At 36.7% G+C, this 72,089-nt stretch overlaps 3 protein-coding genes, 1 long non-coding RNA gene and 1 pseudogene across 12 annotated transcripts in view; 2 read left to right on the top strand and 3 right to left on the bottom strand.

Moving 5' to 3' along the window:
• The window catches only part of LOC119980076 (co-chaperone protein p23-1-like), a 2,105-nt gene extending 99 nt beyond the window's left edge, over window positions 1–2,006 (top strand). Inside the window, exons 1-6 of one of the 2 annotated variants that reach the window (XM_038822732.1) lie at window positions 1–28; window positions 943–1,055; window positions 1,145–1,307; window positions 1,402–1,439; window positions 1,525–1,576; window positions 1,707–2,006. The exon at window positions 1–28 is cut by the window's left edge and continues 99 nt beyond it. In XM_038822732.1, the coding sequence (XP_038678660.1) occupies window positions 1,008–1,055; window positions 1,145–1,307; window positions 1,402–1,439; window positions 1,525–1,576; window positions 1,707–1,843 (438 nt within the window). In that variant the 5' untranslated portion in view covers window positions 1–28; window positions 943–1,007 and the 3' untranslated portion in view covers window positions 1,844–2,006. Of the gene's footprint in view, window positions 29–869; window positions 1,056–1,144; window positions 1,308–1,401; window positions 1,440–1,524; window positions 1,577–1,706 lie in introns of both variants that reach the window. The other variant, XM_038822731.1, reaches the window with a different exon arrangement.
• Window positions 2,007–11,171: 9,165 nt separating this feature from the next.
• Window positions 11,172–18,764, top strand: LOC120017114. 8 transcript variants are annotated; one of them, XM_038870190.1, is made up of 12 exons: window positions 11,172–11,418; window positions 12,581–12,679; window positions 12,800–12,857; window positions 13,352–13,432; window positions 13,568–13,639; window positions 13,735–13,979; window positions 14,145–14,216; window positions 15,402–15,518; window positions 15,605–15,686; window positions 15,849–15,895; window positions 16,612–16,693; window positions 18,574–18,764. In XM_038870190.1, the coding sequence occupies exons 1-12, from the start codon at window positions 11,204–11,206 to the stop codon at window positions 18,619–18,621; spliced, it is 1,218 nt and encodes a 405-aa protein (XP_038726118.1). In that variant the 5' UTR covers window positions 11,172–11,203; the 3' UTR covers window positions 18,622–18,764. The 8 variants fall into 8 exon arrangements, with proteins under 8 accessions (XP_038726118.1, XP_038726116.1, XP_038726117.1 ...); XM_038870188.1 differs by lacking the exon at window positions 18,574–18,764 and adding an exon at window positions 17,989–18,472; XM_038870189.1 differs by lacking the exon at window positions 18,574–18,764 and adding an exon at window positions 17,915–18,472.
• Window positions 18,765–33,170: 14,406 nt separating this feature from the next.
• On the bottom strand, window positions 33,171–49,302 carry LOC120016676 (annotated as a pseudogene).
• On the bottom strand, window positions 36,792–38,415 carry LOC120016675. The gene is made up of 3 exons (XM_038869575.1): window positions 37,925–38,415; window positions 37,397–37,796; window positions 36,792–37,311 (listed from the first exon to the last, which is right to left on the bottom strand). The coding sequence occupies exons 2-3, from the start codon at window positions 37,562–37,564 to the stop codon at window positions 36,934–36,936; spliced, it is 546 nt and encodes a 181-aa protein (XP_038725503.1). The 5' UTR covers window positions 37,565–37,796; window positions 37,925–38,415; the 3' UTR covers window positions 36,792–36,933.
• LOC120016677 lies at window positions 44,684–45,958 on the bottom strand. Its single transcript, XR_005472019.1, has 4 exons — window positions 45,929–45,958; window positions 45,742–45,811; window positions 45,606–45,664; window positions 44,684–45,034 (listed from the first exon to the last, which is right to left on the bottom strand). It is a non-coding gene; the product is annotated as an uncharacterized LOC120016677 (long non-coding RNA).
• Window positions 49,303–72,089: the final 22,787 nt, after the last annotated feature.

Genomic DNA, 72,089 nt, shown 5'->3' with positions numbered 1-72,089 from the left:
TGTCACTACAAAGAGTCGCTAAGATGAGGTAACTCTGAATCTAATTAAAATTTTCTTCTTATGTTTTCTAAAATGAATTGTTTGAGGAACCCTAGAAGTTGTTTTGGTATTTTTTGTCAGAATCTTTTTTTTTTTTTTTTTGCTGGGATATTTGAGAAATTAAAATAAAAGGAACCTTTTGCTTTAGTTATGGCGTTTATTTTTTTTTGGAAGATTTTTCTTTGTTTGTAGATAGCGAAACTGGGTGTTAGTTAGGGTTCTAGACTTCTAGTGCTTAGCAGTATTTTTGTTTCTTATCACTTCCGTTCATTTCTTTTGGTTTTATTTGAATTGCTAAGAAATACTTCATAGATTCTTTGCATGAAATTTCCCAAATTCATGTTGCGGTTTTAGTTCTCACCTTAATTGGTGATGCATGGGAAAACATCAAATTGTTTAGGATTTTTTGGTTCAATTGAATCTTGAAAGCCGTATAAAGTAGGGATCATTAGTACAATGAGTATGAGATTGTGTTAGCAAGGATTGCCGTTGATGCTCCATGCTAGTGGGTTTCATTTTCAAATTTCAACCCATGTTCAATATCAATCAAAGTAGAATTGCTAAGCGAAAGATACTCAACATAGGAAATTTAAAGCTTGGTGATGTATTTCAAACCCAAATCCCACGGTTAATGGTGGAAACAGGCATCCCAGCAATGGAATGGGAGCCATTTAACCTTAATATGGAAGTATGTTTATGCTTTTTGAATGAATGCCAGTAAAGCAATGTTCGACATTTATTATGCTAATTTTTGGCGTAAAATTAACAAGTCTTTGTAAGTATTTATGTTGATGTGCTGCAAACTCTGTCATTGAGCATTCAAATTTTAGCCGACATCCTTTGGTGAAATGGGCAAGAAGTCTGATAAGCTGTACATAACTGTTGAACTTCCTGATGCGGAAGATGTGAAGCTCAAATTGGAGCCTGAGGGAAAATTTTGGTTTGCTGCTACTAGCGGAGCAGAGAAGATGCCCTATGAAGTTGACTTTGATCTATTTGACAAGGTTGATGTAAATGTAGGTCCCTTTATTGGTCTTACTCTTACTCTATCAGTTGACTCCAATGGATATTCGTCAAGTATTGAGCCTACACTTGTGACTTGCAGGAGAGCAAGGGTGGTATAACCTCAAGACATATCAGCTACCTTGTGAAAAAGGCTGAGAACAAATGGTGGGACAGATTGTTAAAGCAGGGGGGAAAACCTCCTGTGTTCTTTAAAGTTGATTGGGATAAATGGGTCGACGAAGATGAGGAACAGGGGAATAAGTGTAAGTCTTATCTCTCTAATTGTAGACCATTTTTATTATTTTTTAATAAAAGAATTTTACGTTTAGCTTGACTTTTTGGTTCCTGTGGATACAGTCGAAACTGATGTAGACTATGGAGACTTAGATTTTTCTGTGAGTGGCTTTTTCAAGTCATGTATTTTGTTAGATGGTACTGTATTTATTTAAAAGATTCATGGTTTGCATTTTTTCCTGACAGAAACTAAATATGGGTGAAGGCATGAGCTCTGGTGCTGCTGGCTTGGATGATGGTAAGTTCACGATTTCCACACACATAAAATATGTACACTAATTAAGGTGTCGAGAATTGTCTCAGACTGCAGACTCAACAAGCTTGTTCTTTTAATCTATAATGATCTAAATGCCTTATCCTACATGCAGAAAGCGATGATAGTGACACAAAAGAGGAGAATCTCGAAGGACCATCACTGTCAGCGAACATGGAAGAAGCGTCACTAACGGAGGACAACAAGGCATCATCAACTCCCGGGGATGCAAGTGATGTCAGGAGAGTTTGACGTTTCTCATTAGTAGTGTTTAGAAACAATGTAGTTGCTCTTGTATGTGTATAGCTAAGTCTTGTAACATAAGCATGAGATAAATGCTTTACTTGATGAGTTGTTAGTTTAACACCCAAATTGCTTGTAGAGTTTTCAATATTATTGGAGAATAGATCTGCCTACTACTTTCCTTTCATTACATTACATTACAGTATTTCTGAACTATTTTAGGCTTTTCTTGTTGATAAGGTTGACGGCTTGCTTGGATTAATGTCTTATAGTGTGTTTGGAGTGAGGGATTTAGAGGGAAGGGAAGAGAAGGGAAATGAAGTTTCCTTTCAATTCTCTTGTTTAGATAGTTTATAAAAAATTAAGGGGAGGGATTTGAAGGGAATTAGATGGAATATTTCATTAAATTTTTGTAAAAATTCTTTCTCCCAAAATGGAGTCATTTGGAAGGAATGGATGACTAATTAAGTTATTTATATGTTAAAAACCTATTTTACCCTTGTAACATAACAGTTTAAAATAAAAATAAAGATAAATTAGTAAATTAAACTAATTTTTTTTTTATCTATCCAAACATGAGAGAGGAAAAAGTATTATTCCTTCCATTCTCTTCTCCTCCCTTCCTTTCCCCCCAAATCCCTCAATCCAAACACACTCTTAGAGAGTTAAGTGAGGAGGGTTAAGGAGGAAAGAGTAACTTCAGCTTACTTAGATTGTAGGAGGGAGAGTTAAGTGGGGTTAAGAATGGGGGAAGTTCCCCTCACTTAACTCTTCAACTTCACATTTTGTAACCCTTCAATCTGAGGGGTTTTTTGAGATGAGAGAAAAGTTTGTTTATTATTTTCAAAATGAAAAATTACAAAGAATCCAAAAATTTGGTAGCTCAAAATAGCTCAAATCTACTTGGCATGGTCATGTCATTATCCAAGCTGTAAAATTTTTCAAATTCATAAATTTCAAATACCCTTCTCTCTTATATTTATCATACTAACTCTTTCAGGCTTTCACCCTCACTATGTCTCTCTATCTCTCTCTCTTTCTAATTTTCTCCTTCAGTCATCGTTTCCACCAAAAAATGGGTGGAACAGAAACGTCTTGCCTCGAGAAGAATAAAAGTGATGGTGGTTTCCTCCAATGGTGGTAGGAATGGCCAGATCGAACTATCCCTCTATCTTCCCTTCTTTTGTTTCCGTTGCGCTAGCGGCCGATTGTCCTCTTCTTTGCTTTCTAGTAATTGCACACAGCGGGTTTCTTACAGATCTTCAAAGAGTGGTCCGTATTTATAAGATCAGATACATACTATTCACAGCACAGATACATACTATTGACAGCACACTTTCTCTTACTACAACACTTTCTCTTACTACAATATGTTACATCATACTATTCACACCTTTTGCACATGTCTGCAGGAGCTTTAGGGGACAGAAGGAATTATGGGGGCCATCTTTGTTCTTGGATGCGACGAGTAGCCCAGTCAGTGTCTGCTTGAAAAGTTTCATTCCAATCAAAAAGATTGGACTCAATGTCTTCAGCAAAAGGACTGACATAAGGTTGTCGCCAAATAGCAATAGGAATCTGAGCTGGACGATATCCATTAAGATCACACATACGCGGTCGAAAACGTTGCATGTAATTATGATCTCTGCAGCAAGGAATATCGACTGTAATATCTTCAGTGGTACCAACATCAATAGGCCAGGTGTCATAATCAAGGAGAGTAACTTGTGGGACATAAAGAGCTGGATAACCAGAGGAATTGGGATCAACAGTGAGAGAGAGAGGACGAAAGAGAGCCAGACGAATAAAGCCAAGCTTGTAGGTATCAAGAAAAGTGGTCCATTGAGATAAAGGTTGAAACCAGGAGAGAAAAAGAGAAAGATTTGTTCGATTGATATTAGTGGGGAAATAAGGATAATGAGTTTGACAAAGATTAAGATAAGAACGAAGATTGCCAACAGAAAATTGGAATCCAATGTGGTAGAGTTGAAGCAGGTAAGAAAGGGAAATAAGAAGTGACGTAGGGACATAATAATAATCCTTGAACTGCCAAAGATTGAGGAATGGAAATGAGGGATCATGAAGACAGCCAGAGAGGGTGTAGCCATGATGACGAGTGGAGATTTTGAGAAAAGCTTGATAGAGAGAGAAAGCACGAGAAGTAGTGACTCTAGAAAATATAGAGGCGGCTAACTCATAAGAGACATTGGAGAGGATAACTTGAGGATCAATATCGGGGAGGATAGAAGAGGAAGAAGCAGAGGAAGAGGAAAACATTCCTATAAAAGGGAAGAACAGAACAAAGGGAAGGATTACGAGTGAAAATATCAGCAAGAACATTGGATTTGCCTTTGATATGCTTGACATCAAAAGAAAATTGAGCAAACCAAGAATTCCATCGAAGCAACTGAGAATGTGGAAGTTGTTTCCCTTTGAATTTGAGCATATTGGGAAAAGCAGACATATCCATTTCAACAAGAAATCTGTGACCCAGCAGATGAAACTGGAATTTTTCAATGCCACGTTTTACTGCCAAAACTTCTTTAAAAGTAGAATGATAGTGAAGTTCAGAAGACTTGAAGGGACCAGACTTGTAGCCACAAGATGTCGAGCAGATGTAGAATCTTCTTCAAAGAGAATTGCAGCCCAATATTCATCACTGGCATCAGTCTGGAGAATACGTTTGCCAGAGGAAGGAATCTTTAGAGCTGGGAGAGTGTGAGCCTGTTGCTTGATAGCTTGAACAGCAGCTGAATGAATAGATTTCCATGGTGGTGCATCCCTTTTGAGGAGTGGATGAAGAAGACGCAGATGCTGAGCAATACGAGGGAGGAAATCAGACATGTAGTTAACCAATCCAAGAAATTACTGAAGTTCAGTCTTGGAAAAATGACCATCAGAAAACTTCAAAAATTGAGTAGCCAGATGAGGTTGAAGTACGTAGGATCCTTTGGTGAAAGTGAGTCCAAGAAAATCACAAGATTCTTGAGCAAGAACCATTTTCTTTTCAGAAAGCATGATCCCATGGCTGTTAACAATATTGAAGAAGTGTTGGAGCAAAGCAGCATGTTGTTCCTGTCTTGTGGAAAACAGAAGAATGTCATCAATATAAACAAGAGCGGATTCTGCAAGAGGAGCGAAAATCCGAGAGTGTGTTTTCTGGAAAACAGGTGGAGCATTTTTAAGACCAAAGGGAAGGACAGTCCATTGGAAATGTTTGTCAGGAATACAAAAAGCAGTTTTAGGACGTTCAGAAGGAATAATCCCAAGTTGCCAAAAACCCGCTTTAAGATCAACCTTAGAGAAGAGGGTCGCATTAGCAATTCGTAAAAACCATAGCTGCTTATTGGGAAGAGGGAATTTATCATCAGCCAAGAAATGATTGAGAGGTTGATAATTAATGACAAGACGCATCTTGCCACGAACTTGTTCAGCATGATTATTAACATAGAATGCTTCACAAGCCCACGGAGAAACCGTTGGCTCAATAAGGCCTTCAGAAAGAAGCTAATCGAGTTCAATGAGAGCAAGAGCATAGTGTTCGGGAGACATGCCCCGATGACTAGCTTTGGTGGGATTGATATCTTCATTTCTTTTGAAACGTAAAGAAATAAAGAAATCAGGATTTTTCCAGAGAGGGAAGGGATGTTTTCTAGCAAACTCAGAATGACTAGTAGCACAAAGTTTTTGAATCAATTGGTCACGAAGAGGCTGGAAAACTTGTGCAATATAGAGATTAGGAATGAGAGACCATGGCAGAAAGAAAGACTTATAAGAGAGACCAGTATCACGCCAACGTAGTTTTTGAAGAAGTTGGTGTAAAAGGTCAATTCCAAGTAAGCAATCTTTGCCAGGAAGAGTAGAACCAAGAAACTGATGACGAAGGGTTAAGGAGGGAAAAATGCGAAGGTAAACTGGCTTACTAAGAAGATCTATAGTAAACTGTTCACCATTAGCAGCTGTAAAAGTTCGAGAGCAAGGAGTCCAAAAGGATTGAGGAAGAAGTTTGGGATTAAGAATGGACACAGCAGCACCAGTATCAAAGAAAGCAATAAGTGGAAGAGGAGTAGCATAGGATTCAGCAATGGATAGATCTGTGCATAAGGAAGAGGAGATCTGGTGGAGATAGGTAAGCATGTAGAGAGCATGTGAAGATCAGACTCAGAAGAGTCAAAGAGTTATACATCTGAGGTAGAAAAGGCTGCATCAGCATCATCATCATCATACAGCAGAGCTAGTTCAGCATCCATAGGATCATCAACTAAGGAATACAGAGATTCAATATCATCGTCTTCAGGATGATAATCAGCACAATGATAGCTTATCTGTTGAATCAGTTGAGCACGTTTAGCCTTTTGTGGACAGTTCCGAGCAAAATGACCAGGCCGCTTGCAAACAAAGCAATTGGTACTTTTGGTATAACCAGTAGTTTTCTGTCGTCGACGTAAAAACTTCCAACGTCGGTGGAAAGGACGAGCAAACTTTTTGGATGATCTGAAAGTAGAACGATGCTTCCGCCAATTTTTCTTAGGAAGAGAACATAGACAATTGGACTTTCCACATTTGATCTTTAAGTCCGTTCTTTCACAAGAAAAACCAAGAAGTAACTTAGTCTGTTTCAGCTTGTGCAGAAAATATTGCTGATTGCAAAGACGATCAAGAGCCATGAGAGTATAACGCCATAATTCACCAAGAGAAAGACTTGCCAAAGAAGTCCGTTTAGTATCAATAAGCTTAGTAACTTCATTACCAAGAGGTTCTGGTAAAGAGTTGAGAAAAGCTTGTTTGAGATTGGTATCATCAACGCTGTTGAGAATGTAATAGCGCTTGGAGATACGATTATAATGCTGCTCAAGATCCTTGCGTTGAAAAGAGCAACATTTGAGTTTAAAAAACTCTTCACGAGCTTGCTCCACATGATGTTCAAAGGTAACGGTGAACTCATTATAAATGACTGTCATAAACTGATCAATTGAAAAACCACGAGCTTGTAGTTGTCGATAGGGTCCAAGGGAATCCCACCATTCCCTTAAACGACCGGTAAAACGAGTAGTGGCTCGGTTGATGACAGTAGCAGTATCCTCTTGAGGAGCTTGTAATTGAGTAACACACCAGGCAAAAAGTTCATCAAGACGTTCTTTCCATTTACGAGGGGGAATATCATCAATGGTGAAAGGAGGAACAGAGGAAGGGGTTGAAATGGAAAGAGGTGGGGGAGGACCAGACAGACTTTCTGGATCTGAGGAGTAAAGTTCATCTGGAGGAGGATCAGAATTTTTAGGAGGAGGTGCAGGAGGAGGTGTAGTAGTCTGAGAGGTGGATGGATCTTCAGGTTTAACCATAAAGAGAGAAGAATCAGGAGCTGGAAGCAAGGTATCAAACATGGTGAGAATAGGATTAGAAGATGTGGAAGGTAAGTGAGAAGGTGGTGGAGGATGAGGAACAGGAGGTGGTCGTGTGGAGGGAGGAGGTTTAGCAGGTTTAAGAGGGTAAAGATAGGACCCACTATTAAAAGGAAGAGGTTGTGAACTAGGGAAGTCAAACGATTGAGGATGATAATTTGGAGGGCTAAAGGCATGAAGAGGCATAGTATGATAAGAATCGTGAAGAAGGCGAGAGTGAGCTTGCCGTTCAAGATCATGAAGTTGAGTTTCAAGAAATTGTTTGGTTTTTTGTTTTTCAGAGAGAATTAGGGAAGAACCAAGAACGCCTTGAGTTGCCATAGCCAAAAGTTCATGATGTAGAGACTCAATCTTTCGTTTAAGATGCTGGATGACAGAGGAATGAGTATTGACAGTTGTCTGAATAGTTTGCTGAGAATCAACAATTTTGAGTAGCAGCTTATTCTGAGCAACAGCGTTGTCAGATTGCCAATTTAAAGTGGCTTCAGCAGCTGAAAGAGGTTGCCGTAGCGAACCATCAGGTTTGAGAGTACTATCCTCAGGAATCTTCCAAGAATGCTTAGCTCGATCAGTAGGTGTAATATATGTTTCAAAAGCCGGAAAAGTTGAGTCATAAGCATCCGAACTAGGTTGAAACATATAACATGGAGCAGTAGTTGAGGCTGAAGGATCAACTGACTTCTTGCGAGGATAGGTGACATAATAGTCAAATTTTCCAGTGGATTCACCAAGAAGATCAACTTCTGGATCATTATCAAGATATCGTTGCCGTAGTTGAGCTTGAGAACTCTGACGCTTGTTCTTTTTGCGAGAGCGACGTGAAGAGGAGAAATATTCATCTTCAAAATTCCCAAGAAGACAATCATTGCAAGTACAATCAAGATCCCAATAGCAATGAGAAGAAACGGGGTCTTTGTAAGCATAGACTTGCCTACCAGAGCCATCAAAGGCAACAATGGGTAGAGAGGGTTCAATGACTGCAATCGTAGGAAAGATGGGAGCAGTAGTTATTGTAGGAGTTGGAAATTGAATTTCCACAGTTCCATCTTTCTTGCGAGTGAACTTAGGATTAGTAGATTGCGAAGGAGTATCAGCCTGAAAGGATTGTTCATAGTTTGTAGTCCATGAAGTGGGTAACAAATCTTTCAGTTTATCACGAGAAAGCTGTTTAGGAATGATGGTATTGTTTGGAGCACCAGAAGAATCCACAGAGATCAACAAAGCATCTTCAGTTGCTGTAGGAGTCTGAAGGTCAAAAGCATGGTTCTGAACACGATAAACCATTTGGTAGTGAAGAGTACCAACATAGGTTGTAGATAATTGAGGAGCACCCGTTATCTGAACCTGGACCTTGAGAGCGCGCAAAAGCTCTGGATCTTTCAAAGGAATATTATAATTTGGGAAGAGAGTGACAAAAATAGTTCCAGCATTGAGAGTAGTTTGGACTGTAGCGATGCAAGCATGCTGGTATTCCTTGAAACAAGCATCCAATAGAGCAAGGCGAGAAGTAATAGGTAAACCTTTCCGACCATGAAAAGAAAGAGCGAGATGAACAGCACCAAAATGGACATGGGTATAACCCTGAGAGATCTATTGTCGAGGGAAATCATCAGGTAAGGAAAGAGAAAAAAGTTGTTCAGTGCCCGTCGTGGCAGGAATATGACATTGATCAAAGCATGAAGCTTGAACATATTCTTTGATATGAGGAGAAGTGCAGGGTTTGAACAACTGTTTGACAGTTCGAGTCAACGTATGAGTTGGTCGAGCAAACACAGTGTAGGGATTTACAACGGGAAATTGAGTATCTGGAATCTGAGTTTCATCAGGGGAGTAGGTTATCTCATAAAGAGAATCACCAGTAAATGAGCGTCGGTTGAGAGAAGCTGAAGAAAGAGCAGAAGAGGTAGGAACAGTTACAAACATAGTGAAGAAGAGTTAGTTTTGAAATCAAAACCACCAAACCTACAAGGTTGAGATCAAGAAAAGAGAAACACAGTATTTGTATATCAAAGCTTGACAGTAAGTCCGAGCTACTGCGATCCCACGCATCAACGCTCAAGGACACCGTCGTCAAACTATAATATAGAATTTCTGATATGGAGGATCCATGACAAGCATGGCACCATAGAGCATACTTTTCTACTGTGAAACACCAATCTGAATTTCAAACTAGAGGTTGGAGGAGAAGATTCGAAAACTAAGAGAGATTTAGCTAAGAAAAACCAAGGCAGGCTCCGATACCATTTATTGCACACAGCGGGTTTCTTACAGATCTTCAAAGAGTGATCCGTATTTATAGGATCAGATACATACAAGCCATGTCTCTGAGATCGAGTGAGATGACGAAGGTCCGACGGAGCAGGTACAAGATTGCGATGGATTCCAATGAGTGACGGAGAATGAGAGAGGACAATCTAGTTGAGATCCAAAAGAACAAGAGGCAAGAAAATAAGAGATCTTATTCCGAGACGATCCCATTGAAACTTAAGTTTGAATTTTTACCTCTCTGCCCAAGTCCATTTAAAATAAAATATATTTCCAAATAAGACTTTAACAGTAAGATTCTAATAATAATTTTTGGTCAAAAAAAATATTCAGAGATAAATGTCAAATTACGCATCCAATGTAAAATTTTGCCAAACATATGAACACTAGTCTAATAAGAATTTTGTTGGGGGGTTTTATACTTGCAATGTGTTGCATTAGAACCTGAGTGCATTGAAAAATGAGTAATGGTTCGCATGGGCGTGCCTAAATGATTCATGATCGAAAGGAACGGAGAAAACAAATACAAAATTGTTTACACCATATTTGTGGAGGCTTATGAGCTGAGCTAAGGTCAGAATGTGGGCCTGACAGGTTAGGCTGCACTTTGATTGCACGGACTGGACAGAGAGAGGTTATTAGGGCCAAGCTTAGTTGCATGGTATGGGCCGTTAATAAGTGATTTATTTGGCCCGTATTAGGTGCAAAATCATAGAGATAAGATCAGTTATTGGTTTGTTGCTATAAACATGAGTTTGTTCCTACTTCCAAGGAAGTTGGTTGTCTAGTTGCCTATTATCATGGAGCGTCATCTTTTGCACGAATTAAACAGTATGAAGAGGGTCTCTGGAGACATGGACCTTCCAGAAGAGATGGTTGAAGAAGATGGAGCATAATGGAGTGAATTTCGGGGCACTGCAGTCATGACAGTTATTACCATTTTTCTAGTTGATATGGGTGAAGTTCTAGTTTACATGGAGGTATTGATGCAGTATAAAAGCAAGAAGAGGAGGATAAAGGACACACATCAACACAAACACAAATCTCGGCCCATCGATTTAAACTCTCAAGCATTCAAACGCTCAAGCTCTCACGCATTCTTGTTGATATTCTTGTTCTCAAGCTTTGTTTTTACCCACTCTTGTTTTACAACCTCAATGTACATCTTTGTTCATCAATGAAGTGTTACATATTGGCATTTTCATTCATTTCTAATTTATCTAGTGAAGCGCGTTTTAGTGGATCTAGAGTTCCTTGGAATTTTCATGTTGAGACCATGATTTAAACCCTTTCTCCTTACAATCGTTTGGTTCAGAATTTAGATCATTAGTGTACTCACAATATATTTTGTTTTTACATTTTGAGACTGATTGCAAGTCTCTGGCACACCTGCAACCGTCTGATCCCGTCTCCGTAAAGGACAGAGGTGATCTTTTTGGCATCTGCAGTCAAATAGAGCCAACAAAATTTTTAGGATAAATGCTCATATAGCCGATCATAAATTTGGGATTCAGGTTCGATTGATGATGAAATGTCAAATTACGAAGTATTAAAATCCCATCAATGAAGTCAAAGGCCCAACAAACTATCTTAGCAACGCGAGTCCCATACCCAGGCCCACGGCCCATTATCAACGAATCTCTTCCGTAAACCACTTGTTAAGTTTCCATCTCCACCTTTTGCCACCACATAACAAGCAACCATGCTCCTCGGCTGCACCGACTGCATTTTCTCAGCTTCGATGCTCAATCCCATCTCTCGCAGCTACGATTCGTTGTCCTGGAGGGGGCCGAGTCATAACTCACTGAACCGAGCAAGGAAAAATCGGCGACTCTGCATAACGAGTTTGATCACCAACCCTGACTCGTTCGAAGTAGGCCGTCTCATTGGCAGCTACGGCTTCATGAATGTCACAAGGTAACAGTTTTAGGGGTTTGTATTTCTCTGTTAGATTCTGCATCGTTTGCCAGGGGACTTGTCTTGTGTGTTTAAAAGAGAAATCCGACAGTTAATGCCACCAGGCCTTGCTTAGTCCATGGTGTTTGTTGGTGCTCGCGGAGAAAATTTCTAGATATGTATGTCTATACATATGTATCTGTGTGCACATTTGGGGTTTTCAGGACCTCGATACGGAAGCCAATTTGGTAGGCTTGTTCTTTTTGGTGGACAGCATTACATGTAGCATTTGAACTTAAATTATATGGTAAAACCACTCTGAAGATGTCTTTTAACTCCTTTAAATTATTAAGGGGATAAACTATAAAGCTCTTAGGCCATTTAGTGGATAAGCAGAACGCCTTCATTTACCATTTTCCCTGTTTCATCCCTGCATATATCAAGTTAAAGCATTCTCCTTATCTTCATGCATTTAAGACGTGTATATTTCTTTTTCCGCTCCCGGTTACTTTTAATTGATGTGCCGTGATTTTATTTTCAATGACTGGACAAGGGCTTCTATTTGCATATTTTTTAGGTATTTGAATCCTTTTAGGTATTCAGGAGTTTGGGAAAGAAGAGTTCTGAATTGATGTTTAGTGAGGCTTCGTCATAGACTTGACCATTTTTTTGATGTAGGGCAATTATAAACAAAAGTGAAGAGAAACTTTTAGTCATATGGTTAATGTTGATGGTGGCATGTGCTCGTTATAGAAGTTAAAAGAAAGGATAGCCTTTTGAAACAAAAAATATTTAATAGCCTCATTGGAGTTATTTGCTTTATTATTGTAAGAATGAGGTTGGCGGTCCCAGTAGTAAGGTCTTGACTTGAAGCTCACTTTTTTTCCTTCATTTGTTTAGCTTTGTCTTAAAAAAGGTAAATAACTCTCGTGCACAAGGCTCCCTTAGTGGACAGAATCGGAGACAAGCAGGAATATGTGGAGGGGCTATTTCTAGGAATTGAATATTGACCTCTAGATTGCACTACTACAATTCTACTACTGGGCCACATTTTTCACCTTTAAAACAACTCTAGTGAACACAGCTTCTCCCGTATAATATGGAGAGAGGTTGTTTAGCTTTTTCTAGAACTTCCTAATTTCTAGAATTGTTTCTTATATTTGCATTTACTTCTGTTCTTCAGCTATTCAGGTTTTCAATCGGGTGCAGAAACTGAATTTTCTTCTAGAGCTCTGGGGCAATTGGGACTTCAGGATGTCGGAGAAGGCAATGTAAAAATCAGGTGCATTTTCGTGGATGGATGAGAATTGTCCCGTAAGCATAGATAATGACCCTAAGATAGGATAGGTGGATTCAATATCTTTTCTTGCTACTGATACTATTCATGGCAGTTATTTTGCAGACTTTATGAAGGTAGAATAGCACAAGGTTCACTTAGAGGAACTTCGATTATCTTTAAGGTAGTTCTCAATTTATCTGATCCTTTTTTTCGTGGAACCCTTAGTGAAATAATAAATAATGGGATTCATTTAATAGAATAATATAATTGTTTTTTCAATTTTTTCAGTTGTTAAATAGCATTAAATTTGCAAAAGGGCAAGCATTGCTGCAATTCCAATAAATCATTTCATTTTTGATAATATATTAAGCTCTTTCTCTTTTATACTGATGGGCATATGTTTCAACAAGAGGACCTGCACTTATGTGATTTGTTTGTTCGTTAATTATTAGTTGTGGGGCTTTGCCTTTACTTTCTATGCTATGTTATGGCAGTAGATAGTTGTTTTTGAGCAGCTGCTTTTAGCTTTTGTATGTGTATTCAGACTTGAAATTTTTGAAGAGAAATGTTGTGTACTAAATTGAGTCTTGCAGAACTTTACTGGTATGTGTTTGATTTGGTTCAGTTCTTGAACTCATTATAATCCTCTCGGGTATAACATACTTAGCCATGAAGGTTTTTCCTGGACGACGAGCTGGTGGAACTGAGGCTGATATGCTGGCCGCAAATGAGCTAAGTGCTCATGTTTTCCTTCAGGTAAAGCAAAGAAGTATTTAAAGTGCCAACGGGATATGCATTATATTTGGGGCATTCTCTTGCTTCTGTGCTGCAGTATTTTCGTTTCTTAAGGAAAATGAGTCATACTGATTGACGCATTCTATTGTCTTGCAGAGCAGTTCAAAAGGTGTCTGTCAGAACCTTGTGCTACTTCTTGGTGGGTTTGAGACAAAAACTGGAGAGCAGGTTTGTCGTACAATTTCATTATTGTCATATTTACAAAGTTCATGGAATTACCTGTAATGGTAAATTTAAATTCAACCAAAAGTAATGCTCTACAGTGGCTTGCTTTCCGTAATGATGGGAAGTACAGCGCAGCAGATTATGCAAAGGTTACCTGTGAAAACATGACAAAAAGTCGTTCGCTCGGACAGAATTATTGGAATCATTTTGATAATGAGCAAGCAATTAAACGCAGAAGCTTTTTTGTTATGAAGCTATTTCAGGGTGTGATGAGTGGTCTGGCTTATATGCATGACCATGAAAGATTACACCAGAGTCTTGGACCATCATCTGTTGTTCTCAAGTAAGTTCCATAGGTATATCCTTAACTGTAATATTTCTGAACTTTTGTATTAATGCGGCGCATATGGTTGCTCATTTGTATCTTGCTCAAAAGAAAAAAAAAAAGAAAAATGTGGCTCATTTATGTTGATAAAAGCTTACAAGATAATATTCTTGTGAATGCCAGTACAATGACTGAGAAAGATGCTGCTTACTTAGTTCCACAACTTCGGGATCTAGCCTTCTCAGCTGATATTAGGTACAGTTTTGTTCTTTTTATATTTATTTAGACTGACCATATTTCAGCATATAATTCAATGAAGAATTATTTCTCTTTACATTTCCATGTGTTTTGTATAGGATATTAATTAGTGTAGGTAAGTCATTTATTCTGTTGGTATTATGATAATTCATTATTGTTTTGTGGTTTGCCTCCACATGTGATTTTAAAAAACAATAACATAACTACCACTAGAATTGCTCATTCATTTATAAAAGATAAGCTGTTATTTCATATATGATATTTGATAAAACTGTTCAATGTATAACGATATGCCCCATTTTTATTTTTTTTGCCTCTGGGACTATAAATTGAATTAAAATACACACCATTATTCGGATGGCCAATGTGGCTGATTTTGTAGCTAAGTTGTCATTTAATTAAGCATACTGCAAATACTTGAGAGAATAATATATATTTTCCAACTATTCACCTTGTATATTTAATCTCCTGACCAACCCGCCATGAGGACTTCAGAACTCGGTACAAGTTTACACCCTTACTGGAGTGAGGATCGCCTGTGTATATGGAGGTGACTGAGAGTTGACCCCTAACCGGCGTGAGGATCTCTTGGCAAAACTACTCATCAGTCTTACATTTATATTCTAGGCACCATCTTGTTACCAGAGACTAGGCTAACCCTCAAACTGATTAAAGGATCTTCAATTCTTTTGCTTAAAATACCAAAAAAGTTTTAGGGCATGTGTAATTAACTTAAGAAGCTAATATTAAGTTTTGAAAAAAAACATAGAGATGTAAACTAAAAATCTTTTTGGCATTTTATCATAAGAAGATGGAGAGAAAACTGAGATGTGACTCCATCCCTTTTTTTTTCTGTACTTAAGATGAGACTCGATTATTGTAGAAGATATCTTGCTATTAGTTCTATATTCTTTTCTTGTAGTTATCAAAGCCTGGCTATATATATATATATTTTGTTTTTTTTTTTTTTGTGGATGTGGAACCTGTCCGAGGTTATGCCTCATGGGATCCACCCCTGCTGACTAAACCCTGGATGGAAGCGGCTACTTGCAAACCAAATATTGAAAAGTATGTAATTGGATGTCATCATTACTAATGACGGCGCCTTTTGAATTTTGAAATGTTTTAATTTTTGTGTGTAAAAAGGGCTTTTCTTCCCATTACAATAGTGTGGCCTGTCAGGTATTCATATTTAGAAGAAGGTCCTGCAACATTGTCAGAGGGACTCTGGAGAAGGGCGTCCACTGCTGGTGCCTTCACTCCCATGGAGAAAAGAGCATTTGGAATAGCTGATGACATGTAATTTTTTAATTAATTTTCATCAACATGGGATTGGGATTCTTAGGCTTTCAATTCAATATGTGGTCTTTCTTCTCTTATCACAGATATGAAGCAGGTCTTCTTTTTGCGTATTTCGCTTTTGTTCCATTTTGTGAAGCAGGCGCTATGGACAGCCTTTCTTTGCAAGTAAGTTTTTTTGTTTCTGATTTTCCATGAATTCCAGCACAGATTTTTATCATCATACAGGTGAGGCTGGCAAGTCTTGATGCAAAGTAAATAAAGAAATTTATAGATGAGATTATGAAAATAAGTTCAATAATCCTTTACTTTGAATGCATGAACTTTCAGAGGCTCTTGGAGAGCACTTTCCGACTTGATCTGGAAGCTACAAGAGAGTAAGTTGTAGTTTTATGCCACTAATGATGTATTTGTCTTTGTCACTTTGATGATATAATTCTTCCTCTACACAATCTAAACAGGATGAACTTCAGTTTCCAGTAACATAGCTTTGTGAAATATTGAGACTCGGGTTGTAGAATATTTTTTTTTGGTCTGTTTGATTCTGGACATTTTGCTTTCATCGTAACTAATTTATTGCATGGGACACATGGTTGGCTTTTAAGCAATCTCTCTGTAGGGAGTCCTTTATATATGCTACATATGATGTTCCACGACTACACGTAAATAACTTCAATTAAAAATTAGGACCTTCAGCCTGGCCTCCTTTCTCCATTGCCTGAAGCATATTGTTAAGTAGCTAAAAGGGTCTTCAGCATTTGAAACATATTTTCAAACATCCCTCTGCTGTTATACAATATGAAAAATTTGATGGATAGAATTATAATTTAGAAGTAGAAGTGAACATGTTGAATTAGGTTTGCATTCTACAAATAAGTTTGTGGATCATCTGTCATACTTGCTGTGGGGTATTAATTATGCTTACATTTGGTAGTATGACCATTGTATCAACTCGTATTCGTCTCTAATTCGTAAAGTGGATTGTATCAGTTCATTTAATCTCCTGCTTTTGAAAAATATTTTTGGCAGTCTTTGATGGTCAGCTCTCTTTTGCTGTCTCCTATATGATTCTTTGTCTTTAATTTATCTGCAGGTATTGTCTAGCAGATGACCGCTTACTCGAAGCTGTCAAGTTTCTTGATCTTGGTGATCATGCTGGTTGGGAATTACTTCAGGTATGACTACATTTGTTATCTTGTTGACCTAAGCAATTTTCCTCACTTATCTTGAATGTCATGGAAAGATGGCACCAAGTGGGGTGCAACGTTCTACACTTCTACCTCAAAGCAAAGAAAGTGACTCATAAATGGTAGTAGTAGCATCTGAAATAACATTAAAGTCTTTTTCATTACAATTTTCACCCAAAGGAGATATGAATAAGTTATAGGACAATTGGCCACTCCGCCCCTGGTTCATAGCCAATAAATTGGCATTCTCAACATTCCCAAGTATTATCAACTCACTCTTGTCTAGATTCACCTTAGATCCGTCACGACTTCAAAGAAAAATTAGTTTTTGATAGACCTCCACCCACAATACTTGGACAATCTGCTAAACAATGGAAGATGAGTCATTATTCCCCTCTTTTCTCTCCTGATATATTCTAAAGCACTCAACTATACAACCTTCCACCTGTTTCTCCGCCTCCATCGCAGAACAAGGGGACTTCATCTTTCACCAAAATGCTATATTTGTGTTTATGAAGATGAAAGGAGATATTACTCACTTCATGATTCACTTACCGATAATCTTCAAATGCCGTTCTATTTGTCAAAGAAAAAAAAAGTATTTGCATGGTCAAAGGCTTCCATCTCACATTTATATAGATCTTAAGTAGCCTTTTTCTTTCAATGACATCCACCCTCATTAGCTATCAACCCAGTGTCCAAAAGTTTGTCCTTATTAGCTTCAACTTTCCTGCGTTTACAAGCCAACACCACAGATCAATTTTGTACACATGTCCAGCAAGCTTGCCCTATAATTTATAAATTTGCATTTTATAAAACCCAGAGTGTCCTAGATCTATACTCCAAGCTACCCCATTCATTTCAATGAGTTTTTCTCATGCATACTTCCCCTCTCTAGTTTGCAGTCTCTCAACCCTTAATGGTTCAACCATATTTTTTCAAGGGATTCATGGAATGCCACTTACCTCCAAGAAATTCGACAATGGTTGAAAGCGGGTCTAGATATTATAAGGTTAATATGATCAGGTTGCCCAAGAGAGTCAGATTAGGTTTTGTTCTATCTTGAAGCCTTGCAGTCAGTGGGGGTCCTTGCATGCTGTGAATTAAATATTCTTTATTTTGTTCTGGGCAGAATTAAGTTTCATGTGTACTGAATATTTGAATAGGATAGTTGCATTTTTTCTTTACTTGATTTGGTTTCTCTTACAGCCACCAGTTATTCTCAGTATTTTAGTCATTGTTGCCGATGTCCTGCTGTACAACATTGTTATGATTGGATGCAGGCAATGTTGAATCCTGACTTTAGAAAGCGGCCAATTGCTGAAACTATTCTCAAGCATCGATTTGTGACTGGCGCCGTTCTTTAAGTCATAGGCTTAAAACAACTTGTATTGTGAAAATAAAAAATAAAAAATCACTGTAATCTAGTGTTCAATCAATTGAAAAGGAAATTCTTTAATGACACTTTTTTCATCGAAATATTTGAAGTTGCACTAGATTGGGAGGTTTTGCTCACCACAGACCAACCTCCATTGATGGATGGTTTACAATAGCAGGTATTATATGTTGACAGGTATGAGGATTATATGTTCATTTAATCTCCTTCAAAATAGGTGATTTTGTGGTCTCTATTTAATCCACACATAATCTACCACAAGACTTCATGAGGCCTATTAGCTTTTACCTTTCTGTGGCCTCAATATTGTCTTCATGCGTGAATAGTGAATTACAACTTTGATATTACAAATCATGGCTGCTTCTTCTCTCCGTAATTGTTCTTTCATGTTTATGATCCTCCTCTCTGTCTCTCAATGCTGCATTACCTTCTCTTGCTGCTCTAACCTACCATGGAGGCCCTCTACTGACAGGAAAGGTTAAATTACTTATCATATGGTACGGCGAATTTGGGAAAGTAGAAAAGAATACAACTATGACATTCATCAACTCCTTAAACCACGATGAGGGGCTTAATCTTCAACCGCAAGCCTCCTCGTGGTGGGATATGGTTGAAAGCTACCAATTAGCGGCCGGGAAGAAGGGCGGTGCGATTGTCGTGAAAGTGATGAAAACGATGGGTGATGTCGACTGCTCCGCTGGCAAAAACCTTACCGTGGACAATGTCTTGTCGATTTTCGAGAAGGCGGTTGGGAAGGATGTTGATATGATATCGGTACTTTTTATGGCTAGGGATGTTGTAGTGCAAGGGTTGTGTAGTACTATTGGGAAGTGCTCGGAGCATGGACTCTATGGTAAACATATATCTCTATTACATATTTATTTATGAGTCTTATTTTCTGATATCCATTTTAAGGGATAAATACAATAATACATTACATGGATGATAGTTTAGCTGGTGAATCTCTTTAGGGTCAAACCGTATGAACTCAGGAGGTCCTGAGTCCAATTTCCACTGAGTGTTATACTCACGTGGCTACACGTTGGATTTTGACCCAACTTACTCCGTCGTCTAGTGGGAAATTTTGTGGGCACGGGTCTGACTACCTGATTTTAGCCCTATATTGAAGGTCTAAAGGATGTTAAAAAATAGCATTTTTCCTCTTAAAAAAAATACATTTGATTGATGCGGAAATACAAGGTGAAAAGTGTTTTCCTAATGGTGGATAGACTTATTTAGAGGGTAATTATATAAATTTTGAAGCATGAATCTTTCATGTACTCATTGATGCCCTAGCCCCTAGCTAATTCATTTATGATTCAGGTATTTGATTTAATAAAGGAGGAAAACAATCAACAATTGTGGTAAGAAACTCGGAATCCAAATGCCCCGGAGAGTGCGCATGGCCATTCCACAAGACCAATCACGGTCCACAGGGCATGACACTTCAACCACCAAACAATAATGTGGGCGAGGACGCCATGGCCATTGTCTTCGCATCATCCCTCGTTGATTTGGTAACCAATCTCTTCTTCACCGGCTTCTACCAAGGACTAACAACCTAATCCCATCGAGGCTTCATCAGCTTATAAGAGAATTTTTGGAAGCGGTGCATTTGTAGGCTATACAGGCAAGTTAAGGGTAGACCCAGGCAGCGGTGTCTCTTTCAATGCCCATGGTGCAAAGGGCAGCAAATTCTTGCTCCCTTCAATATGGAACCCTAAAACATCATCATGTCGGACACTTTTGTAGTGTACATGTACTAGCGGTTAATTAAGAAGTACTTACCAAAAAAAAAGTTAATTCAGAAGCAAATGGATGTACATAAATTGATAAATCTTTGAAAAAGTTCGTATTGAAAATTTATTTAATGTCAAATCTTTGATTTGCACAAGTCTTATGGTAGAAAAATGTTTCAATCTCTAATGTATAAACGTCTATGTTACCCACAAATATTCAAATGATAATGAGTCAAATGCAGATATTGTAGAGGATGTCATAGATGTTGAGCAAAATGCAACCAACATCGATGAAGACTAGTAATTTTATGGTTATCATATTACTGTATCGAACCAATAATCATTTGCTTTGGTTCATTACTGTATCAAACCAATCTTTTTTTGCATCGCAAACATTGAGATCAATTGATTTCTCTTGATTCATGAGATTCATGTAGAATTCATTCATTTCTATTTCACATGCTTTGGGATATTCTGAAAGTGGATTGAAATCTTGTTGGGTCTTTCTCTTCTTCCTCGTAGGGTCCGTATATGGTGACACTTGAAATCAATTGATCTCAACTTTTGCTATGAAACACATCACCATCGGTTGCCAAGTTTGCCAACAAATACAATTTCTCGTCATCAGTATCAGTTTCCTCATCATCATTAACATTAATCCCTGTATTCTTCTTATCCTTCTCAATATCCTCCACTATATCATCAACGTTCTCAATCTTCTCATCAATATTCTCAACCATATACTCATTGTTCTCAACCTTATCGTCAGATTTATCAAACTCAACAAAAGTACTATCAACCTTATTCTCATCGAACTCCACCTTATCTCCAGATTTATCATCAACCATATCCTTTGTCTCATTGATCTCAACTTTGTCTTCAGATTTCTCATCCTTATAACTTTCTCAACCTTATCATTAGCGTTATAAACCTAATCATCAAATTTTTCAACCTCAACAAAATAACTATCAACCTTATTCTCATCGAAATCCACCTTATCTACAGCTTTCTCATCAACCATATCCTCTGTCTCATTGCTCTCAATGTTATCTTCAGATTTCTCATCCTTATCATTCACATGGGGAACAATGTAAAATCTATCAGCATCATCATCAGTAGATTCATTTGTTTCGTGCTATACTTTTTCAACAATATTGAGAATCACCTTCTCCAATTCCTCTTTGGATGTCATCAAAACTTTTCTCATCATTTTTATGATCTGCCAATTCTTCTTTCTCCTTGATGATGCCCATCTCTCCCTTATCCTGGATCTCCATATCTCCCTTCTCCAATTCATCTTTCTCATCCTCTATTTTCTTCATTTCAAGTTCTGTCTTTTTCTTCTGTTCAACCCTCCTTTTCCTGGCAATTTAGTTGTCCAATGCCAATTTTTTCTTCTTTTCCAATTCCTTTAAATCTTCTCTTTCTTTTTCTGCCATATCCTTAGGCATTAAACGGGTGTTTCTTCTAATATTATCTTTCCTAATATGCATGCCCTTCTTTTTGGTGGTTGAAAGTATATTGGGATGAGAAATATATTTACTTGTAAAAAGAGATATTCAAATGCTGAATTTTTGGTGAAGCATGTTTTGGAATATGGATTTGTGTATGAAGTATGAAAAATGATTGATTTAAATTGATAAGGAAATCTTGTGTTGGTTTGTTTTTGAAAACCTGTTTATGTACCGATGTTGCTTTGTTGAGAACTTGAAGAATGGATATGTGAAATGATATAATTAGCATGTGCACAGAGCTACCCCCAATCTTGGCCCAGTTGTGGGGACGATTGAGCTAAATGGGTGGTTTTATACCGACTCAGGCAATTGATTGAATCGATGCTAGTTGCGGGTAGACCTAGTATGAGCTTAGTCTTTGACTAACCCATACTCTGAAATGTAGATTAAAAGTGTATTTTGGAAATGTCATTTTTAATTTCTTAAACTGATAATATAGTCGGGTTGACCTCTCATGCACGTTTTTATCGTGTACAAAAATAATTTGAGACTTTTGGAGAAGAATAAGGAGGACGTGGGCTTAGTGATCGTGGTATTAGAATATTATTTTTTTAAGTTTGTATAAATTTGATATATTGTAAGAATGAGAAATATGTTTAATGATTAAGTTTGTATTTATTTAATTTATGCTCGATAAGACTTACGGTGATTGGGTCAAAGGTCACGAGATTGACTTTTGGACAATTTATCATACCATGTGACACCTTAAAAGAGGGGTGTTACAACTTACACAACACCAATTGGTGTACCTCCCGAATTGTCCGAGGGGCAACCTACCCCAAACTAGCCACTATCATTATGGTGTCATTAAGAAGGGAAAAAGGAAGAAGAAATAATTCAGTTTTTGCTGTCATATGAGTGACCCTCAATAACTTCTTTTGTTCTTAAAGAAAACAAATTTCTTTTTTTATAAGCAAGAAAAAAAATTATTATTGGCTGAAAATAATGATAGAGCACATTTCTAACATGTTTGATCATAAATAAATATTTCTATTTTTCCGAAATGTAAGAGAGCTACCCCAAACTTTCGAATTCAGGGAGACTGTGAATTAAAATAATAGATTTGAATTGTTAGATTTTAATTTCATCTTAAAAATCATTAAAAATTATTGGGTTATCTAAACTCAACCTGAATGAGTCAAATAATTAATATAGTTGTCCAATAAACTTGTCATCCCTAATTTCGAGTTTCGATCTTCATATCTTTCAAAATTGGTGGTAATGAATGACCTATTAGTACCAGATGATGCATGACTAGTACTTCTCTCAAATATCACCAATGAAGATGACATATTACTTGTGGGAGTTCTCTCAAAAGATATTTACACCACAATGTTAGATTGGGATGATGTAACTTTTCATCACTGAAAGGCTTTACGAGTTTAATTCAACTCAGTCATTGAATGATCAAACGTTCTAAGTTGATATCAATTTTTAACTTTAGATTACCACTTGGAAGTGATCAATTATTTAAGTGATCAAAAATTACATTAACCCATATTGAATCATTCTAAAAGAAAATTACTAAACCAAGCAGGTTTTTTATTGGGTGAAAATAACAAAGTATTACATTTTCTCACATCATTTTTTCGTCATATCAACTATTTTCCCAAGGGTCATATTATCCATATATGTCATGTGTTCGGTGCAAACGGTGCGCTGCACCAAATAATCTACAGCAGCCAGCGAATTCGTTGATTATATGTTATCGGATCCGCTTAAAAAAAAAACTCAAATTGGGAGCTTCTTTTGATAGTGTTGGATCTGCTCATTATCAAAATGATTTAATAATAAATAATAAATAATTATTTTTTAAAATGTGGGATCCACTTTAATAATATTAAAATTAATAAAAAAATATAATGTGGGTCCCATTTGTATAATTTTTTACTATTAAATCATTTCTACAAAATAAGTTATTTTTTAGTAATAAATCATTAATATTTTTATAAAATTTATTAATATTTTATTAATGAATCATTTTGATACAGAACATAGGTCCCACTTTTATTAATTAATATTTTTATTAAAATAAACCTTATAATATAAAATCCACAATAATATAATAAAAATATTTATTAGAATATAAGTAAAATAAAATTATAAAATATATTATTATTAATTTTAAGATAATCATTTTAATTTTGATATAAAAATATTTATTAATTTATACTTAAAATTAATTTTAATAAAAGTTATATTTATTAGATTAAATTAATATAAAATTATAAAATCAAATATTTTAATATTATAATTCAACAACTTTATCACTAGTGTTAATTTTTAGTTGGTCAAAAACATCATGACATATCAGTATTAAAAATCAATTCAACCGCTCCGTTACGTTATTTTCATACACTAGAGCGTTTTTGACTTTTTTCATGGAGTTCCGGAATTTGAGAAGTCAATTTATAAGGGGTTTTCTGGTGTTTTTCACAAACATCTTTCCCAGTTTAGCACTTTAGACCCACAATGTTCCTGAAGCCCATCAACTCCGTCTCAATCACGATAATGGTGTTGTTAGCATTCTTAATCCTCATTGTCTCTGGCTTCTTTGAATTTCCATCTGTGTCAAACTCAATTATCCCACCAGTCAACGATTCAAAATTGTCCATCGAATCCTCAACAAACCCTTTCATCAAAATTTCCGTCTGGACGAGAGCATATGTGTTCTCCATGAATGAGAGCATGTGCGCTCTTTGGGCTGAGAGCATATGTGCTCTTATGTAGGGGTCACCATTCGGTTTGCGGGCCTAGGCCCGGCCTGGGCCCACGGGCCAAAGCCCAACCGGGCCCGAAATTAGACCGGGCCTGGGCTCCATTTTTGGAGTCTGGCCCTACCCGAAGCCCGACACCTTGGGCTAATTTTGGCCCAGCCCGAGCCCGACCAAGCCCAACATTATTTATTTATATATATATATATAATATGTATATATTTACCTATATTATATATAACATATATATATATATATATATATGTATATGTATATGTAAATGTAAATGTAATATATACATATATATAATATATATAATATATATTTGTGTATACATATGCATAATACGTATATATTACACATACGTATATATTACACATACGTATATATAATACATTTTCCTCAAATAATAAATATATAAATATTATATAATCAAAAATTTGGGCACGGGCTTGGGCCTTATTTTGAGAGCCGACACGGGTCTGACCTGACGGATCGAGTTTAACACAAGAGGGGGGGTGAATTGTGTCCCCAAATTCCAATTGGAATCCCTTTTTCAATTTAAACAAATTAACAAAGAAACCTCCACTAATGCAATTATCAACCTCAAGCAAATTATCAACACACAAGGGCAGAAAATCAGTTTTAATGCATGGTCTTGCAATGACCAAAATAGTTTAGGAAACAATTAAACACTTAGTCAATCAACATGCAAACAATGCAATGAACAAAAATTGACACAACGATTTATAGTAGTTCGGAGACCCTTCTCCTACGTCTACTACCTAGGTTCACCAACCTAGGATTTTCAACCTCCACTAAGGATGTGGTTTTCTCAAGAGCTCCACAAAACTCACAAGGGTTTTTAGGTCACCCTTGAAACTGAAGATTTCAAGACAATCTTCAAACTTTACAACCAAGGGTTTCTAAGAACTCCCTCAAACTTCAATGTTTGTAATATGCCCTAACAAAGGGACTTTCTCAATGGGTTTTTTAGCCAAGGTTCTCACAACTAGCACTAAGCTATTTAAGTGAAGAACTTTCAATAACAACAATCACACACTCACGGGTAGGATTTTCAAGTAGGTAAGGTGAGGTGATTTTGGGAGAAATAACACCTTGAGCTTAAGTGAAAGCACCCTCTCTTTGCAGCAGCAAAATGGTGAGAAGGCCTTGAGTAGTGGCTCAAGAAGAAGCCGGGATTTTAGTAGACAATGGATGCTTGAATGCTTGAAAGCTTTGAACAAAGTTCTCTCTTGATTGTAAATGCTTCTCCAAGTTGTATGAAAGGGAAGATCCTCTTTTAAAGGCAATTCTCTCCTATGCTTGCAGCCATTGGATCAAACTTCAAGAGTTGATCTCTACCATCCATTGCAGCTCCTAATCTTGGTCATTGATGATTTGAGCAAACAAATCTCCACCATAGAGCATATAGACGTTGCACATGCTCCTTTTTTTTAAGTCAAAAATTGCAAGCAAGAAAGTTGTCTTATGCACAACCATTTGATCAATGTATGTCTTCAAATCTTGACCATTCAAACTCTCTTTAATTCTCAACCATGGATGTAGATTGTACTATGTCATCTTGTCCCTTCATTTTGAATCAAAGACTTCAAAAGTGATCCCTTAGTCAAGGATCTTGTTTGATTGCACCAACATAACTTTCTTGGTAGCACATGTCTTGAGTGAAAATGTCAAGGATCTTGTTTGATTGCACCAACATAACTTTCTTGGTAGCACATGTCTTGAGTGAAAATGTCAAGGATCTTGTTTGATTGCACCAACCTAACTTTCTTGGTAGCACATGTCTTGAGTGAAAATGTCAAACAAGAATATATCACTAATGATAGAGAGGACAAGGTTTGTCTCATATGATTGAAAAGAGTTGTATCTCCATGAAGACCACAACCAATAGCCTCAATGTTTGATTCATTCAACTTGATAAAGTGCCTTAGTGGAAAGTTGGCAAATATAGGATTTTTCATAGTTTCCTAGAGCTCCAAGCTCATTCTTAGAAACTGGAATTCGACCACTCTTGAACATACTGAATTCTGAGCCATATGAGACCACAATGATGATTAACCTACAAGGAAATAGGAGGTAGAACTCCCCAATTGCATGTAAGCTCAAAGAGCTTCATATAGAGCGCATAGGTTAATTATATTATAAAAACAACCCAGAAAATTCATATTACTGCATGATAAATCATTTTATATGTATTAGAATGTCCATGTAAAATTTCATAACAATCGGAAATCGTTTGGTCACTCAACCAAGCAATTTGATCACTAATAGTGAAACCGATAAATTCTAAGTGTAAATTCAAAGTCATTTTGCTAACTCAGTGTAAATGACCTTTTCTCTTGAACTTTACTAAATCAAATATGTTCATAGTGATGAAACTAAGATGCACACGAAATTTCATTTAAATCGGAGTTCATTTGGTTCACCACGTTCACAAAGAACACATATGCACAAAATTAGGTAAAACCTAGTTTTGGCGGAATTTAAGCATATGACCAAATATATATGTGATGCACTTAATTTCTCATGATTATAGTCCTAGAACATATATTAAACCTTCATGTATATGTGATTCAAGTTTCAAGTCATTTGGACCTAAGTTGGTTAAGATATGATAATTGGAAAATTGATGCTCTAACTTAGTCCATGTATGTTTGTTTTCAAAACTTAATTTCCAGCACTATCTAAAAAATATATAGTCATTTAAATTCAATTCATATAAATCAAATATTGCTTTAATGTTTCATTATGATTTATAAATGATTTAATATCATCAAAATTAGACATATAGGACCATAGGTCCAACATGACCGAAGCCTGATTCTCAAAGTAGGGCCCGAGCTCATATTTTTGGGTCGGTCCGGCCCGATGCCGAGCCCTACTCTTATGGACGAGAGCATATGTGCTCTTCATGAATGAGAGCATGTGTGCTCTTCAAGCTAAGAGCATATGTGCTCTCATGGACGAGAGCATGTGTGCTCTCATGAGGTCTTCTATCAACGACACATATGTTAACACGTGTTATGCTCTCATTGGAGGTTATTTTGGGTATCATCACTAATAATAAAGAAGAAGCGCAATGGACAAGAGAACATACGAGTCAAAATCCAGAGAAATAAGTGGTGTGAGGAGCTAGGAGGCATGAGTCTCAATATAAATAGATGTGAATTGTGACCAACTCTCATTTTCTTATTTGAATCAAAATTAGTTGTGTTTTATATTTAATTTTTTTTTCCATATTATTGTATTTAGATGCCAGCTCATTGTATCCTTATTAGAATACAACTTTTAGTTTTTGTCTTTATGGATAAAAGCCCAAGAATAATTTCATGTAATAATTGAAAGACCTGGATATTTTTTAGGGGTTTTTATTCATAAGGACAAAAACTAGAAGTTGTATTCCAACGAGGATAATTATTTTTAAAAAAACTTTAGAAAAAATGATAAAACGTACAAACTTATCAAAATACCCTACATCCTCCTTCTTCCTTCTTTCTTCTTCTTGCTCCTTATTCTTCATTGCGCCACCATATCAGAAGTTCACCGTTCGGCCATCGTTTTCGATGAACGAACTACCAAAATGAAGATCTAGGTCAGCTCGATCAAAGCACTGTTGTCACTGACAGTCGATTATCACTTGAGTCTACAAAAAGCTTCGTGAAATCATGACTACCGTTTAAAAAAGAGCTAGATCCGACCAATAACACCCCCAATCAACTCAACCTTTTAGGTTTTATTGCTTTTTCAAACTCTTTTTTTCTGAAATCAGATCCAAATCTATAGATTATATTTGTTTCAGATCAGTTCTAATATGTTATCAGTTTCAAAACTTCAAACAGATAAAATTTCATTGAAGACAGATAACATTTAACGAGACAGATAACATTTAGCATGATAGATATTAAATTAATCGAAACAGATAAAAAATCACCTGCAGTATGCAAATCTCAAATCAGAGCCAAAAACAACAAAAATCACCGCATAAATTGTAAAAAATAATGATGTGTGACAGATCAAAGGAAAACAAGAAGATCTACAATTCTCGTGGTGAGTATGAGTAGATGTGAGTATGAGTAGATCTAGTTCTAATACAATAAAAATCGAGATGAAAAACCACTAAAAATGCCATAGAACTCTCGAATAAGCCATGAGGGGCTACGAGATGTAGATTGAAATATTTGATTTTGATATTTTAGGAAATATATTATTTGTGAATCAATTAATATTATTTTCTTGGAGTCATGTATCTTTTTTTATTACTTTTAGGTATTTGTTTCCCGTTAAGAATGATTTAGGGTTTGAGTTATGTTTACTATTTAAGTTTGTAACCCTCATGGAGTTAGGGTTTTTTTTTATTGAGTTTTGATATATGAAATAACGGCCGCCTAAGCGCGTGAGCTGATTTACCTATAATTCTTGCTTGTTGCTTAATCTCACGCTGCATCAGTTGGTATCGAAACTTGGCTCGGTTCCTTCAGTATGCCGCCGAGTAGGTGTGCCATCAGGGGCGTCCATGTATATGACGTTTATTATCAAGGTCAGATGGTTCGAATGCAACAACAGTTGGACGCGTTGACGCAGCAGATGGCGGCTATAACGATCCTTCTTGAGCAGCAGAACCGTGGAGGCGATTAAGGAGCAGATCTGCCACCCGCTGTTGACGAACAAGATAAAGAATTATTACAGCCAATTTTTGATATTTATCAAGATGATGAATATATTTTGATCCAAGAAGAGATTCTGAAATTTAAGGAGATGTTCGAAATTCCACCAATCTATGATTTTAATGTGGATCAACCGATCTCTGATTTTTATGCAGGTGAGCCAATTTTTGATGATTATCCATATCAAAAAGATCTTTTGGTGCCTGTTGTATTCGTTGATTTTGTTATTCCAGAATGGTTTAACAAAATAGATATTTTTCCAATCTCATTGATAATTGAAGTTGAGAGTTCAAGGGAGCATTGGTTAGAGACTTGTTCCTTTATTACGATGATGGTGATCAAGAAGTCAAGAGTTTTCCTATTGCAATTCTTAAAAGCTCGAGGTCGACTTTTCTCCAACAAGGGGAGAATGATGTAGATTGAGATTGAGATATTTCAATTAAATATTTTATTTTGGTATTTTAGGAAGTCAATTATTTGTAAATCAATTAGTATTATTTTTCTAGGAGTCTAATATCTTTTTTATTAACAGTACTTTTATATATTTACTTTTAGGTATTTGTTTCCTATTAGAGGTGTCTAGGGTTTGGTTTGGTTTAGTTTACTATTTAGGGCTGTAACCCTCATTGAGGAATTTCAATTTTGAGTTTTTGGCTGAATAAAATTAAGAGACAACTAGTCTTTTCCAATTCTTTGGTATTGGTTAGAATAAACAAAGTTTTGAAGCCTTAAATCTGGTATTCGTGAGTCGCATCAACAGATTTAAGTATACTTGTACCTGGTATTCGTGTGTCGAATCAACAGGTCCAAGTACGTGTTCTTCCCACCACGTCGTGCTGCATCACGAAACTTCTGGTGGAGGTCAAAGATGAATTATGTGTAGGAGGCATGTGTCATGTTTAAGGATGAAGTTGATGGTATTTTAGATAATAAAATCATATATTTAGACTTTTTATCCTTTTTAGAATATTAGTTCAAACTACATGATGGACTTTATGGAATAAGACTTTTAAGAGTGTTTTTATTGAAACAAAACTCTTTAATGAGGCACTAATATTTAATTTTCCCTCGTTTATGATGAAAAATTAAGGGGTTTTTATCCATAAAGACAAAAACTAAAAGTTGTATTTAAACAAGGACAACCTAAAAAAACTTTAGAAAAAAGGACAAAACCTACAAACTTACAAAAATACCCTCCCCCTTCTTCTTTCTTCTTTCTTCTTCTTCCTCCTCCTTCCTTGCTCCACCATATCGGAAGTTGGCTGTCCGTCCATCGTTTTTGACGAGCCAACTATCGAAATGAAACTCTAGGTTAGCCCGATCAAAGTTCAGCCATCACTTGCAGTCGATTATCACTTGAGTCGTCGAAAAAGCTTCATAAAATCACATCCACCGTTTGAAAAATAGTTAGATGCAGCCAATATGACTAACGTCGGCGACTGTCAATGCCCCCAATCAACTCCACAGAACGAGGCGCATCACCTATGAGGTTTTATTGCTTTTTCGAACTTTCTTTTTTTTTCTTGAAATCATATCTGAATCTGCAGAGATAATATCTGTTTCAGATCTGTTCTGATATGTTATCTGTTTCGAAATTTCAAACATATAACATTTCATTAAAGACAAATAACATTTGGCAAGACAGATAACATAATGACAGATATCAAATAAATCGAAATAGATAACATATCACCTGCAATATGCATATCCCAAAAAACCATGCAAATCATCATAGAAAATGCTGAAAATAATGATGTGATGACAAATCAAAGGAAAACAACAAGATCTATAGGTCCTGTGGTGAGTACGAGTAGATCTAGTTCGAATACAACAAAAATCAGGATGAAAAATCACTAAAAAAATGGCATAAAACTCTCGAATAATGCATGAGGGAGGAAGATGAAGCTTCCGGCGGAGCTCAGAGATGAATTATATGCAGGAGGCATGTGCCATGTTTGAGGATGAAGATGAGGGTATTTTAGACAATAAAACCATATATTTTAACTTTTTGTCTTTCTTGGAATATTAGTTCAAACTACATCGACTATGGAATAAAACTTTTAAGAGTGTCATTTTTGGAACAAAACTCTTCTATAAGGGATTAATATTTGATTTTCCCAAAAATTAATAGCTTTAAATGATGTGACAGAGGGTTTAGGACTTGTGTGTTGTTAGGCACATAGAGTTTTTTAATGAGGCACTAATAATTATTTTTTTTTCTTTTCATTCAATTCTAAAAATACATACTTTGCTTTAAAAGAACTTGACTAAAAACACTTTTAGAAAGACACCAATGATGTAAACTAAATCATCTAAATACCTCATAGACTTTCCTCTTGGTGTAAAGGTCAAAAAAAAAAAAAAATTACAGGGTTGGTGTAAACCAACTGGTAAAAACTTTGTTTCTATCTTGCTTCCTGGAGATGGAGTTGGGGAAAAAACGTTCAATCTTAGATTCATCTAGATAGTAGACTCCCGATTGACGTGATGCGATTGAACTGGATCCTAGATAACCGATGTCTGTATCATCTTCTGTGAAGTATATGCAGTTTCCTCTAACACCGTCTAAATCTCTCGCAGAATAACATTGAGAGCCGAATGGAGTCAAAAACACTACCTGGTCGCCTAAGTCATCTACTCTTATATAATGTCCAGTGTCAGAATTCATCTTGAACACTTTGAAACCACTAGTTTTACTACACACGAAATGGGGACTCTCCTCAGTTGGAAAATTAACATTTCTTCATCACCAACAACACCAATCTCATTGCCCTCATCAGCAAATCCAATATCATCGACGATGTCATTGTTTGGGTCCTCCTGATGCCAAGGTATGATGTTTATCTTCACCTCACATCCTCCAAATTGGTATGTATGCTTCTCTAGATCCTCTTCAGTCTTACTCTCACTCAGCCTGAACACACTCAATGTCCCATTCAAAAACAACATTGTCTCCAAATATTCATAACTCTTTTGGGAATCGAAGAAACTCCATTGTTTGTCACCTGGTCTACAAAATCACAATATCGACGGCCATAGCCTAGGTACGTACGTCAAAGCTTTCGATTCCAAATAAAGTATCACGGTGTCTCCAAAATCAGTCTTGTGAAGCTGTGAAGAAGCTCTTTCCAAACTCTGCGGAATATAGTCTGTGCGACGAGTGGGTTTCTGGCTCTACGTAATACATATATATATATATGGATGCTTTTCCTAATCCTCCTAGTACCGTACTTCAAATCCCAATATGATTATAAATCCCAAGTTTAATATGCTTCTGTTTAAATATGCTTGCATGTGGTCCTAATAAAATCTTCAATCATCACGAATTAAGCTCCCTAGAGTGACCAATAAAATAATAGTCCTACTAGAGAGAGTAACATCAATAATAATCCCATCTAAATTAGACAGTAGTAGTTATGAAGATGGAAATGTACCTACACATTTGTTCCATTCGGAGGAGGGCCAAGAATGGAAAGAGTATGCAAGAGTTGTGAGAATAACTTTCATTGACAACGTTGTGACAAAGTTCAACTGGGAGCTTGTGTTTCCAAATGAGGAAGTCATCGGTGACATGGTTCCTGCTCCAGAACTTGGCGTTCCAACACGCCTTCACTCAAACTAGTCTGCTGTTGAAACTTCAAAGCCACCTTTGTGATTTACTTTTGTCTCCAAATTTTATTTTATTTTGTTTACTTTTTTTTCAACAGATTTTCAGAAATAAGAGTCTTTTACACAGTTGTTTTTGTACTAATCTGGATTGATACTTAATCTACATGTTGATTTCAACATGTCACGTAAGCACATTAAAATGCCTAAAAGTTAAAAAACTTGCCCGTCATTAAATTGAAACAAATTTAAAATTTAAGATTACCAAAGTTAAATCGTTTGAACATTTGATAACCCAATTGAAACCTGAAAAATCTTTTGTTAACCCAAGTTTACGCCAACTCGAAGTACATATATGATAAAATATTAGGAGACCCATCAAATTTCAAAACATACATTAGAATTCTATGAACAATGAACCCGCTTACCGGACTTGACACATCAAACCCAAAAATGGTCAAGACTTCAAACTTGACCATGACTGATTTGCACAGTGGTTACCTAGACCACTTGACTTGATACAAGGTCGACATCTCATTCATAAAGAAGACATGGCATATCCATAAATCATGACAAAATAGAAAAATAAATAGAACCATGTATTATCCTTCAATTAAATAACTTTTACAGAACAAAAAAACCACTGCCCTCAAGTGCTTAGTGATTTGTTTTATTTCGACTCTCATTCTAACATACCAAACATTCACAATCATCATTCTCACGTCCATTCCCATTACATGGCTAATTTAACCATTCTTGAAGTAGTAGCTTGAGAGACTTGCCACTAAATAGCAATAGAATGCATGAATAAGTTTAACGACTATTTGCAATGGCGCGAATCTCAATAACAACTTACATTGATATAAGTTATGAATGTGCAACAATGAATAGATCTGGATCTAAAAGAACAATTCAGCACATACAAAATCTGGAACTCCTCGTCAGGCATGGCTTAAATTTTTTGACTATTTGTTATGCTAGAGTTGCCCTCTTGCCTTTCGCATCCCTCGACTGCAGGAGAAGGAAAATAAACAGTTCGTAAGTAGCAACATGCTAAAGAACAGACAAATTTGCTAGCAAAGGAAACATTAAAGAACAAAAGATTCGTGGGGGGTGGGGATATGAAGAGACCTGTGCAGCAACTGATCTCTTTGAATCCAGGAACTGGTTGTAAATGCTATATAATCTCTGCTTCTCTGCTTCTGAAACTGATGGTCTAGCCTTGTAAGCAATAGATTTCAAAAGGGTGTCAGTTATGACTGGCATTTTCCTAGGTTCATTGTTATCTGCACTGTTCAGGAACTCGTGAACTGCTGCAAGCTGTCCATCCGAGAGAAGAGCTTGGAGGTCAGCACCACTAAATCCTTCTGTCATACAAGCTATGGCATCCAAATCGACATCACCGCCCAATTGGAGCTGATAAAAAAAATATATTAACCAAAAATTGGAGCTAGTTGCACTCTCATTTTCTGAGTTTTTGGGAAGGGGGAAGGAGAGATTGTGAGGGAGTAGCACATGAGAAGTCGTAACGTTTATCATCAGTGAATTGAATTGAGCCACACATGCAAGATCCACTTCATGGTGTTTCCATTGAAAAAGTGGCCACAGCTCAACAATATTTCAACAAACGGGAGAACTAATCAGAAGTAGTTCATTTGTGAAAGCGCTAAATAGTGTTCCACAGTACACTAAATCAATAAAAAGATACAAAGTATGCACAAACTTGGAATTCGGAAAATAAATGTAAATATAAGCAACGTGTAATGCCAAGATATTATCCAAATCAATTAACTACAGTTGTCTTTTTACTTAAATCTATCCGTGATTTATTGGTGTTTCATGCATTAGCAAATTGTTATGCGACTGTCAAGCACATACACAGGAATGATACGGAATACATGAATAAACATATCCACTGAGTAGCTAACCTTTCTAGAGAGAACTGTCAGGATGTCCAACCTCTCACGTGGAGATGGGAAATCACAGAAAAGAAGGCGATCAAGCCTACCAGGTCTCAGCAGAGCAGCATCAAGTAAATCAGGTCTACTGCTTATCAAAATACCAAGTCCAACTCAAATCAAAAAAATGCAATATAATGTACCATGTGATATAGAAAACATATTACCAAATTAGGACAACATAAATTATAGAAGAATTTTATGACGTCATATGCTTTTCGAATATTAGAGATCTGGCTTCCCATGAGTACAAGCCATTATGAGAAGACACGTCAAAACAATTTAGAAGAACTCATTAAACATTCTTCACCATGCCCTACTTGGTTATTGATTCTTATCCATTTAACTGAAAACCACTTGGCAAGACTACAGAGCATTGACTAATAGTTTCATTGATTTGATGGGGTATCCATCCTCAAAATTCCTGCATGAACCGGTATTCTACTCTTATACACAGTAACTCAATTATTTCTAGTAGATTATCACTGTACATCTTTTTGGTTGTCCAAATGTCAAATAATAAATATCATTACCGAGGTATATCATGAAACAAAGAGACTACAACCTTACCTGCATGCATGTAATGTGCTAAGGCACTCTTCATTTTCTGTAAAATACTACATAGTTACTACTTCATCACCTTGACTAACACGATTAATACTAAAAAAATACAATTTCAAATGTAGACAAAGTTGTTTATCTCTTCATGATATTAAAAAATACTTATAATATGAAAATATTTCTTTAAATAATAGCATACTGCTTCAAAAACTAACCTTGTTGCAGCAAACACAAATACACCAGTCAAAACTTCAACTCCATCAAGTTCAGTTAGGAACTAAAAGGAAAAGAAGAAGAAAGGTTATCCAACCTTGAAACTAATGATAATTAAGGCAACAGTACGACATAAAGCAAACGATGCTTACTTGATTAACAACCCGATCAGTTACCCCAGTATTGTCATGCCCTCGCTTTGGGGCTATAGAATCAAATTCATCAAAGAATAGAAGGCATGGTGCTGCATTAGCCGCTTTTGAGAATATATCTCGTACCTACAAGAATTAAAAAAAAATGCATCTAAGTGTAAAGCGCCACTCTGTGTATCCACTTATAAATAAATCTATCGAGAGCTTAACTGGAACAATGATTCAGATATAGCAGCCGATGATTTGCTTCTTTTTTTTTGGGATACACACACGCGCATGCACACACATATATAGATATGCATTTGGCTCCAGCAATGTACAACCTTTGATGAACTTAGTACCTATGAGATTTTCATAGATTACTCCCACGGAGTTGAAGACGTCCAATTCCAATCGATAGCATTTTGAATGAAATTAATAGACCAGGACAATTATTCATTTCTTGCTTTCTCAAAATGATAGGAAACCTACTTTTTTTTTCTTATTTATTTATGTTTCAGCAGGACGCCAGGACCTACTTCAAAATGAATGTGGTTGACTTAGTTTGGCTTTTCTCAATTTAAGGGTAAGTCAAATTGTACAATAAGGATGAGTCAAACTTATTCTAGGATTTATTTCCAGAATCAACCTAGGTGAAATTTGGTTCCAAAACCTCTCAAACAATTGTCAGAAGGCCAGATACCCCTCCAAAAAAAACTGTCAGAAGTAAGTATTTGCATTTTTATTCCTCAAAATGCCATGGTAGCATTAAGTGATCCCTGAGGCACATTGATGAATACAAATTCTAAGCTAAAAAGAAGTTTTATCACAAACTCTCAACCCGGTAAAACAAGAAGACAATTAAATTTCAGTACTTTTTGAAGCATCATAACTAAGAAAAATAACACAAATCAAACACCACACAACTCACTAGTCTATCACTGAGATATTCAAGAAACATCATCTCTAAAGAGTGCAATGTGGAAGGAAGTAAAAGTTAATAGCTACTTACAGCTTGTTCAGAAGCACCAATGTATTTGTTCAACAGCTCTGGGCCTTTCACTGATATAAATCGCAGTGAACAAGCGGCAGCAGCAGCACCAACAATGTGAGTCTTGCCACAACCAGGAGGACCATATAAAAGAACATTTGACCGCAATCTTAGAGGAGCTTGAGCAAAGATATTAGGAAACTTTGATGGCAATTCAATCATCTGACAACGATATGTGAGTTACAACAGGAAAAATCTTCAGACCAAGTACAAGGAAAAATTATCATGTTACATAATGATAGACAGGATAAGTAGGAAGAAGGGGGGCAGGGGAGGGAAGAAACTGGCTAGAATCATATTTATAGTCCAGATACAAACCATCATTAAACTAATTAAGTCGCAGCATGGATCAGGAAAATAATGATAGACAGCATAAGTAGGAAGAAGGGGGGCAGGCAAGGTAGTGAAAACGTAAGATCGGATCGGAATCGGAGAAGGGGTGTAAAATCGGAATCGTAAAATCGTAAGATTTTACATACAATGTAAAAATAAGCATATTTTGCAATCCTAAGACATGTAACAAGAATAACATAATGCAATAATAATTAGATAATGCCATACATGTTCAAAGTTCTAACAATCAAACATACTAAAAATTAAACACATGCTACATAAATTCAATCTCATGTTCCAACAACAAACATACAAACTAATAAATTAACACAAATCATCAAGATCATCATCTTCACCACTCCCACCACCATCACTCCCATTATATTCATCTCCCTCTCCCTCCTCCATATTCACATTTTCTTCTATATCTTCATCCTCAATTGGGTTGCTATCAAGTTCAATTGTCATATCATGAATCCCATCATTTCCAACCGGTTCAACAATTTGAGCATTGACATCCTCATTAGGAGAAGGAACATCCACACCTCCCTCCGTGATCCATTCATTATCTGAACCAATATCTTCAAAGGTTGGCAACTCCATACTTCTAAATTTCTTATTCTTCAATTTGGAATTGTACATCACAAACACCAAGTCATTCATCTTCTTTTGGTGAAGACGATTCCTTTTCTTGGTATGAACCTAAAACCACACAATGAGTTAATTGAGAAGTATTGAAGTTCCTAACATTTAACAAACAAACTTAAAAAATAAACTCGAATCTTACCATCTCAAATGCACTCCAGTTACGCTCGCATCCAGAAGAGCTACAAGTTAAACTAAGCACTCGAATAGCAAATCTTTGAAGTTCGGGAACATCATCTCCATAAGTGTTCCACCAATCAGCAGGATGCTTTTTCTCTAATAAATCCCTAGCATCAATCCTAGAAAACATACATTGACCATGATGGAATATATCAAGCTGTGAGATTATTGTATTTCTTTCATTTCGTTCCTTCACCAACGTATCCAAGCTATCAAACAACCCATTTTTAACCTCCTTATCATTAGGATTGAAGCTTGGACGATAATGAATTCGGGGGTTTAGATAGTGGGCTGCAGCATGTAATGGCCTATGAAGTTGCTTAGTCCACCTCTCATCAATAATCTTCCAAATAGGCGTATAACTACAACCAAAAAATAAAATAATTAGTATTTGAAAAATTACAATGCATATGGTATGGAAAAATTACTAAATTTACTAACTTTCTTGCCACATTATTGAAATTAGCTTGAAAATCAAAGAACTGCATACCAGAATGGTCGAGGTGTAGAATAGTCACAGAGTCAAGAGAAACTTCAGTATCAGATCACTATTGCATCATCTCCAGGACCACTTGTCGGCGTCTTCTCAGTTCTCAGTCGATGAAGTATTCTAGGTTAGAAATTTCACGAACTGTAATAAGGAGTTGGCTTGGCTGTATAAGAACTTGGGCTAAGGTTGAATTGGGCCATAATAACATAAGAACTTGGGCTAAGGTTGAATTGGGCCAGAATAATATAAGAACTCAGAATAATAAAAATTGGCCCAAAAAATAAGGCCCAGTCTAACACATAGGCTTATAAGGACAGTTCTCAAGATCGTTAAAATCGTGTATAAAATCGCGATTTTAACGATTTTAACGAGTTTAAGCGCGATCTGCGTCGATCTTGATGTGGCAACGAGTTTACCACTATTCTACTCGAAATCTTAGGTAAGATCGTAAGATCGAGCGATTTTACGAGCATAAGCGCGATTTTGACTACCTTGGGGGCAGGGGAGGGAAGAAACCGGCTAGAATCATATTTATAGTCCAGATACAAACCATCATTAAACTAATTAAGTCGCAACATGGATCAGGAAAATAAATGAATAGCAGCTCATAAATAGTAAAGTCACATTCAATTAAGATCTAAAGATATGAAAGATATGCCACAATTTCCAGTTTCTTTTCCCTTAAAACATAAAGGATGACTGTAGAAAGATTAAAAAATGGAATACCAGTCTTATATTGTGAACTGGATATAAATTTACAATTAGCACAAACTAGATTCAAATACTAATTCAAACATATTGTTGCTGACCTAGGAGGACGAGAAAACAAAACACACCTCCTTAATTGCATTCCGAATGTCATTCAGGCCACTAACATCATCCCATCCAGACCGACCTCCTTCAGAAGCAGTTTTGGTAATGTCACGCATGGCAACTGGAAGGAACTCATGCATTGCCCGAATAAAATCATCCCTTACTAATGTGGGCCTCTCATGCTTTTCAAAACCATGATGGGAAGGTAAAAATCTACCAATGGCAGAATGAACAGCTCTATCAACCAGTATTTCCTGAAATATGAATTTTCTTCCGTATTTAAAACTCAAGTTCCTATTTATAACTGGTAAGAAGAGCAATATTGGTATGATATCTCTTTTTTCAGGGAAATATTCACTAACAGATTCAAAGTTTTGAGACAAACAAATTCACTGGAATTAAAAACTACAACCAAACATGGCCATCATACTACAAAAAAAGATGATCATACAAACAAGAGATGCAAGAATGAAACTTTATTCCAATACAAGAAAAGAAATGCAAGAATGAAACTTTATTACAATTCTAAGTTGTTATGAATCTAATATAAATAGACCTATATTATGATAAGGTGGAGGGGATGATGATGAGTATAAAACCACAACTCAAAAAGGAAAAAAAAGAGAGCATATCCAAAGTCTTACTAACACACCAAAGCCAGCAGATACTTAGTAATGCTTAGAATATAAGCTTTGGCAATGATAATTTTATCCACAGTTCCACACTACTTACACAAAATCTGATTACAGCATAGAATTCGATCAAGTAATCAAGGTGGTAAGCTTTCTAATCAAACAGCCATATTAAAACGGCATTGACACCGTGCTGAAACGAATCTTCTAGTATCTGGCTGACATATATATCATCCCCGGAAGTTTTGGGTTGGGTATCCTAACTGAGAAAATAATTTGTTATCCTGCCCTCCTATCAACTCATTAACCAGCTCCCTACTTCAGAAGATTTTAGCAATTGTTTCATAAAAATGACCTCAATGAAAAATAAAAATATGAGTTTCATTGCTCATCCTATTGGACTTAGCTTCTTCCCATGTTCTCCACATGGTTCACAATATTGCTCAGCAGTCAGCGGTGTCAGCACGCAATATCGTCCTACCGCGTCATCAGATTTTGCACTTAATCCAAGATTGAAAATTGTAAGAAAAGAATGTGCGAGTTCATAAACAAAAAATGATGGTCCAAGTGCCCCAGTATCATCCTTATCCCATTTGATGGAGTGCAGAGTTTAAGGAGTCATGCCAAAGGAGGATCGAAACAATCGGAAATATAAGATGGACATCAACGTTTACATTGAAGAGGAAGTTTTACAAATTAAACTACATAAACTTTATTTGGAAAAATATTAATACTTCAAACAAGTACCAGATCATATGCATCATATCCATCACATTCGGAAGTTACATCCCGCAGGATGCCATCTGAACATTGTAACGAACGCCTTTGCACTTCGTGCTTTAATATAGCTGTACGTTCTGAGGCAGCAGGAGCAGGCAGTTGTACATGGAAGTCAAACCTTCCTGATGATAACCAAATACACAAATCCAGTATCAGACTAAAGGAGAGAATACAAATCCAGTAGCAAATCATTTCAGGTAAGAGTGATAGTACAAGAGGCGATTCAATTATATCCAAAAAGAGTACAAACCTGACGAGCTTAGTGACTGTGGAATCTTCTCGAGGGACTGCACAGAAGCTATGAAGGCAATGGGACCGATTCCACATAAAATTTTTCTCTTTTCCTGTACAGTGAACCAATAAACCTACTAACCAGCTAAAAGATGGCAGTACAAAATTGTATCTGTAATCTCCCAATAAAGTTACCTATAAAAACAGGACATGAATACCTCATGAAAATAAATTTCCCTTTAAGAAAACTAGGAAACAGATTGTTTTTTAAATGGGGAAAACGTCACAAAAGCAAGGATGTGAAGAGGGAGGAAATACTGTTAAAATGCACACAACTGATCACAGATTAAACTGTACTCTCGATAGCGAACATACAAGCAAGACCAACAGAAGACAAAAGCTTCATGCTACCATTTTAACTTGCAAGGAATATATAAGCATCTGCATGAGGTAGTTATTACCGCATATTCATCCATAATGTCTGTGAGAAATTCTGTTAGCACAGTGACCGAGGTAGAAGGCTGAGGTCCTTCTGCATCAGAGGATGAAAGAATGGTATCAAGGTTATCAAAGATGACAAGAGCAGGCGCATGATCCAAAGCTTCAGATATGTGACTAGAAAGTGTTTGACGCACAGTAGAGGCTTTTTCTGAAGCCAGTTGAGAACAACCAAGAAAAACTCTGCAGATACAGAACCACATTACAATTCATACAAATTTCATGTATAATTCCTTGTAGTTACAAACTAATTCAGGAGAAGTAACAACAGACCAACTTAGAAATGGTCAGCCTGTCATCTAAAATGTTCTAGAGGAGGAAAGAAATTGAAAATGAATAAACCATACATGTGTGCTAAGACGTCATCATGTTCTTCAAGGGATTACAAAGTAACTCAGGAGAAGTAACAACAGACCAACTTAGAAATGGCCAGCCTGTCATCTAAAATGCTCTAGAGGAAAGAAATTGAAATGAATAAACCATACGTGTGCACTAAGACGTCATGATGTCTTCAAGGGATTTTGCTACTGCTTTTGCTAATACAGTCTTTCCAGAACCCTGACACAGAAATGTACCATTTTTCGCAGTCAAACAAATATTCTGAATTATACATTATATGTGTTGATAGTAACAAAGAAATGCTAACTGCCATAACCAATCATGTCTACGGGGGGAAGTTACAATGTTATATTTAATCTCAAGATTAAGCTAATCTCTGGCTGTTACATGCAAAGATGAAAAAAAATTTGCATGGAAATCAATAAATTTGGTAACTGATGTGGAGTGGATATGAAAATTCAATATGTATGTCATCCTGCTAGCTTAATTGTGCATTTGAGCAAAACAGAATAACACATAAACAAAAAGGTTTTTGTAGAAAAATACGGACATTCCTTGAGTTGGATGGTGCATACTTTCCACACAGAGGAATGCCAATGCATAATGATTTCTATGATATGTTATACTGATCAAACTAACACCAATATCAGGTTGTTAAAAACGTTCTGAAGGTGGAATATTGAAGACATGTTCCCCATGTCCAAAGCTTTACTAGTAGATGTAAGTGACATCTGAAAAAGAACACTTGTATTGCAGTTCCACACATACATACACAGATTTTCTACAAAAATTTACAAGTGCTGAACTACTGAACAAGAAAAATTATAACACTTTCATAAATATGGATTTTGAGCAATAAACAAAAGCTATTGGCTATTGCATGAAGCAATAATATAAAATTACACTGTCAAAACGATGACCACAAAAATAAAGAAAGAGCGTGAATATGCATTCCAGTATGAATCTTTATGTACTGCTGAGATGAAATCTCCGAAATTATAGAGAAAAACTCGCAGGAGGTCCATATATCAAAACATGTCCAGGGAGTGGAAGGTTGTAAGTACTGAACCACATCCCAGATGAAGGAGATAACAGGACCATTATTCCTGCATAGAGGAAAAATAGTATGTCAAGGAACTTAAGGCAGAGTCAGTAAAAAGAGTAAAATTGTTTAGATCATTATAAAGAGATGCATGGATTTTCACTTTTTTGTATGTGTATGTGTATGCATCTGCATAGCTATAGCAAGGCAAAATAGTTTAACAATTCAAGACAATGCAATAAATGTTTAAAGTGACAAAGCTGTGTCCGACACGTAGCATCAAGTTGCAAAATGTTTTACAGAAGAAGTACCTACTATTAATCACATCAGAGGTAGAAGTCCCCATCCAGTTCAAGGAGGATATATTTGAACTGCTTTTGGCAGGTTTTCTATCTTTGACAGTATAGAGGGAGATAGGCTCACCAAATTTCAATTTTTCAGCCAACAAATCTAGACCTTGTAACTTATCACTGTTTCTTTCGAACGTAAACTTGTAACCAACAACTTTTCCACCAGGCTGTAAATCCTCAGAAATAGTCATAACATACAAAAGTTCAACCGGCTCTTCACTGGTCTTGTTTCTGTTTATCAAACTGTTAGAATCAGATGACACTTCTACCTTCGCAGAACTGACAAGGTCCCATCCCCTCACTTCAAATTGAATCAAAGTTTCATTTCCCACAATTAATGAATCAGAAATTCCTGGATATGAGCTAATAGCATCAAGTTGTGCAAGAAACCAAGCATGTAGAAGACACTGTAAGCCTTTTCTGTTCTCCCGCTGGAATTCTGTCTCGTCATTCTTTTCACAAGTAGAATCATAACCAAGAGCAGCCAAGACCTTGTCATGGACAGACCAATTTACGATATCCATCCTATGTTGTTGAAGAATGCTTCCGGACTTTCGGCTTTTAAGGTTTTCAAGAACTTCTAAACCACTCTTTTCAAGAGCCTTACCATCCCCTAATCATGTTCTCAACTTAAAAGTTAAAACCCATCTTTATAAATGGACTAGCATGACAAAATCTATGAACTACAACCAATCATATGAATGTAATAACTTCTCCATAAATGGTCATATGAAAGCAATTTAAATCATCTAGATTCACATAACCACAAAGATAAAGGGTTGAGAAAGGAATTCAGAGCAAGAATAATTCGTTAGATGCCTAAAAGAATTAACATACATGAGTGGAGGCCTGCTCTCAAGTAAAGACGAAGAGGTTGAGCTATCATTACATGTCCTTTAGCCACTGAATCTGAAACTAATATCCGAACAATTACTTGACGAGATTCCTTCTTGCCAGTTAAGGGTTCATTGTCAGCTTCCTTTGGAGTTGAATTGTTTTTTGTTCTCGAGACATCGTCGTAGTTAGTCTTTATGCTCTCTTTTGAAGATAATCTTGGCACCATAGAAACCAACTGAAGAGCATCCAAAGAATATTTTTTAGCTGTTTCTGGATGAACATATGCAACAGTCGTGAGCACAACACCCAGTTCAACACCTTTGACATCACTTTTTTGAATGAATCTTCTGTCTGAATCTTAAATACGCAATAGTGCCTTTGAGGTTTGATGTTTTTCATTAGAATATTGAACTAAAGAATCTTCACATTTGTTCACCTTTTCCATCCGTCTCTTTGGGGCAACTGCAAATTCACTTCCTGGTCCAAGTTGCACTGAGAACCAAAATAACAAATCAGTTGCACTAAGAAATAAAAGCGTCATCTTTTGTGAATTACAACCCATATGCACAAAAATATTCATTTAAGTTTTGCAAAGTAGAAGTACCAACACATGTCAATATAGAAAAAGAGAAGCGATTCTATATGATGCAAGTTCTGCAAATGCTAAGCTTGAAGAAAAATAGCATATTGTTGCATTAAATATAATTAAAAGCAACAAAAAGGGAGTCAAACAACTCATTCACCGGTGCATCAACCACAGAAATATTTTCCATCATAATTAGCATTCTAATGGTACATCATCATCATCAAAGCCTTAATTCCAAGTTTCCAACTATTTGGGGTCAGTTAAATTAATCCATAATAAAAGTTGTTCAAAATCCGTCACTTGGATTCTCTTACTCCATTCAGCCTAGTTTAAACCAAACTATTCAGCATTCCGATTTCATTAACATCCTTCTTTTTAGTTACATCCGTGTCTTTTTCAGCATTCTTCTTCTCTTCCTCTCATCTCCTACACGAATGTTGTTCATTTTCATAGCAGTGTGCTCACACCCAAACCATCACTACCTTAGACGGATAACCACTCACAGTCTCCTTTGGGAGTGATGACTACAATTGATGTCACGCCCCGTCCCAGGAACGCGACTTATTGGCAACACGTGTGTGCACCCACGTGCCGCCACTCAAAAACCAAGACTCAATACATTTAACTCACCATTATACCAACACAATTTTAAAACAAAAATTCGGCAGCACCTCCCCGTATATCGGAGAATGCCTCCTGCATAAAACATAACAATTTAAAACACACAATTCCCATAACACCAAACTAAATATCCAGGGCCTCCGGCCATATCATATCAAACATAATTCATCATACACACATACATACCCAGGCATCAAGCCTAACCATCCAAAATCATCATTCATCCCACACATTTCGTATATATCCCAATATACCATTAAGCCTAAGACTAATCAAAGACCACACAAAATAAACAACAAATCACCACAAGTCCAGGCCATCCGCGTCACGCTCCTCCCTGCTGATCCGTAGTCGGAGCACTAGCGCTAGTACCTATATCACCTGAGGAGGGGGAAAAAATGAAACGGTGAGCAGGAGGCTCAGTAGGGATACCGAATAGGAGTATAAATAAAAAAACACGGTCCGGAATATTATAAGGAAATAACGCAATGCAACAATATGCCATGTTGTCAAACAAATGCAATTCCGTACATCCAACCGAGCCATGTTGCTAGAGCCAATTAACCGGAACCACTAGCACATGCTCGCACCAATATTCCATATCATGCCACTAGAGCCAATTACCGGAACCACTAGTGCACGTTGACGTACATACCAAAATCCAACCCACCACTTTCACCATGCGCAAATGCAGCATCACACATGAATGTCATGCAACTAAATTCATTGCGCGCAATGTCATTCAACCATGTAATCAAGAATATCGACTACTCGATAGATGACCGAGTGTCCACGGGTAATGCATTCAATATTAAACATATAAATTTGAGTTCACAATCGCACCCAATCCAAGGCTTGTTTCCCCTTGACCAAAAAGGCGGAAACTAACAAATTTAATACATAATTCGGGTAGCCAATAGTGTTTGAGATTAAGGGTTAAGAAAATCCCTACCTCGCTTGAGCAAAAGCTTCACCACAACTCTAGCAACGACTTCTCCAAGTTCAAATAACCTAATTCATAACATTTACAATCACTTTCCTTCCAACAATATCAATTTCAACACATACATTCACAATAAAACACTTACCTTAGTCAATTCTTCAAACCCTTGCTCAATCCCTTCTCCTCCAACACCAAATCTCAAACTAAGCTCAAATCTAACAACAATATGTATAAACTTTAGTTAATCATCAAGCTTTTACACCCAAAACTTCTAATTTCACAAAATCCCACAAAACCCATAAACCCTAGCTTGAAATCCATGGAAATCTTACCTCAATCTTGAAGAAATATTGAAAACCAAGCTTTAGAAAGTCCAAAATCTTCAAGTCAAGCTTCTTTCTCCTTGATTCACACCAAAATCCTTCTTCTCTCTAGTTCTCTCTCTCTCTCGGCGTTCTCTGTCAAAACCAGTGAAAGAATTAAACCTAGAACTGTCCCAATGTGTTTTAAACTGAAATTTATCGTCGAGTGTCCGGACGGCTCATAAAGTGTCCGGACACTTTGTGAAGAAAATGAGACAGATTGCATATCTGTTCAAAAACTGCTCGAGGTGTCCGGACACTTGTTTGGGTGTCCGGACACTTCACTTTTTTCTTTTTTTCTTTTTTTTTTTTTTTTTTTTTTTTTTTTGGTTTTCACAATTGATCTTCAATTTTATAAGGCTAGCTTCTCATTTTAAGAGTAACAACATTTCTAATCATAAATAATTGAAATTGCAACAATCATATGCCTTCAACACAGACAAAAACAGAACTCGTGGTTATAAGAGATGATAATAATGATAATACATATGCATGACCGTTATGCCTCATTAGTGAAAAAAAAAACTCTGAATTGACAATGTTGGTTAATTCTGGATGGAAAATAGTAAAAGCTATCCAACGAAGTACCATGAGGATTATACAAGCTCAGCTGAACTAGTAGCAAATAATAATAGCATAAATAAGAAGTAACTGACAAAATCTTACCCACCACGTTCTTGGGAAAAGTCGAAACCACAAGGAATGTAGCGATAGTCCTGCCATGCAACCACAATGGAAATCTCATTCCTTCATGCACAACGCAAACCTATGTCATTAAAAGATGGTTCAAGTTATAAACAAAAATTGAAAGTCACGCATCGATTCTTGCACATGAACAGGAAAGCTCCTTTGGAGTTTACTAGAAAGCACAGCACAAAATATGGAAAAGGGATACATACATAAATACGTACACGGTGCACATCACGTCAATGGCATTTCAAATCACAATGAGGACCATCAAAGTGTATAATAAACCTATGCACTTAATACATTTCAATATTGTACTGATGAACACGAAATTAAGAATTTGAGTATCAAGTTGATATTCCGGTTTAAATGACATGTTTTTAAAATCAAACCCCTCCCCCTTTTTTCTCTCCCTAAGTCTCTTCTTCCCCTAAAAGATAAACAACTCTCGTGCACAAGACTCCCGCAATGGGCAGGATTGAGGACAGGCAGGATGTATGCAGATCTTACCCCACATGATATGTAGAGGGGTTATTTCCAGAAATTGAACTTGTAACCTCTAGATTGCAACATACAACTCTGCCACTAGGTCAAGGCCACATGTTCGCCTGTATGTCTCTTCTTCCCCTTTTCTTTAATATTCTCTTAAACAGCCGAACCTGGTCGTGTCCTTTCTGAACCTGGTCGTGTCCTTTCTTAAGTCCCTAAACCTTTATATAACCATTTGTTAACTCTAAATCAATGCTCTCTAGCTAACCTCTTTTTGAGAACCTTTTACGGTTTTACCACAAAATTTCTTCTTGCCTTTTCCCATCATAACTCATGTTAAACTGAGAATTAGCAGCTACCACTGTTAAATAGCTATAAGTAATGGTACAGTAAATTGAGATAACAGGATTCCAATTGTGGTTGTTGTATGTCCTTGTCATGGTAGCATAGATGTGAAGATACCTAAGGAACCGCCAAGTCCCCATCCTTTCACTATTAATTATAGAAACTCATGCCAAAAGAGGTCAGCAAACTTTAGACCCCCCTCCTCCATAGTTCCTCCCAGTTCATAAAGAAGGGTTATCTGCAACGTAGAGGGTTCAAAAAATGAGGAGTGGCGCATTACATACTCCCAGACACAGATAGCATCCTCTTTACAGACTTCTTCAGGAATTTATCAAAGAATATAGAGCATATTGTACTCGTCACACTTCCATCTAAAATAAGTACATAATTCATTACACTAATGATATCCAGTCACAGGGATCTAAGAAATAAAATAAGGGAAAAAAAAACACGCTCAATATTAGTTGAGTACCTGGTTCAATATAGCTGCCTCAGCATGCTCTGCATTTAGCTCCAAAACTTCCCAATCATCTTCACTATGGGGTTCTATGGTGACTAGAGTCGCTTTCGGAACATTAGAAATAGCTCGCACTTGAACAGTCCTATGATCTGGCAAGGAAATGCATTCTGCAAACTGTTGAGCAACCTGCATAGCCAGTCAGCAAACAAGCAGGTTTAGGAAATTAAGATAAAAGTTATTTGATGATCTCACACAATGCGTCAGACAAATCCATCAAGACAAAACATTCATGTTTCAGGATAGTCCTAATGCATATGTTATTTTGATTTAATTCAAAGGTCGGGGTGATTGACGATAAGGCAAGGGTGGGGAAAAGAGTCAGGATGCTTAGCCTGCATGCACCAATGCTCAAAATGCTTCTTTCATGGTAAGCATACAGTCATTTGATATCAAAATATAAATGCCAATCGTCATGGGTTATTTTCTTTCAAACATTTTGTAAAACATAATAGCTTATTCCCCCATTAGTCTGTAAAACAGGAAAATTGCCATTCTAGGTCTTTTGGAAGAACCAAGATATTGACATAATATCGATTACTTCCCCAGCATTTATCAGAGCGCAGGGCTAATCAATTTTAAGAAGTTGCTTATCACAAAACTATTGAACTGTAATATTCCTACTCCAATCAAAAGGGTTATGAGACACCTATAACTACGTAACTCTAAACCCAAAAGTCACCTATCTGATTCCTACTAAACAGCCATTCATCTTGATTTCAATACCAATTTTGATTCTGAGGCTACGACATAAACGCCAGAACAAGAAATCTATAGCGGAGGGAAGTATGATTTCTTTAAGTAGAATTGAGCAATGAATTTGAGTACCTCAATTACAGACGAAGAGGAGATCGCACCAGACCAAGCCATGACCCACTTGCCATCATTAGATAGACTACGGAGCTCAAGACATAGTACCTGAGGAAGCGACCCAGAGCACGTGGACTCTAGGGTTTGGATGAGTTGAAGAGGGAGAGATGCATAGCAGTTCTCTATGCCCCCAACATGGCTCACCTCGAACTCCATAGCCAGAGAGACTGACTGAACGAGACGGGTAAAAGCTTGCGCGTTCCCTAGTGAAAGAAGAGACGGGTCGGTGGTAGATTAAATATTGGGCGACTGTAAGAGTGACGGAATACGGAAAGAGGATAAGCCCCAATTGACTCTGTAATTGCCTCTCCCGAGGCCGAGTTTCTAGATCGCCTGCGTAAGCAAGTTATCGGCTTTTGTTTCGCGTCGTTCTCTTCTTTCTTGTATCCACGACCACGAGACTGACTCATAGGCCAAGAAAATGAGTTCGTAAAACGGTGAGAGTCTGTTTGGAAATACTTTTGTAAATTCGTTTTTAAAATCGATTTTGAGTTTAGTTTTTTCTATGAGTTTTAAAAAATAGAAAACTCTAAAAAATTCATTTGGTTTTTGTTTTTCAAAAATTGTTTTTGGAAATAGAAAACACAAAAATTCATTTGGAAGATGTATTAAAACAGAAAATTAAAGCAGAAAATTTGTTTGGATAGATTGTTAAACAGGGAATACTAAAATATACTATACTCATTTTTTTAAAAAAAAACCACCTATAGATTACATTGTTTTATTCATCATTTGATGTATTACAATGATCGATCCATATCATATTAGATATGTATTCATGATATTGGGACATGATAGCAGCTCCTTGATCATTCGCAATATTGTTGCTCGAGCTTGCAGCGCTAGAGCTTGCCCCTGTTGAAGTTGACGGTTGCATATATGAAGAATCCATATTTTCCCATGTGTTAAACAAATGATCTTGTTGTGTCCGTTGATGGAGGAAATTATGAATTGCACAGCAAACAATTACTATAAGTCCTTGTCGAGTTGGTGGGTAGGGGGGCATCAATTTCAATATTGGGAAGCGTGCCTTTAAAACTCCAAAGCATCTTTCAATCACCATCCTCATTGACGAGTGCCAATAGTTGAACAACTCTTTGCGTGTACGTGGTCCTCTACCTCGACCATGGTACTCACTTATATGATCTCGACCCCCTCTAAAAGGCGATAAATATCCGGCAATGCAAGGGTATCCGGAACCAACAAGATAATATTGGTCTGCATGTCATTTTTTGCATCATTAGACATCTAAAAATATAATTAAATAAATGTAACGGAAATTTGGTTAGAATTTATGTTTGTACTTCCAACAGGATGTGGGAAATGATTCTCCGGTCTTGATATTGCATCTAGAAATACCCTTGAGTCATTTGCAGTGCCTTCCCAACCCGTATAAACGAATGTGAACATCATATTAAAATCACAGGCACACATGACATTCGATGTTTCAATTGATTTCCTTCCTCTACAAGCAGTTAATTTTTCAGCGGGAGCCCATGCACTTCTATGTGTACTATCAATGGCTCCAACGCAACTCTGTAAACAAGAGTTTTAAATTAAGTATACTAAACATATGAATGCATACTAAATAATGTTTGGGGTTTACCTCGAACCACGAATAATATTTTGAATTTTGCTTGTATTGTTCTGGTAGTTCAGTTGACCCTTGTTTTATGAGTTCCTTACCGTATCTACATACGGCCTATAAAGTCTTCCAAAAATGACGTGAAATAGTTTTCGTTGAATGTTGGAATCTATCACTCACAACTCGATGACGAATATTGTGCCCCATTATGTATAGGAATATGGCCACCTTTTCTTCGAGATACACAGTACTCGAGTCGTCCAAAAGATTATGTGATCTTAGCTCCTCACATAATTGAATGAAAGAAACCTTATCGAATCGAAATAGTTCGAAGCACACAATAGATGATCCATTTAGGAGTTCAAATACATACTCACGGCCACGTAATGATGAAGTCCGCATAGGATTTCTACTAACACGTTGCTCCTCTTCCTCAACAATATCAAGTAGAATAAGAACAGAAAGAAGATCTTCGACATCTGAGTCGCTTGATGAAGTGTGATAGTCGGCCATTATTTTCCTAGCAACTAAATGAGAGAACTCAAGCTTGTACTTCATACACTGCATATCGATGAACTTATAAACACAGAACACCAAGTTAAGTTAAGAGTAGTTGTTGTCATTTATTCATTATTTTCCTGACTTGTATAGTCTTATCAAGTTGAAAGACAACCAATAAAAAACAAAGATGTACATCACTCTTTCAATAAAAGGAAATAAAGACTAGTACAATTATTTACATGTGCTAAGCATGTACCTACTTGAGCATAGAGAGATACTTGGTCTTGAATGTGACATCTCCAAAGCAGCTAAATTGGCTACTGTTTCTGAATCAACTAGAACCAGGTCTATGTAATAGTGAGCTAATATTATTGTTTCCATGCTGTGTAATAGTGAGCTGATATTATTGTTTTCCTGCTCAATCAACGATAACACAACTCAGTAATTTTAGTACAAGCATCTCATACAAGCAAATTAAAACAAATGACAATCCCAGATTATCAGTGGCAACATCTTACTACAATTGAACATTAGAATCTCCATACGAAGAAATAAATATATCATTCAGAAACAAATAACAACAAACCACACACAAATTATTCCTTTTAAGCAGCTCATAACACTTCATGGCCCCTATAAGCTCATAAGCCACCCTCCCCTCATCTCATCTGACATCTCAATAAACATTTTCCTCCAATCAGCATCTTTGAACTTAGACAGGGCCTTCACACGAACCTCCACAAGAAATTGTATGCCATTAAGAATACGCATACAACAAGCTAACGAATCATCGGTAGCTGCACTAGTCGCTTCACAACTTACGGACCTCAACCTTTCAGCCTTTGCATTCTGAACATTAACAAATGCATTGAGCGCCTCACTAACGTTACTCAACTTTGATTCCTTCCTCGAACCTTTGGCAGGCAGCATTGACAGTCTCTTCCCACTACGTGTCTTGGGCTCCAATTTTCCAACTTCGAATAACTCATCATCATCTTCAACATCGACATTGATGTGCACCCCTGAATGCCTGAATTGAGTTTCCAGTTCTTTTTCCTCGTCAGTGTTTGGAGGACTCACAGTTGAAGCGTGATGCAACACACCAGTTGCTGTTGCAGTATTAAAGAGAAGGCCAAGGCTATTATAATTCTCACAACCTTTTTTCTTGAATTGTCCAGCTCCTGGATGTGCTTGCAATTGCAATTGCAAATGCATGAATATAATTTTTATATCATTCAGGGATCAAAGTAGAAATTGCAAATGCATATATATATATATTATTCATTCAGATATCAAACCAAAATGCCAAATGCATTAGTTGTAGTACAGGTATAAGCTCATAACTCGCAGCAATGCTCAAGAGTTGGTATTTGTCAAAAATAATCAACCAAATTTTTATTTGAAATAAACATAGTCCTGAACAAAAAGTTTTTTCCAAAGCCATCAACCACATCTTTTATAGAAATGAAGACTGTCCTCGATCAGATTAAGACTTATGAAAGATCATAACAAAAAGCTCCAAAACAATCAATTATGGAAAAAGACAGAAAACAGAAAAAAGCAAAGAGAACTAATAATATGTTACAGTCGATAAGACAGATGCATATACAAGTCCATTAAGTATCTGTAAAGAAATTAATAATATGTTCCCTAAACCCATAAAACAGATAAAATGAAGTTGCAAATAAAGTAATCATGTTGTGAAAAAATGAAGTGGCAAAGAAACATAGACTAACGAAAGCATGATACATATTTTACCTTCACATAATTTTCCCATACTTCTTTTGCAGCCGTAACCGTATTGGTATCTGGATTCCATCCAAACCCAGTATAGTTGAGCAGATCCGAAAAAGCACGGTGCTTCATCTTCAACCGTTGAAATTTTTCTTTTATTTGTTTAAGTGTGTGGGTCCTGCCAGTCTTCGTATTAATTTCCACCAGTATTTCGCTCCAAATCTTGTTATGGAAGACCCCATTCTTCATGTTCCCTCTACTAGCTTGCTCAACCACAATATTAATAAATAACTTCTCTAAGACAGTGTTCCACAAAGAATTTTCATCTGCATTCTTATGCGATGACTCCATATCAATAATAGTATCTGCATATGTAAGAGTTCAGTTTAACACCACGAATTTACTGAATTAACTAATCACTCACAAACATTAATGCCTAATGGTGTGAAGCAAAACCAACCAATCAAACCACTTATATACAGGTTGCTATATGGAAAGATTATTAAGCAATGTTATTCAGCTATAAACCAATTAAAATATAATAACAGCTAAAAACTCCAAACAAGTATCAGAGTGACCTCATATGGTTTCTGCTTAAGGCGTGATCAAATTTGAGTAGCATTTTCCAACTATGTAAGTAAAACGATTTTTACCTTTTGGGAACCGAAAAAATACAGATGCAAGGAAATCCACTAGACCAATAAAGAAAGTTTAGAGAAACCTTTATATGCTTTGGAGGCAGCTATATCTTGCAGATTTAAGCAGAACGACATCACAACAAAGAAAAAAAAACACATATATGAATATATTCTTGCACGTTTACGAAAAAGGCACAACATTCTTATAAAAACATTAAAAACTTGAAATTACAAAAACAAAATGAAAAAAAAATGAGACATACATGTGGCTTGTGAAACGAATCATAGATGTATAGAAAATGGAGGAACGAAGAAGAAGAGAAGATGCAAGATTCATACCTGAATTGAGATGGCTCTGGTAAGGGGAGAGGCACTTCTCCCGTGCGTCTAGGGTTAGAGAGAGAACAGAGAGGATCGTTGAATGAGCAGACGCACTCGTCTTGAAAGAAAATTTATCCCGTCAGTTTTCAAAATCAGAGATGTTGAGAAAATGGAGGAAAGGAGAAGCAGCGATGAGAGATCTGTACCTGAATTGATAGCTCTTGGTCGGGAGATGTTGACAATTCTCGTGTGACGGGAGAGCTCTGTTAAGAGGAGAGACAATTCTCGTATGACGGCTAGGGTTAGAGAAAGACGAGAGTCTAGCAGTGAATGAGGAGATGCACGCGACTTACGAAAAATTATATCCGTCAGTTTCCAAAATAATTTCGCGTGCTTTTGTTGGAAATTGGTCAAAACTGTTTTTTTTTGTTTTCATTTTCTGGTTTTTGAAAACCAAATTGTTTTCAAAATCTTTTCCAAACAGACTTTAAGCATCCACAATGGGTGCCCTTATTCCCACCAGATATTTTCTCAAAATTTGTGCACTCATTTTATACACACCCACATATACAAGCTCCATCATTTCTTGAGAATAATCAACCTTCATTTTTCCTCCATATTTTATATAATAAAAATCAAAATAAAATCATTTCAACAAACTACCAACCTCCACTTTCTCTCTATCTTTCCTACAATAATAATGAAATTATGTTATATTAATTCATAAATTCTTATATGAACAAAATAGTTCAAATAATTAAATAAACAAATTAAGGTTTCATTTACAATCAATTTATGAGCATGTGTAAATTAAATTTGAATACAATAATTTTTCATTCAATAGGCAATTTCTCATTCAATTATATATCATTTATGAATTAATGTCCTTATATTAGTGCAATTCAATGAATGCAGGTCTTCGTTTTCAATGATACCCGTACAGGGGTGTAAACGAGTCAAGCTTTTAACGAACTGTTTGGGCTCGAGCTTGATTAGGCTCAACTCGAGTTCGTTTAAGTTCGAGCTCGAACAAAGGTAAAGGCTCATTTAATATTCGAGCTCGAACTCGAGTTTTCAAGTGTTCGGCTCGAAAGCTCGATAAGAAGCTCGGTAATAATTAATTAAAATTTTTAAAATATATATACATTAAATATCAATTAATTATATATCAAAAATATTAATAAAATATTTTTTTTGATGATTATCCCCCCAGGCCCCAAGTCCTCAACCCTAGCCACAACCCTTTCACCCTTGCGTTGGTTCTACAATTTTCTTTCATGAAAGGACTATAATTTTCTTTCACGAAAGGACTACGAAGCTCCCGCCTCTCCATCTTCATTCTCTATTTGTTGAATGTTGATCCCCAATCTGTAAGTCTCTTTCGAATCTAATCTCATACTCTCATCCCTCCGAGCTCCAATTAAGTTGTGGTTGTTTTATTTTCTTTTGTGACAATCGATTCTGGAGATTTGCTTGGATTGATTCTCTCCTGTGAAGATACTAAACCAAATCGATTGTCTAAGCACGATTTGATCTAGCGATGGGTATGTCTGTACATACAGTAATCTAAGTTGGGTTTTTGCCTTCAATGGTCCCATGTTCTTTGCCTTGAAAGTGTGCTCAACCTGTCTAGTAATCTATATATTAGCATATTCTTCCTCGTATTTATAGTTTTAGGTTTTATTTTTTTTGTTGGTCTTCAATGTACATGGCTAGGTATATAGTCTGCAAGCCAAAGGTTGCCCTTTCTCCCAACTGTTACCATAGATGACCTCTTTTTAATTCCAGCTTTCCTAGTTCCAAATTATCTGTTGAGACAATGCAAGTTTTGATTTGTGGTGGAATTGGGTGCGACAACTTCACGACCTTAAAAAGAAGTCTAAAATGGTATAATTAATACCTTATAATGAACTTTCTATTTGATCATTCATGATTATTGCAATGTTCTTTCATTTTTCAAAAAATCAATTTAAAATACTTACTTCTATCTTTGTTAGGATGAAAGCGAAATTGTAGAGGTTGTACTGCCCACTCCTAGCTAACTGGTATGACCTTCTTGATGTGTTTTATTGACTATTGTGTGCACTTGGTTTGATGTTCAACTTGTCTTTACTTGCTTATCATCAGATTGCTTTTGTCTCATCTTCAAGTGTTATTTAACAAAATGATTATCGCAATGTGATGATATTTTACAGATGGAAGAAGGGTTTGGTCTACTAAGGAGTACGTTCATAAAGGCAAATATTAGAGATGAACAATTGGCATGTATCCTCAACAGGAAGTTTTGGTTTAATGTGTTCCTTGTTGATTCAATTTTGTGAGATTATGTTTGGTGCACTACTGCACTCTGCACTGGAGTACTTGACTATGGGATTTGCTACTTTTTTACTGAGGAAACTATGGGATCTGATTATGTTGTGTTGCTAGCAGCAACTTGCTACTAGTTATGAGATTATTTTTGCTTGTTGATTCCTAGAAGTCAGCATTCTAATGTAATTTTTGTGAGATTATGTTTGATTAGGGTTTATGGGATGGTTAAATGCTTGAGATAACATCAGTCTTGTTCGAGCTCATGAGTTCGTTCAAATTTTCGAGCTGAAGAAGCCGAGCTTGAGCTCGTAAAAAAAGACTCGAGTCGAGCTCGAACACAATTTTGAGCTCGTCTCGAGCTTGTACCAATACACGTCGAGCCGAGCCTGAGCATGCTAATGTTCGGCTCGGCTCGGCTCGTTTACACCCCTAATGGGTGCCCTTATACGCACTTGATATTGTATCAAAATTAGTGCACTCATTTTATACACACTCACAATGGTACAAGCTCCACCATTTCTTGAGAATAACCAACCTTCACTTTCCCTCCATATTTTATATAATAAAAATAAAAATAAAACCATTTCAACAAACTAACAACCTCCGCTTTCCCTCTATCTTTCCTATAATGATAATGAAATTATGTTATATTAATTCATAAATTCTTATATGAACAAAATAGTTCAAATAATTAAATAAACAATTTAAGGTTTCATTTACAATCAATTAATGAGCATGTGTGAAATTAAATTTGAATATAGCAATTTCTCATTCAACTTCTCATTCAATTATATATCATTTATGAATTAATGTCCTTATATTAGTGCAATTCAATGAATGCATGCCTTCATTTTCAATGATACCCGCACTATTTCAACAACAACAATAAACCAGAGCAATTACATCGCCCTTCACAACAATTTCAAAGCTTTTCCCCCAGTCTGATTCATCTTATATCTTTATTCTTCACTCTCTAGCTTTTGCAACATCAATGGCAGGTCCTTCTAATTAGCAATTTCAACAGCAACTTATGGAATAATTTTTGGCTTTACAACAACAAGAGATTGATGACATTAACATGATAGAGCAAGGTATTGCAGATTTAGAGGAGAACGAGCCACCTAGAGTTTCTAGGCGCACATTCATAAATCGTGATTGTGTCAAAGCGCACAATGAGCTTGTCAAAAAGTACTTTGCTGTGGACTGCATTTACCTATCACGTATGTTTCGACACCGCTTCTGAATGCGAAGGGATTTGTTCCATTGTATGTAAGCCGACATAGAAGTGGTTGAACCTTATTTTCAGTTGAAATATGATTGTACTGGTAGGGCAGGTTTTTCATCCATCCAAAAAATTACAGCAGCCTTGCGCATACTTGCTTACAAAAATCCCACAATGGGTGTTATATATCACACTTGATAGCCGACTTTTTGGAAAAATTCAGCACTATACCTTCACAATGGGACCTTTTTGAACTCTTGAATAATAATGGTGTACAATGGAAATTTTAGAGAAACTTAAGAGCTAAAGTTGTATCAATTTTACCAAAAGCCAATCAAAACGGGTCATCTGTCCTTGGTTGTTTAGCACCCTAGCTCAAAATAGAAGCCTCACCTTCGTATCACGATCTTTCCGGCTATAAACGGACAAGAGACCAATCGTGACTTCAATTCTTCGTCCCTTCTTCATCAAGTGAGTAGCTTCGATTTCAATATTGAATTTTTTCCCATATCAAACTGGAGACCCATATTAATATATTGTTGTTCTTCTTGTCGAAATACAGAGAAGATCGAGAGTACACGTTTCTAGCAATTTCTTCATCAATTGGTAAGATCTTGCTTTTAAATTCTTGTTTTGTACCAAATTAGCTGGATCTGAGACCCATCTTTCCCTAGGTTTCTTTAGTTTAGCTGGATTTGAGTGTTTCAATTATTGTCCGAGATGTTTAGATTTGTTGTTTTGTTTAGGGTTTTTGTTTTGTGTCATGTGTTGATTTTTGTCGATTTATGTGAATGCGGAATTGTGCTTCAACTCAGGAGTGTGATCATTTGATCAAATCATAGTGTTATTTTCATGGAGATTTCTCATAGTGTATTTATTTATTTAAGGGTTTTGATAAATTACAGTGTCTTGATTACTTCCCTTCCTTTTCTTTTAGGATTTCACAATTTGCCAGTTTTCAATGATTTTTCTGCTATGTATTTATATGATATCATGAAATGATCAAGACAAATGTTTTATTCATTGTTTTTTTTTGTGCATTTCTTGGGCATTCTCATATCCCTCTCCCCTCATCTCTCTTCCTTCCTCTTCTTTCTTTCTTGTTAGGTTAACCTTGTTCAATATTTGCAGCAGGATAATGATTGATTATCCCATTGTCCATTTTCAAATACTTAAATGACTCTTTCAAGCTTAGGATGTCAAAGTAAGTGTTTATCCAGATTACAAAAGCACTAACCCTACACTGTTTACTTAGTTGGTGAAAAAATATTTTAGATTGAGAATTAAAATCGTAAACAATACTAGTTTCACAGTCGCCTAGATTATCATATGACATTTCTTCTGTTTTTCTATTTCCCTTTTCTAAGATGACATTTCTTAATACATTTTGATATGATGACTAGTCAATCCTCCGATATTGCTTTTCTTTTCTATGGTTTTAATAGATGAATTTGAGTTGATCATGTGGAGCTACAATTACATATATGATATATGTAATTGTACAACTATAGTTTATGTTTTACTCTATTATGTTTTCTTCAAAGATCTCCAATTCTCTTGACTTTTTTTTAAAAAAAAAAAAAATTTTGACTCCCCTTCCCCTCCTTGGCAATATGAATGAAATTGACTTTTTTCCTTCTTCTTCCTCTGCAGTGCATTTGGCACCAAGTATCCAACATGGGCATTATGTTATTCTCTCTTTCGTTTAACTAAGTGCATATTGATTATAACATTGTATTTGATTTGATTGAATGACATGGACAACCCATTTGCAATATTTATAAAACTCCTCTGCATATGCTTGTATTTTAACATGTCCAGGCATTTTTGTTTGTTTTTTGTGATAATCTACACAAAAAGTCTTGTAGTACTTCTCTTTATTTTGGCACTTCTTATGGTGTCCAATAGATGAATTTTCATATTAGTAGGTGTGCAATTCTTAAAGCTTATCAACCAATTGTTCTTCTTATTATCCTTATAATTTGATGGAGACTATTCATGGTCTCCCCACAATTCTCTCATCTCTTTTAATTGTTAAGTAGTAGTGGACTTATGCTTATATCTAAGGGCTGACAAAGTGTTCCAATCAGTAATTCTCCATCAATTTCGTTTTACTTAGTTTTTTAATTGTCATTGCACCTGGTTACATTTGTTTAAATTGCTGAAGCATTAGTTGAGATTCTAATTTCATCTATTACTTGTTCATGTATACCCTTTCTTGTCCATCTTGCACAAACTTAAGTTATGGATCCCAATTCTCCCTCACACCACCATCATGCATCGATGAACACTGATGTTGATGATCTCAGCCAGCACCCAAGGGTAAATCCAATCCAATGGCCCACTGATTTTCCCTTCTCCCCTTCACCAATGAATGTCTCGTAAGCAGTTGCCTTTGCATAATTCTTTCAATAGCAATTGAGTGCTCAACAGTAGCCATCGGTTAATCTAATACATTCAAATGCTCCGGGATAGTTTTAAGGAAATGATTATTCTCGAATGCCCTCCTCACAAACCGAATCACGATCAACACAGGGGTCCAATCGAATATCTTCTAATTAGAAGGTGAATGAGGATGTCGCACTCTGTCAATCATGGGTCAGAATATCAGAGGACCCAATTATTGGAAATGGACAAACTTATGATGCATTCTGGTTGAGCATATGGACTGAATTCAAAATGCGTATGCCAGGGACAGAGCGTGCGAGAATAGATGGGCTATCATTCAAGCAGATGTTTCAAAGTGGAGGGCCATCGTGAAGAGGGTTCAAAGGGTTAGGGCTAGTGTGACTAATCCAAATGACGAGGTGAAAATTGTGGTTTTATCGATTGGAACTATTTTATCCTCTGTATGATCATTATCATATGTTTGGCATAATACATATTTAATACTTTTTGATTGCATTTTTTGTTTTTTTTGGAGTGGGGAGCTGCCCTAATGGTCTTTAAAAAAGACCATGGAAGAGATTTCAAACTCATACACTATTGGGAGATACTTCGCACATGCTCAAAATAGCATATTTCTACCGATGAAAAAGAGACAAGGGATGCTAGCCGGGGAGGCAGAGGTGGCAATAATTGTGCAAGGTCTTCGAACAATTCTTATGGATTGCCGCCACACATTGTCTCTGTATCATCCTCACAAATTGGTCTATAGCGAGCCATCCATCATTAGACCATTAGGGCAGAAAGCGACAAAGGAGAAACGCCGCCATAGCATAGGAACTGGATCGCAAGCCTCATCCGCTACAAGTGAAAAGCTCTCAGCCACTGTGAATGCTTGGAGAGAATCATCATAGAGTATATTGGATTCACTCAAGCAAATTACTGAGGAGCAATCATTCCATGCGACCAAGATGGCTAAGTTGGATGCTCTAGAGGAAGCTCTCAAGATCACCACGCAGTTTACGGATGCTGAGAAAGGGTTGTTGTCCATAGATTCAGATCTGAACCGAGATGAAATAATATCTAGGCAGATGGCAAGGGTGAAGGATCTTGACGATTTAGACAAGGAGTTTAGAAGTAAGTGTTTTATTCAAGTTTGCGCAATATATTTAAATTGTATGTCCATTTGCTATAGACCAATTTGTCATTCAATGTCTGAATTTCAGGGATTCGAGCATTAATTTTTGCAACCGATTCAATGTAGTGGATCCACCAAATGATGAACTTTAGAACAATTTGTCGAGCCACAATGTCGAATGGATTTCTTTGAATAGATTACTTAATACTTTAAAGTATCTGCTTTCATTCGGTAATTCTGAATTGTATAATAATGTGTGCTTGCATTATCTTTCTTAAGTGTGTTTGATTATAAATGTGGAGGATTATGAGTTTGTTGGATTACCTTGAATGATTTATATGAGTATTTGAAGTATCTATTTGTATAGTAAGTTTGTTGGATTATGAGATTATTATGTATTACAGTTATCTTCTATTTGCCTCTCCATTATCTTGGATTACACGTTTAATTGTGGAACCTCATGCTGTTGTGCTTAGTTTCTTGGGAGATCTGTTACATATTACTATGGCCAACTTAGTGTTGTTGGTTTTGTTTAGTGTGGAGGATTATTCCATGATGTGGGAGATAGATTGGAAGCATGGAGACCTGCTAGACTATTGTTTTTTTTTTGTTTTGATCGATAATTTCCCTGCGTGATTGATAGTTTTGTTGGGCTGGGTCTTGATTGTTTTGTTGCTCCATTTGTCATAGTAGTTATACTCTCTAGTTTTCATAGAATATTAAGAAGAAAAAAATGACCTTATTTGTTGTTCTTATTTGTTTGTCTGATTGCTAATCCAACAAAACAATTCCCATTTTTATTAATATTAATTAACCTACCTAACCCTTGCCAACCAATTAGCAACACTCTTTTGTGTGAAAAAAAATAAAATGGAGAACTCCATGCTCTGTAGATGATAATTATTGCCATTCGAGGGGGTTACTCATCTCCTTAAGTGTTATAAAAATGATGCTGAGGTCATAGGAAAATGAGAAAAACTCAAATGGAAGAATTCCAATTACAAAGCGTTCGATGTTGATTAACATGAATGTCAAATAAGTTTTGAGAAGAGCATAAACCATAGAACTACATATGGGCAGTCTTTCCACCAAAATTATTCCAAAGATGTACCATAAGGTCATTCCAAAGCCTACCATTGACGGACCTATCACGAACTTGCTGTATGCGTGAAGATATGAAATATCCCAACAGCCCTTCATCATGCTCAAGCATGCCGGATGACATTACTTCACCGAGAACAGGATGCCATGGTTTCAATATTCAAATGCCGCTCATCTTCGATGATCATATTATGAAGAATAATGCAACAGTTCATAATATTTGGGATGGTTTCTTCATCCCAAAATCGAACCAGTCCTTGAGTTATTGCCCATTTTGATTACAACACACCGAAAGCTCTTTCGACGTCCTTTCTTGCCACTTCCTATTTCTTTGCAAAATGTTTCTCCATCTCCTTTTTCAGGTGCTTGAGTGTTTGGACCAATGTGGCATAGTGAGGGTATATGCAATCGGTTAAATAGTAGGGAATATGGTACATCCTTCCATTTACTTCGTACGGAATGTTTGGTGTTTGGCACTGAATGAACCAGTCGAAAGCTAGGTTTTTTTTTGGATTCGAGGAAGTTTAATGGTAAATTAACTTAACAATTAGTTCTAAATAGTAAAAGTATCGTCACATTGATGAAACTAATAATAGTTTTGTCTTTTCTTGGTTCTTATCACACGTGCACCACACCAATTAATGACTAGTTCTATAAAAAAATAAGATAAAAAATAAAAGTATAATAATTATAAAGTAAAATAGTCCAAAAAAGCAAAAACAATTCGGTCACAAAATCTAACTAAGCGGAAATAATTTCGATGACATAGAATGATACAATCAATCTCAGCTAAATACACTAACTCGTAACTTCGTGATAATTTGGGAAAATAAAGGAGAATCACTCTCAATTTTGAACTCAAGAATCACTCTCTCATTCAGTTTTCAATATTCTTCTGAATACAAAATAGTCTACCATTAAATTCATACAATGGAAATTTAAATAGGAAACCAGCTAATCATAACTACTGCTAAATTTAAGCCACTACGTATTCTTCTAACAAAGCAATTAACAGTAAACAGTTGACACTATGTTGATGCTTCAACCACTCCTTTATTCCTATTATCATGTCTCCACTACTTGCCATGATTCCTGCTATGGGCTTGGGCTTCCAACGAGACAGTAGCTGGTTGATCGACACTAGACCCAACTTCTTCTATTGCACCAATTACCTCCCGCAATAAAAAATTAGACTTCGTCGAATGTAAACAGCAATACTGTTCCAGCAATACTGTTCCAGTAACGTTAGGTTAAGCTTGGCCATTTCTTCAGCATTGCATCCTTTGAATGTGGCTTGCCAGCCCGGTGGACAAGAAACTTATGGTAGCCGCCTCGCCTTGTGGAAACAAACTGGTGATCAAGAATTTCAGTAACTGATTCCTCTTCTGGCGGTGACGGTAAGGGCAGCCAGGGAAGATTGGGGAAAGTGTGGGTATCGTCCTCCATTTGGCCTTCATGATAAAGAACCAGATCAGAGACATTAAAAACTGGATACAACTTCATGTCAAGTGGCTAAAGTAACTTGTAAGCATTAGGACCAATTGCCTGGAGCACACGAAAAGGACCAATTTTCCTGTCACGAAGTTTGTGATAGCTACCAGTAGGAAATTGTTCGGCCCAAAGTCGTACCAAAACCATATCTCCCACGTTAAACTTTTCCGCACGACGGTGTTGGTTGGCTTGGGTACGATAGATGTCATTTTGTGTGGCAATGCGCTGCTGCACTTCCTAGTGAATAGCTTGGATATGGTTTACCGTATCAATAGCTTCTGCACTACAACATGTTGGTGTAGGTAGAGGCAACAAGTCCAGTGGAGTTCGGGTTTGTCGACCATAAACTATCTCAAAAAGGCTTATTCCCGTGGTACGGTTAACGGATGAATTGAGCGCAAACTCAACCTGGGGTAAAAGTTCTTCCCACAAGGCTGAATGGTCCCTCACCAAGCATCGTAGCAAATTTCCAAGGCTCCTATTGGTGACTTCAGTAAGATCATCTGTTTGTGGATGGAAGGCAGTGGAGTATTAAAGTTTTGCTCCCATTCTAGCCCATAAAGACTTCCAAAAATGGCTGAAGAACTTGGAGTCTCGATCAGATGTCAGAGACTTGGGTACACCATGGATACGCATGATATCATGGAGGAATAAGTGATGTGCCAAATATATGCATACATTTGCACATCCTTTACACATAAGTTCATCCCATTTTGAGTTGATTAAGAGTTGATATTGCCTAAGAAAGTTATATTTGCATATTGTAGGTGTCAAGGCAAGAAAGGAAGGAAAAGAGTGCAAAATGAAGATTTTTACTCCAGAACTGATTTCCGATCGATCGGACCTGCCAAAACAGCCTTGAATTCATGGAGACAGATTGTATTTCCGATCGATCGGACACTGTTCCGATCGATCGGAGGTACTATTCACAGCACGCGCAGTTTCGCGAAAAAATTCCGAATTCACTTGTTTTTAAGCCAAAACGACCCCAACTTGTTTTGAAAACGACATAAGAGTTTGGGGAAGTATAAAAGGGCAAAAATAGGGTTTTGGGGGAGTTCTTGGAGGGTTTTTTCATTCTATCACCATTGGAGAGCTTCGAGCCACCATTGAAGCTTGGAGAAGAAGAGGGTCTACAAGGGGGTTTTCTCTCTCCTTTTCTATCCTAGTTTCTATGGTTGATTTCCTTTGTTTAATGATGTATTTTGCTTCCATGAGTGGCTAGATTTCTTACTAGGGTCTTAATGTAACCAAATCTTGAAGATTCAATAAACTTGGTTTCCTTATTTCTTGATTTATCTCTCTCTATTGATTGTCTATGGGTGTGATTAATGCTTTTCAATGTTTGGCCATCATTCAATTGATTTGCTGCCTAGATTGAGACCGGAAGGAGATATCTAGGATTTGCCTCAAGCCATAGATGACATAGGGTGCATGAACCATAGGAATATAGGTTTGTGGCTTATGCAATCGCTAAAAGATTTTCATAGTTCTTAATGGGTTTTTGATATATTAATCCGATTGTTAGGAATAACAGGGATTTATGTTGAAAATACGTTTGATGTATCTAGGAATAGAACATTGAATAGGTTGGGAAATCGATTGTCATTATAGAGAGAGGAATTAGGGATTAAGGGACTAAGGGAATTGAATTGGATAGGTGAGGTGACGTTAAGTACCCTAGTGCTTTCCATCCTTGATTTCACACTTGTGTTTGATTTGTCTTTGTTCTTTTTAATTAGTTTAGTTAAAAATCAAAACAAACCGCAAAACATTTCCCCAATTTGCATAGTTATTACTAGTTTGACATTGATTTCTATTGCCAACACATCCCCAGTGGAAACGATAATTTACTCATCTCTTTATTACTTGTGCGATTTGTGCGCTTGCAATTAAATCCATATCAATACGCGAGCAACATGTGAGGCATCATTTGTTTTACTGCAAGCAATAAAATGGGCCATACGAGAGAGCCTATCTACCACAACAAGGATAGAGTCATGTCGTCGGGCCATGCGTGGCAACCCAACCACAAAGTAAAGTGTACGCTCCTTCCATGGATGCTTGGGAATTGGCAGTGGGGTGTAAAGGCCCATGTTTCCTCGAGTGCCCTTGCTGAATTGGCAAACTTGACATCGATCAATTGCTCTATAAACGTCCCTTCGTAGGTGTAACATTCCAAAAATTTGACCCTAGTATTAACCAAGTGAGTTAAAATCTTACCCTAATAAATATAGTATAGTCGTGAAGCCTAAACAAGTCTATTTTTTTCATTTAAATAAAAGATCATTATTGGGTCGGACTTGCATAAAATCGTTAATAGCAATATATATATATATTTATACATATGGGTAGACATGCACTTGTGCATGACTGTACGTACTATGCATAATACTTAGGAGAGAATGCGTTAAGTTATTAACTATGTGTGATAGAGTTTAAATAATAATAATAATAATATGTATATGACATATAAGAATTTCATAGGTTGAGTATGATAGATTATGTGTCATTATTAGAATAAAAAGGACAATATAGGTCTTTATGGTGATGGATAAAGACAAAATAAAAGAATTTAAGAATAAATTCAAGGAATGATGAAGGTTGTGACCAATAAGTGAGAGAGTGTGTGTTGAGAATGGAGTTATGTAACTAGTAAGTAAGGAAAGATGATTGGTCAACAACAAGGTGGAAAATGATTGGATAAAAATGGAGGTTGTGAAAGGGGGTTGATTGTCTCATGCAAATATATCTACAAAATGATGAGTTATGGGACAAGATATTAAAAAATCATAATAATGATTAGGAATGGACCAATGGAAGATTTAAGGAGAGATATAGCAAATAAGAGATTTATGGAGGTTGGAGTAAACTTTGTAGATGGTGACAAGTGGTGAAAGATGAGAGTGGTTATAGTAGGAAAAAAATTAAAATAAAAGAATAAATAATTAGTTGTGCATGAGAAAAGTGTATTGAGGTATAAAAGAAAGACAAGTGTCAAAAGCCTACTATAGAAGGAGATTATGTTATCTTATAAAGATATGGATATAGAGTATTTAGATGCATAAAATATATGAAACCTTGTGAGGAAATGACACATGTCAAGCAAGGAGAGGAGATGTGTATGTATAAATAGAGGAGGAAGGCATGCTCATTTTGCACTTCTGCATACTCATAATAACCATAGGTTACCAAGAAAGAGAGAGAGAGAGAGAGAGAGAGAGAGAGAGAGTGAAGCGTCTCACCATTAAAGAAAACGGAGGTATTTAATTAGAGGCAAGGCTTGGCAAGAGGTTAAAAGGAGTTCCAAGTTCTAGTTACAAAAAGAAGGTAAAGAAATAAATTGATTTGGTTTGGAGAAAAAATGATCTAATGACATGCATGATGAGAAAATGGAAGTTGTGTGCATATTATGATGTTTCTTTTGATATTTAATTTGCCCATAAACACCACCGATTCTAATAGAAGAAAATTAATAGGGACCGAACCCGATTTGATATACGAAAAGCGTAAGGAAAAGCTCTTGTTTGTGACTAGGAATATCGACTAAGGTGAGGATTGCCACCGCTAGAACATTCTAAATGATTTCTATGAAAATATTGTTATTCGATATATATATATATATATATATATATATATATATATATTTATAAACATATCAGTTTATATGAAAAGTACGTATGATAGTGGCTCGGCTAAAAAGGAACAGATTATATCATATTATATATATATATATATATATACACACACATATTTATACATGTTGTTTGACCAAATGGGCAAGTAAAGTCCTTGAGTACCTTGGATTGATAAATGAAAAGTTTGGTGTTTACTTGAGACTTAAAATATTGATTATGGGTTTATTGGAATGTGGTTGATGACATGTTTTGCAACTTCATATTTAATGTTGAAATAATACTACTTTTAAGTATATGTGTTGAAATTCCCTATTCCACATTCTTAGGGCAAATGCAATGGTTTCTTATTTGCTAGGCCAACAAAAATGTTGGCCCGGTCCCACCTCTATTATACAAAAAGTCAAATCAAACACATATTCTAATACAGCCACATTGGCAAAACACATATTCTAATACAACCACATCAATAAAACATAAATTTTTATACAATTTCTCTTCCCACCCAACATGGAGGCCAACAACATTCCATTCCTCCATATTATCCACAGCAAAACTACACCAAAACATCAAATATCAATACATCCACATCAGCAAAACATTTATCCCAATACAGTCACATAAGCAAAACACATTTTACAATACAGCTACATCAACAAAAGACAACATCTTTGTTGGCCCAATAACACTTTACCATTGCATTTGCCCTTAATGATTGGTACTTAATGGATTATTATTTAGTTATGGGTTATGTTGTGAAAGTCGGTGTGCGCGACAACCCCAAACCTTGGCCTGGTTGTGGGGACTATTTGAATTTGCAATATGATGTGTTCAGGTGTGGTAGGAGGTGTTGACCCTACTCACCACCCATTATAAAAGTACCACGAACTTTCTTGACGAAGAGGCTCACACGTGGTGTTCCCTCCCTACAAACCGGAGTGACGACTTCGGGGTAAACCGTACGAGGGACACGGTCCAATTGTGGATCATATGTGGAGGAATGATTGGGAATTATTTTATGATAACATATATACATGCATTTTTTTTATATACCTATATATTTATAGATATATATATTTTTGTATAACATGACATGAATAGAATTTCTTTTGTCCTATATATACCCGAAAATACTTGATTTAAGCCTTAATTGTTGGGTATGACTTATGCGAGGAAGATTTACTTTTATATTTTATTTTTGAAAATTTAAGTGTTCTTTGGATTAGCTTGGTTAACCCTCCTACATGTTTTCCATACATGTAGATAATAATACAAGTTAAGAGGACGCTCTTGAGCTCACACAAGGCTTGGATGTTATGTTTATATTTATGCTAGTTTTGACTTTCAATAAATTGTAAGGTATAATCTAAGTAGTGATGTTCAATTTATCTTGGTGATGTAACCAAAAGACTTGGAAGTTTATTTAAATATTATGGTAACTATTATTGATGTTTTAGTATGGTTCCGAAAGGCTTACGGGGGCTATACACGTGGACCCAAACGGATGGGAACTCGTGGATAGTTACCGTGTCGTGTAACCATCTCGGGTGAAGGAGGAGTGTTACAGTAGGCGAGGCCAATAAAACCGGTTGGAAACAAGTTGCAGTGTTTTGTCCCTCCCAAAGTGACCGCCAAGGCCATCCGTATGAGTCTCAATAATCACCAAATCCCATAAAGAGCTTCGGGGAAGGCAAAGTGAGATGCCCCTAAAAATGTAACCATCAAAAAGAATAAATTGAGTAACTTGGGAGGCTTCATCCGAATGCAAAACCTACTAGATTGCACCAAAATCAACATCAGCAGCATATTGCTCTTTGATACACTCGAAACCAATAACATCGATGGTTAAAGATGCCAACAGATGTGCACGGCGACGAAGGGCGTTCGCCACCTTATTCTCCACCCCTTTCCTATGGGGTACCACAAAAGTATATTGTTGAAGTTCTCCCATCCATCGAGCATGTTGAAAATTCATCTTTTGTTGCGAATTAAGGTGCCGTAAGGAATGATGATCCGTGACCAGTACAAACTCTCAGCGTAGTAGATAAGGACGCCAATGCTTCAATGTTTGAATCACGACATAGAGTTCCAAGTCATATGCGGAGTACCGATGGCGAGCCTTATTTAACTTCTCACTATGGTACGCTACTAGTCTTCCTTCTTGACTTAATACGCCACCAATCCCAACCTGAGAGGCATCACAAGACACTTCAAATACTTTAGTGAAATAAGGTAAACAAAGTATGTGGGCTTCAGTTAGGACAGTTTTAATTGTCTAGAAAGCAGTCTCGGCTTCAGTGGACCAGATGAAGGACTTGTTCTGCAAACAATATGTAATTGGTGCCATAGTAGAACTGAACCCACTGATGAATCGCCTATAAAAGGAGGCCAGACCATGAAATCCTCTTGCCTCAAAAATATTTTGTGGACTCAGCCAATCTAAAATGGCCTTCACTTTGTTTGGGTCTACACGCAAGCCTATATCTGAAATAATGAAACCAAGAAAGTGCACACTGTGTTAGAGGAAGGCACACTTTGCCTTGTTAACAAAAAGATTTCCTTGTTGTAGAATCTATAGCACCTCATGGAAATGGTTCAGATGATCTTCTTTTCCATGGCTAAAAATTAACATGTCATTAAAATAAACAATGAAAAATTTACCAATTAGACGACGAGGAATGTGGTTCATCAATCTCATGAAGGTGTTGGGGGCATTGGAGAGCCCGAAAGGCATCACTCACCATTCGTAAAGACCGTCATGAGTCTTAAACGCCGTCTTCCATTCATCTCCGTGTCGAATTCTGACTTGGTGGTATCCGCTTTGCAAATCTAACTTTGAAAACACGGATGCACCCTTCAACTGATCAAGCAAGTCATCTAATCGAGGAATCAGGGAACGGAACATGGGCTCATACTTTCTTGGATGAAACAACGTTGTAGTAGTTCACCAACTTATTGTTGGAGATCTTCATGCTCTTTGCGGCTCATTCGATAATGGGGTAAATTTGGGAGAGCAGCACCCGGAACCAAATCAATAACATGCTCAATTCCCCTTGAAGGAGGCAATTGTAATGACAATTAAGTAGGGAAAAGATCTTTAAAATTATCAAGTATGGAAAGTACCCCCATATCCTCAAGTGTATTCCCTACGCTGCTAGACTCCTTGGAAAGGAGTAGGAAAATGATGGTAGACTCTTGACTGGAAACTTGGAATTGCCTCAAAGCTAAGACTGAAGCCAAGGTTGGCTCCAACGGATGAAGAGTAATTCTACTACCACCATAGTCAAAAGAATAAGTATTGGTCCTGGCTTGATGAGTCACATCCCCATCGTACAACCATGGTCTCCCTAGTAAGACATGGCACGCATTCATCGATATCACATCGTACCACACGGAGTCTCTATACTTCTGTCCAAGTGAGAAAACCACCAAACAGCGGTGACATATTGGAATAGTTGTATCATCTATCCATCCCACTTGATAAGGTTTACGATGCCTCTCCATGATTAACCCTAGTCTGTCCACCACGTTCTGAGACACCATATTCATACTACTTCCTCCATCAATAATCACATCCAGAGACTTGCGGTCTTTTTCAAATCGAGTCCGAAAAATGCTGGTGCAACGTCAGTCTTCGTCATCATTGGGCTCAACAACCTGCCTAGTCAGTATTCGTCGGATTACGCACATTGGAAGCCTGTTGGGTTCTAAAGTTTCTTCAACCATCTCTGCTGTCAGATCATAGCTATCTTCCTCCCTTTGCTAGGACACACATAAGCATAATGCCGCATCACTCCGCATTTGTAGCATTTTGGGCCTCCTATTTCTTTTTCTCCCAGGTTGGGTGAGGTTGGAATCCCGACTATCTGCTCACTTCTATTAGGAGTAGGACTCTTGCCAGGAGGAAGGTTTACTGGACCTCGTGGGCTTTTATAATCTGTGTTGTTGGGGTTGAACTGCCTGGTATTTTGGTTATTTAGTCGACTTTCCACTTTCAAAGCCAATTGATAAGCTTCTCTAATGTTTTCAATCTTAGCAATCTCCAGCTCCTTGCAAATATCCTCCCTTAATGCTTTCTTGTACTTGGCCAAAGACTGTTGGGGATCCTCCACCACACTGGATCGTACAATTAATTCATGGAATTTGGTGTCGAGTTCTCGAACAGATTTATTTCCTTGCTCCAAGGATAGTAGTTCCCTGAACACCAATTCTTTGTAGTTGTAGGGCAGGTACTTTTCTTTAATAAGTTCCCTCATAACATGCCAGTCAGAAATTGTAGGTAGTCAAGAATGGTACCGCTCTTCCTCCATACTTTGCCACACTCTTCAATTGATTAACTTGTTCAGCTAACTGTGTCACTTGTTGAGCCAAGTTCGGGATTTGTTGGAGGGCTTGTGAAATCGTCGGGAGTTGTTGAACAAGAGTTGCCGAGAGTTATCCCTGTTGGTTGGGGTCAGTTGGATCGAATTCTAGGGTTGTGTAGTCTTTGCCTGTTCGCATCGGCATGCCATCGTTTTTCTTTGTTTTCCTTTGACACCAGTTGATGCAATCGAGCTTAGCTAAATACACTAACTCGTAGCTTCGTGATTATTTGGGAGAATAAAGGAGAATCACTCTCAATTTTGAACTCAAGAATCACTCTCTCATTCAGTTTTCAATATTCTTCTGAATACAAAATAGTCTACCATTAAATTCATACAATGGAAATTTAAATAGGAAACCAGCCTCATCATAACTACTGCTAAATTTAAGCCACTACGTATTCCTCTAACAAAGCAGTTAATAGTAAACAGTTGACACTATGTTGTGCTTCAAACCACTCCTTCATTCCTGTTACCACGTCTCCACTACTTGCCATGATTCCTGCTATGGGCTTGGGCTTCCAACGAGACAGTAGCTGGTTGATCGACACTAGACCCAACTTCTTCTATTGCACCATAGAAAGCCATTGTCAGTATTTGATTGGGATATGTTGCTATTGTAAAAAAAAAATCAACCTCTTCACTTTCTTACTTTTGATATCAATAATTTTTAAAAATTTCACAAAATAATTCAATGATAAATATCAATAATTTTGAATCTAATTTAATATTTTTTATGAAATAAAAAATCGAACTAATTAAAAAAAATGCATGCGGAACTTGAGGCGTTCTAAGCCGTTG

The sequence above is a fragment of the Tripterygium wilfordii genome, chromosome 15, assembly GCF_013401445.1.
Source record: "Tripterygium wilfordii isolate XIE 37 chromosome 15, ASM1340144v1, whole genome shotgun sequence".
In the NCBI taxonomy this organism is placed as follows: Eukaryota; Viridiplantae; Streptophyta; class Magnoliopsida; order Celastrales; family Celastraceae; genus Tripterygium; species Tripterygium wilfordii.
This window is presented reverse-complemented; position numbering and strand designations above follow the sequence as displayed.

Coding starts and splice junctions, on each gene's coding strand:
- LOC120017114 (XM_038870188.1), top strand. CDS start 11,204: ATGCTCCTCGGCTGCACCGACTGCATTTTCTCAGCTTCGATGCTCAAT. Junction 13,980..14,144: donor CCATCATCTGTTGTTCTCAA/GTAAGTTCCATA, acceptor TGTGAATGCCAG/TACAATGACTGAGAAAGATG. Junction 14,217..15,401: donor GCCTTCTCAGCTGATATTAG/GTACAGTTTTGT, acceptor GTGGCCTGTCAG/GTATTCATATTTAGAAGAAG.
- LOC120016675 (XM_038869575.1), bottom strand. CDS start 37,564: ATGTTTTCTAGGATTGATGCTAGGGATTTATTAGAGAAAAAGCATCCT. Junction 37,312..37,396: donor ACTGGAGTGCATTTGAGATG/GTAAGATTCGAG, acceptor GTGTGGTTTTAG/GTTCATACCAAGAAAAGGAA.